This window comes from Gouania willdenowi, unplaced genomic scaffold (assembly GCF_900634775.1).
Source record: "Gouania willdenowi unplaced genomic scaffold, fGouWil2.1 scaffold_269_arrow_ctg1, whole genome shotgun sequence".
Taxonomy (NCBI): Eukaryota; Metazoa; Chordata; class Actinopteri; order Blenniiformes; family Gobiesocidae; genus Gouania; species Gouania willdenowi.
Window position 1 is genome coordinate 1,358,726 of NW_021145026.1, and position 65,028 is coordinate 1,423,753.

At 37.0% G+C, this 65,028-nt stretch overlaps 1 protein-coding gene and 1 pseudogene across 5 annotated transcripts; both read left to right on the forward strand.

Moving 5' to 3' along the window:
• The first annotated feature begins 47,478 nt into the window (after positions 1-47,478).
• LOC114459139 (protein canopy 4-like) lies at positions 47,479-51,663 on the forward strand (annotated as a pseudogene).
• A 2,743-nt stretch (positions 51,664-54,406) lies between these two features.
• LOC114459140 (nuclear RNA export factor 1-like) lies at positions 54,407-60,689 on the forward strand. 5 transcript variants are annotated; one of them, XR_003673243.1, is made up of 12 exons: positions 54,407-54,451; positions 55,595-55,664; positions 56,088-56,195; positions 56,293-56,402; positions 57,413-57,482; positions 57,619-57,677; positions 58,168-58,283; positions 58,366-58,408; positions 58,490-58,555; positions 60,210-60,385; positions 60,467-60,527; positions 60,603-60,689. XR_003673243.1 is itself a non-coding variant. In XM_028441503.1 (7 exons), exons 4-7 carry the CDS (start codon positions 58,499-58,501, stop codon positions 60,639-60,641), a joined length of 333 nt encoding a protein of 110 aa, XP_028297304.1. In that variant the 5' UTR covers positions 55,601-55,664; positions 58,168-58,283; positions 58,366-58,408; positions 58,490-58,498; the 3' UTR covers positions 60,642-60,689. The 5 variants fall into 5 exon arrangements, 2 of the variants coding, with proteins under 2 accessions (XP_028297304.1, XP_028297303.1); XR_003673242.1 differs by having other exon boundaries at positions 57,426-57,482; XR_003673244.1 differs by lacking the exons at positions 54,407-54,451; positions 55,595-55,664 and adding an exon at positions 55,941-55,970 and having other exon boundaries at positions 57,426-57,482.
• The last annotated feature ends 4,339 nt before the right edge of the window (positions 60,690-65,028 follow it).

Sequence of the window (65,028 nt, forward strand, 5' to 3'; positions counted from 1 at the left end):
ATAAGCCAACCACGTTTGTGACTAAGTTTCTGTCCACAGTGCTTGGTGAAGAAAACTATGACGGTCCCATCCTGGTTGATCGCGCCCACAGGAGCCTTGCCCCAAAACCACGTAGTGGTGAACAACCCCGACCTATGATCGCTAACCTCCACTACTATTCGGATAAAGAAAAGATCATGTTGCTGTCTCGGACCAAAGGCAAGCTGTTCTTTGAAGGAGCACAGATACACATCTTCCCAGATATGAGCCCAGAGGTAGTATAACAACGAGCAGTCTTCAATCAAGTGAAAACTAAACTCTGCGACGCTGGAATCCAATACAGAATGTTTTTTCCTGTCAAATTGGAGATTGCAGTCGACGGCTCCAAAAAAACATTCACCGACCCACGGGAAGTGGAGAGGTTTATTGACAACAACAAGGTACCTTCACTGGAGGAGCATTGAACGTAAGAGCACTAATTTTGACACTTGTGGTAATACTGTGGCCTACAGGAACTGTGTAACAGACTGAACCAGGTACCCAAAGAATGTGAATATTTTTACTTTTTATTTATTTTATTATTTTTTTTTTAATTATTATTATTTACTTGTTCCTAAATTTCCTCACTATGAATGTATGTGCATACGTTGGCACACAAGTATACATAAATATGTTTATATGCATAAGGGTGTGTATGGAGGTATATACATGTATATTTGTACACAATGTTATTCATTTATTTATTTAATATTATTATTTTTTTAGAAATACATTAATTTATATAATTAACAGTTATGGCTAAAAATTATATTTTGCATTTATCTGGGCATAAAAATTTGGTCAATATTATCTCCTGGAATTGTAAAGGACTCAATGGACCTGTTAAACGAGAGAATATATTGACTCACCTTAAAACATTAGACATGAATATCCGGTTTTACAAGAAACACACTTAAAAGATCAGGATCATAAACGGTTGCGAGCTAAATGGATTGGACAGGTGTATCATTCTAAGTTTCCAGTAAAAAACAGAGGCGCAGCTATAATTATTAAAAAAAGCAATTCCTTTTTCAGCATCAAAAGTAATATCTGACCCTCGAGGAAGATATGTTATTGTTACAGGAAAATTGCACAATAAATCAGTTACTCTCGCAAATGTATACGCCCCCAACGTTGATGACGTGACTTTTTTTTTTGTTCTTTCTTTACAGCATTACCTAATATGGACTCCCATAAATTAATAATTGGAGGGGATATGAACCTGGTGTTAGACCCAACAATTGATAGATCATCACAAAAATCATCTATCTTATCAAAATCTGCCAAAACCATTCATAGATTCATGAACACCTATGAATTATTTGATCCATTTAGAGTTCTATCTCCTAACTCATTCGTTTTCTAGAATAAATTTCTTTTTAATCGATTATGCATATTTAACAAACATTAAATATTGTGATTACAAAGCAGTTGTGTTATCTGACCATAGTCGGGTGTCATTCCAAATAGAGATGGAATATGGCAGATAACCAAAAAATGGAGGTTTAATAATGCACTTCTATCAGATGATAAAATAATTGAAGAATTGCAGAAACAAATTGAAATATTTTTTCACACAAATGATGATCCAGATATAAAAAGATCTACTTTGTGAGAAACATTTAAAGCATATATCAGAGGCCAGATTATTTTCCAGAGTAGCTTAAAAAATAAACAACGGAGGGAAAAGGAGTTGAAATTGACCCAAGAACTAAAAGAAATTGACAAAGTTTATGCTAACTCCCCTACACCTGATCTATATAAAAGAAAGCAGTCAGTGCAAACTGAACACTCAATTTACTGTATACAGCAGAAACCATTAAATCCTTGACACAATTAAGGTACAAAAAATATGAATATGGGGGAAAAAAACAGGTAAACTATCAGCCCAGCAAATTAAAGAAGAAGCAGCATCAAGATTAATAACAGAGATACGAATAGATACTGGTCAGACAACAACAAATCCTAAAATAATAAATGATACTTTCAAGAACTTCTATACGAAATTGTATTCTTCAGAATTTAATAAAGATCCATGCTTCATAAAACATTTTTTTGATAACCTACAAATACCTACTATAAGTTGGGAAAACAAAATGATATTAGAACAACCTATATCAAACTTATAAATAAAACAAGCCATACAGTGTATGCAAAACTCTAAATGCCCTGGACCTGATGATTACAGTGTCAAATTATACAAGACTTTTATAGACCAATTTCACCACTTCTTTTAAGTGTTTATAATGAAGCACTGACTACAGGTTCTCTACCTCCTACACTATACGATACATGCATTTCTTTGATTCATAAATCTGGCAAGGATCCACTAGAACCAGGTTCATATAGACCCATAAGTCTCTTGAATGTAGACAACAAAATATTGGCAAAGATCTTAGCCTTGCGTTTGGAAAAGGTCCTTCCAACTCTTGTGTCACCAGACCAAACAGGATTTGTTAAAGACAGGCAGTTGTTTTATAACATCAGACGACTGTTCAATATTATCTACACTCAAAACCAAATAAGGAAGTAACGGAAATATTGCTCTCACTAGAAGCCGAGAAGGCCTTCGACAGGGTTGAGTGGATTTTCTCTTCTCGGTCCTGCCGAGGTTCGGATTTGGCCCCTTCTATACTTCTTTAATTCATTTACTTTACGCTCAGCCTAAAGCGTGTGTTCACACAAATAATATGGATTCTTACTCTGTCCCTCTCCACCGTTCAACACGACAGGGTTGCCCTCTGTCTCCCTTGTTGTTTGTGTTGGTCATAGAACCTCTTGCTGTTTTGCTGCGCTCTGCGGACGATTACGAGGGGATTGTAAGAGAGGGTACAGAACATAAAGTATCCTTGTATGCAGACGATCTGCTTTTAAACATTTCAGATCCATCTTTGTCTCTACCAAAAATTATGACCATGCTATCAGATTTCAGTAAAGTATCGGGATATAAAATTAATCTGTCAAAAAGCATACTGTTTCCAATTAGCTCTAAAGCAAAAATTCAAATACACATGTTCAACGCTTTTTCCTTCACTGTTTCAGACTGTTTCAAATATCTTGGAATAAATATCACGCAGGAAATCTCTGGCCTCTTCAGCAAAAACTTTGTGAATCTATACAAACAGAGCAACAGATTGAGAAGTGGTTTAATCTCCCTCTCGCTGGTCGAATTAATATCATCGGAATGAATGTTCTGCCAAAATATTTATTTTTATTTCAGTGTGTTCCAATTTTGATTAATAAGAACTTTTTTTTTTACCAAAATAAACTCTTTAATTACATCCTTTATTTGGAATTAAAAGACACCAAGAATTAAAAAAATTGTTTTTACAAAAACCCAAACCCATAGGAGGAATGGGATTGCCCAACTTCTGGTTGTATTATTGGTCCTGCAGTATTCGATGTATGTCATTTTGGAATGGATCTCTCAAACCTGATTGGGAACAGATGGAAAATCAAGCTTCCGCCCCTAATACATTGAGGTCATTGATATACTATACCTCTGATCTTTCTAAAGAGTCAAAATCCAGTTGTGTCTCATTCATTAAAATATGGTCTCAGTTCAGAAGACACTTTCAGTGGAATCAATGTTCAGTCCTTACACCAATAACTGGTAATCAAGCACATAAGTTGTTTTCAGGTCAAACGTTTCAACGATGGGACCTTAAAGGAGTGCATGCAAGTATAGACCTTTTCATTGATAAATTATTTCCAACATTTGAACAATTAAAACAGAAATTTAATATTGATCACAAAGACTTTGTAAAATATTTACAAATACGTAAGACAACATTTTCCTCTTTTCCCAATCAACCTGAAGTTTGTCCGATGAACAATGTATTACTGAATAACCCACTTAAAAAAGGATCCACTTCTGAAATATATAATAACCTTTCACAGATAGAATGTATAACTACACTTGACCATATAAAAGATGATTGGAATGAAGACTTGGGAATAAATGTCACAGACGACCAATGGACTGAAGCTCAAAAAAAGATCCACTCTTCTTCAGTGTGTATCAGACATGGTCTGCTGCAGTTTAAAATCCTACATCGATTGCACTTCTCCAAACAAAGACTGTCCAGGATGTTTCCGGGACTGGATGCTTCTTGTGAACGTTGTGGCTATGCCCCTGCTTCATTGTCTCACACATTTTGGAACTGTCCGTACATCACCCTCGACTGGTATGAAATAATTGAGACTTTGTCAGTCATTTTCAATGTTAAACTCCCAGCTGACCAGTAATGTTATTATTTGGTGTTGTACCTACAGATATACATTTGAACAGTTGGCAAAGTAATGTATTATGTTTTGTGATGTTGCTAGCCAGACGTCTAATTTTAACTAAACTGGAACAATACAATCCCTCCTACTCATCAACACCTTCTCAGAGATGTAATGCAATATTTACAATTGGAAAAAATTAAATATTCTTTAAAGGGGACACATCATGCTAAATCCACTTTTTTAGCCCTTAAATGCATTTTGATGTATATTTAGATTGTTTAGAAGTACAGAAAAGTTCAAAATAATCTGTTCAGGTGCTCCGTAGATATCTTTATATTCTGTTTTGGTCATATTTTTCAATATGCTTCAATTTTTCGATTCTCTATGATGTTTTTTGAACAATAACGCCACAGTATTTGCAGCGGAACTGCCAAATTAGTACATCAACTCCAGGCCCAACACTTCGAGCAATCCGCCATTTTTATTTCTGGCTTTTATTTTGTAGTCCAAGCTTAATGATGCAGAAGTTACGAGAGGATAAGTCAAAATGTTGGGTTGTTGGATGTAGTAACCCACACGCTTCATTACAACGTCTCCCAGCATCAGAACCTTTTCAAAGTGCCTGGTTGAGTTTTATTTTTTACGGAAATGTACCCACATCTGTGGGTAAGGTCATTTTTGTGTGCGCGAAGCACTTCAAGGATGACTGCTTCATTAACCTCCACCAGTATAAAGAAGGATTTGCTGAAAGACTTTGTCTGGTTGAGGGTTCAATTCCTTCTATCTTTGGAGACGACGAACAGAGCACTTCGGTAAGCTGTAAATAACACTAAAAAGTGTGATGATAAGACGTCCCTGTCATTGTTTTGTTTGCATTAGCAGTTGCACCGACTTCATATGTTAGCAGTGTGTGCTCGTTTTAGATCCTTGATGATATGGCCTACGTGATTTAATTTAAGTCTAAAGTTTTCATTAGTCATTTCATTTTGCTGTTTTTTCTCTGAAAAGACTATTAAAATGCATTTCGTGACGTTAGCTTGGCGCTAGTGTTAGCTCGGTGCTTGTGTTAGCTCACTTGTTAAGGTTCTACAGGTTCATCGTCTTCATTTTCATCTCGCTCCGCCGGGTCCGACTCTGGCTGGAACATGTAAGGCTGGATGGACAAGTCTAACGTTGTTGACATTGTGTAAATAACGTGTGAATAAACTTTTTCTGCGCCGCTACATAGCCATATCTCTTCTATCAAACTACAAAAATGGCCGAGCAGGGTGGAGTTGAACTGACTGTCACCTCTGCAACCTGGAGAGGGGGCGAGGTATGAAGTGTCTCATTTGCATTTAAAGAGGCCGCACCAAAACGAGTTGCTCTCAGAAGGACATCAGAAAAGGGGTAGAAAAGGGGTGGAGCTATAAAAATTAGGAATTCAGACCCAAGCATTGCAGTTCCACTTTATATAGACCACAACTGTATGATTTATATGTAAAAAGAAAGGATTTAAAACCATGATATGTCTCCTTTAAGGCAAAAAGAACAAATGTTCCATTGGTGAGTGTTACAATGCTTAGAAATGATTGATCAACCTCTGATGATTTATTACAACATCTCTATGGGTCATAGAGGGATACGGTTACGTACTGAAGCTGGGGCTAATGACCCCCCTAACCACCCTGAGGACCCCCAGGAGCAGCACTACACCTGGGTCTGTGCACGTTTAGGAAGTGTCAGTGAACACACACAATAGTTGTGCTAAAAGGCTGATGGCTGTGTGTGTTTAAAGTGAAATAGTGTGACATCATCATGTGATGATGTAATGCTGCAGTCATTCAAACAACACAGAATCACACAGAGATTTTAGAGAAGTTTGACCCTCAGCTCTCTTTAAAAAGTCACACATTTCACATGTTAAACATGATTATTGTTCACGTATCAATAAGTGAGTCTTTGTTCAGGATGTTTGTTTATTTGTTGATCCTTGATTTCATTTATAGCTTTGGTCAGAATCTACTAGAAAAAGTCTGTTCAGACATTCTGAACCTCCTATTATCCTCAAATATCACCAACACATTTTACCCTTGGGGTCAATCTGACCCCAGGAATATTTACCTCCACAAAATGATTTTTTATTGATCATTGACCAAGTTTTAGGAGGTATGTTACTAATCTAGATTACCTCTTATCTAACGCTAACTTCAAGGATTTAATCAGTGTGTGCTGGACTATGAAGCATGCTAATGTTTTACAGAGCTAAATCACCATGGTAACTTATGCTGAACGATAGTGTTGTGTTCAAGACCACACTATCCGAGAAAAGACTTGCCCGAGACCAGAATGCACCGAGACCAAGGCCGAGACTACCGGGAGCAGAGACCGAGTCAAGACCAAGACCATAAACATTTTTTTTTAAATTTAAAAAAATCTTTAAATAAATAAAATTATGACAAGGTTCGACAGTTAAATAACATTCTCTCTTTAATTTTAGATTCTTTTAAATACATTTGATGGAGAAAAAAGGTGCCTGCAAAAAATTTACTAAATTATTAAAAGTACTACTGATAAATTCACAATTATTCTACATATTTGAAAACAAGATTTTTATGTCAGCTGAATGTACAGCAAGTTTTTAAAAGTATTTCTGCCAAGAAATAAGATGGTGAAACTAAATAAAACAAACTCAAACCCTGGAACAGTCATGTGACAAATCAATCAACAGTTCTTGTTGCGAAAGATTATTATTATTCATAAATAATCTCACACTTTTACACATTAACAGTGTTACGACCCGAAAGGAATGAACATATTTATAAAGGACAGGGGGAAACCAGGATATACAATTTTAACGTTTTTATTTATGCAGTGCCAGGATTGCTGGGTTTCCACTGTTTCCTGAGGAAAAAGGAGCTATCAGCAAAGTCCTAAATCCCATGTCACAAAACTAACAAAAAAAAAAGAAAGACAAGGTAACGATTGACAAAGTAAGAACTGAAAGTTGGACCTGACGAGTCAGCTAAACAGAACAAAAAGGTGCAGTGCCAGGTTAACCCTGTACAGGGCCCGCGGAGCTGGGGCCACACCCAAACTAAGAAATGAAAACCAACCCCGTCTAAACCCACCCAAAGAAAACATGAAAACAGTACTCCCGATCCCGTCAGGTCTAAACCCAAACCATAACCTTAGAATCAAAAGGATCCAGCAGTGTCCAGCCAGTCAAGGCACGGCTGTGCCTGCGGCTGTCAAACGCTGACCAGACGAGCACGCGCCCACAGACGAGGCGCGCTACCGACAGTAGAGCGGAGTGCAGCTGAGTGGCAATCTGAAGATGGGGAGGGGCGATTTACCCTACTGCCAGCCTAGGATAGGTGCGCTGTACGTAACAACAGTATCAACAGCTTCCTGTCTGTGTTCTTTCATTCCTGCCTTTTCTGTAACAACTGTGTTGTTTTTGGTCTGAATTATGGATTTTAATTATTCATCATTTTAAATTTGGTCAGACCAGGTTATGAAGTGGATCAGATCTGAGAGAGTTTAAAAGCTCCGCCTTCTGGTGAGCAGCACTAACAATGTTGCTCTTCACTGTCGTCATGGATATAAATTCATGATAATTATTTAATCAATCAATTAATCAATCAATCAAATTGTATTGTATTTATAAAAAGAAGCTCCTTTCACACAGCAAGTATAAGATCATAAGCTGTTCCTCCTGTAAAGACGCTCTGCCAGTTTTCTCCATTGTAGTGATTGGTCAGACGCTGCTAGCTCCACCCCTTTCATGTGAACGTGCACGTACCCAGACTGAAAACACTTGGGTATAATTACCATTTTGTTATCAACCTTCGTAGGACAGCTTCTCTCTGACAGGGAATGTTTGGTTAGTTGAAGCTAACAGAGATTAATCCAGGATATAATAATCTAGATTAGTAGCATAGGGCCTTAGTGTCAGACACTTTGTTTATTTGTTGAATCCATAAATAAGCACTTGATAATGAAACATTGACCTGTTCTCTAGCGCCACCATCAGGACAAACTTTTATATTACAATTAATTTATCTGGAATAGTTTTCATCTAAATATTTTCTAATGTGTGGTGAACATTCATGACTCTCACACAATGAACCATAGTGACTGATGTTGGTGACCCCACCCCCTCCCTGCTCCCCCCTTATAGACATTTATTTACTTATTTCTATTTCTTTTTTGTAAAATATATAATAATAATAATAAAAACTCAAATTGTGAACAGAAACAATTATTCCTTCACACCAGTCATACTAGTGGTGGTAAGCTACAGGGCAGACTGACAGAAGTGTGGCTACCATTTGGTGCCTACAGCCCCTCTGACCACCACCATCATTCATACACAGTTCATACACATTCCTATGGAGTTATTCACTATAAAGTTTCACTCCTCTTTTAACAGAGTTTTATTTATTTATTTTTTACTTTATGGGTTTTTTTTATTTTTTTGTGGTTGTTTTTTGTGTGTGAGGGGTTTCACATGTTTGACAATGAAAAAATTAAATTACTTTACAGCCCTGTGATGGACTGGCGCCCTGTCCAGGGTGTACCCCCGCCAAGCGCCCTATGAGAGCCGGAAATTGGCACCGGCAGACCCCCGCGACCCTGTTAAACGGGAATAAGCGGGTATGAAAATGGATGGATGGATGGAAATTACTTTATAATGTCATGTATCAACTCTGTAGGTGTGGAGATGTAAAGTCACACACACACACACGTTTTACACCAATGTGTGTAATATGTGTTCATCACAATGAATAAATATCATCATGATCATCTTATGTTTAATTAATTGTATCAAATTAGGAAAAGTCATGAAATATGGAGAAAAAAAACAATAATTGCAAATGATCCTAAACATGTGCTAGCTTTAGAACAGGTGGGATTAATCAACACTGCTGTGTGTACGACCTCTGTCCACACGCTTCATAAATACTGATTCTTTTTGTACTGGTGCACATTCTACATTTCATTGGTCTGAACGTATTTAGAACCAGTTCTATGAACGGATCAATAAATGAGGCCCCTGGACCATCAGGAAGACAACCAGCAACCTTCTTTATGTGGACTCACTGTGGGTCAGTAGATGGACCTCCTTTGAAGTTAATGGGTCTGTCCATGGACTGGTCACTTCTAAAGGACACACAGCTGAGTCCAGGTCCAGATCCAGATCCAGATGTGAGCTGCTTCCTGGTCCTTGAACACACACATAATTATTACTTCAAAAACAAACCATCACTCTCTGAATGAGAGGCTTGGATATATTCATTAAAAAATGCTTAAAAAACATAATCAACATAATAAGTGTGACAGTATTTTTATACATATTTCTTTTTCAGAGAGAAGTTCATCAGTAGTACAGCAGCTATTACAGAAAGAAGAAGACATATGTAGGGAAACTATGGTTTATTTAGCTCTTAACAACCTGTAAATATTACACTAAACTAAACCCAGTGAAATATAATAGAAGTTTAATAGATCTCTAGTTTCTAAAGAAATTAAAAGAAGATATATAGAAAACAATTTCCATCTTAAAGTGTAAACCTTACAATCAAACCAGGACATTCTATTGGCTGTCTCTGTGTAACCAGTAGTTGTCACTGGTACTAAGTGATAGACCCTCTAATTGGAGGCAAACTTCATTTAAAAAAACATATATATAGTCTTTTTTTTTTTAAATTCAAAATGTTAATGGAGAAATCTTGTTGATGTGAGGAATTTGGATATTTACAAAAAATAGAGCGAGAGTTTAAGGACGTCACATTCTGTCAGAGTGAACAGAACCAGAACTGAAATCTGCACCTGGTTTCCCTCCACAGGTCCTGGACCTGAGGTTTATTCCATAAAGCAGGTTATGTTCAAACTCTGAGTATGTTCAGGCTGAAATGAGGGAAACTCTGAGTATCTCATTCCTAAATGCGAGGTATGTTCTTCTCTGAGTATGTTACCATAGCAACATTGTCCATGAACTAAACCTGGTCGCTGGCAGGTTTTATCAAAGAAACCCTGGGTTTCTACCTGGCTCCGCCCACCTGAACACCGTTTCTGAACACTTTAATGAACCTTAACAATTTTCTCTGAAACACATTAGTAACATCACACACCACAGATGTGTTCACATCATTACTAATGTTGTGTTGATTTACGTCTTTTTGTTTTTGTGCAAATGCTAGTTTTCTTTCTAACATTGTGGATACAGATCATTTAGTGAAAGTCACTGAGAGGTTGATCTGCATTAAAACATCTACTGACGTCTGTAGTAAAGTTCACTGAATACAAACCTGTGGATAATATAAAGGAGGAGATGATAATTTAAATAAATCCACTTTTAAGGCTCAATTGTTGTTTTATATTGTTATACAGTTAAATCTGTAGATCAGACATCTATGAAGTTATGATGGCACAGTGAACTGTGCCGCTGCTCTTGGTAGTAAAGGGTCGTGGGTTCATGTCCTGCTTCAGTGTTTTTTTATGACATTATTTAGGACGTGTAGATGACTCTGGCGACAATATTACATTAAAAATCATTATAATTGATTCGATATCAAGCGGCATTTACTGTGTTTATATCCAGTGTAACAGGAGGATTCTCTATGCAGACATCCTATGATGCTGACACGTCTCCTCAGACACATTTTATTCATATTATTCACCGCTCTTCACGTCCCTGAAGCAATAAAATGATGAAGGGACCAAAAAGTGTGACTAATTATGGGTGATTTAAGCCATTATAGTCACTAAAGACTGAACACACCTTTAGAACAGGCTCATATTCATCAAACACCGGCTTATTTCACCCATTGGGGTGAATAAATCACTCTCTTCTGTTTGGTTGTCATGGCAGCTCGAGTCATCTTCGATCCATTGATGATGGCTTTTTATCGTGCATGCACGTAAGTAACCCAAGGTTTACATACTCAGGGTTGATTAACCCACTTCATACCAGCTGTAATGGAATCAGATACCCAGAGTTTCCCATCGCATGGTATGTTGACCCAGAGTTTATGGATAAACTCAGAGTTTGTTAAACCTTCCTTTATGGAATACCCCTCAGGTCTACACACACAATAAGATTAACCTTATTTTGAACGTTTTAAAGACATGTGAAATAAGTGTTTATCTCTGGCCCTCTTCCTACAATAAATAAATAAATACATAAATAACCAAAGAACAAACAGTACATGGATTGGTGTCGTATGTGTTTATCTGTTCTGTCTTTGATGGAATATATATTTATTATTATTATTATTATTATAGCCAAGACGAAGCAACAATTTATCAAGTGAACGTGATGCCGTCGTCAAGTACAACCGTTATAATGAAGATCTCTGTCAATAGAGACGCATCGTAACTGATCAAATTTATTGATCTCTTTGTTAAGACAAATAAAGTTGCATGTACCGAGAGTCCATTTCTCCTGTTCTTCTTCTTCTGATTTTTTTTTAAAAGTAGTTTCCTCTTCTTCTTCTGCGTTGTTGGAGGTGGTTTGGTTGGAAAACAAGGAGTCTTATAAGCGTGAGTTTTATTAATAAGTCATATGATATAGTTAGATCATACCTGTCAAGTTTTGGATTTGAAAATAAGGGAAATTTTCTGGTGCCCACTACGATCTGTCCCACCCTCCCAACCAAGCTCCAGTATTCCTTATATTTTAATATAGATGTACAATAAATCTAAAATACCCACTTGTCAACCACTTACTAAATACAATGATATGATTATAATCTGGTAGGTCGACATTTATTAACATTAAAATACTGTGAACATTCCTACTAGGGCTGGTGATATGAACCAAAACTCATATCTCAATATATTTTCTCAAAATGATGATATATGATATAAATCTAGATAATTTTATTTCAAAAAAACTCTGACCAGAAAAACAATTCTGAGTTAAATTTGCTGATATAAAATGCTACACCAGGTACATTTATTAACAAACAGCTGATCAATATGTGACACTCATTAATCATCTAACTGAGCTTTACATGTTGTTCTGAGAAATAAAAGCAGCAACTCCTAAAACTAGTATTTTGATACATAAGTTATTATATACATAATGATACATACTATTATATACATTTGATACATAAGTTATTATATATATATATATATATATAAAATATAATAGTTTTCTATATCGCCAAAATAGAAAACTCGATACATCTTGAATCTCGATATATCGTCCAGCCCTAATTCCTAAATTATAAAACAGCCTAAATAAAAACATAAATGTGTATATGAAGCACATATGTTTATTTAATATACTTACAGTTTATATACAAGTCAACACATTGTATATTTACTGTTAATTTCACGTTGCTTGTCTTTGGTCTTCTTAAATTCTGGTCCACCTAGAATCCAGTAGGTGGCGGTAATGCACTGGTCTCAGTTGCAAACTGCCATAAAACATCAAAAAAGCTGACTCCAGACATGTCACTCATCTCTGTAGTAACTATTGTGTAATACTGTAGTATTGTTTTTGTTAGAATGGTTTATTATTCATGGTTTATTTGTGTGTAATACTAGAATTGTATATTTTTATACTCATTAATCCTGTTAATAAAAAACATTCTCAGTCAGCTCAACTTTTTTCAAAGCCCCACAGGACAAAAACAAACTGCTTTAAAGCGTCTGATTTCAATTTAATCTAAATGGAACAAATCAGATATAAATAACTAGGACACTCAGATTTACACTAAAATGCCAGTTTGACCCAAAAGTCTAAATCATTAACAAATAAGAATAATTATATTTTAAAAATTAAACTTCACACACGTTAAACAACTCCCATAGACACACCTAATCAAATAATCAGACACCATAGACCCATAAATGATCAATAATAATGAATAAATCAATAATCCTAAACATAATTTGTGTTGCTTTAAATCACCAGTAAATGTCATCTTTAACTAATAAACTGATCATGTGATTTGTAAATGTAAAACATCTTCTAATTAAATAAATACTGTAACTTTTGAAATCTGTGCTTTGACTAATAAATGTTTTCCTGCATGTACGTCTTTATCTGTGATGAGCTCATGTTTGACCCTGACAATCACTAATGTTTGACGTATCATAACTAAAGAAGTCACATGACCCAGCCATGTGCCAGGCAAAGGAGAAGAAACACCAGATAACATAGAATAAAAAGCTAAGAAATCTAGGTTCGAGGCCCAGGGAGTGAGACGACCCTGAGGACCACAGCTGTGTTCTTGATGAGTGTCTGTTCTTCTATTGATTTAATATTGTTGTTGATTCATTTCTGTTCATCTGTAATAAATGAATTGATTGATTCAGAAAAACCTCTGACTATGTCTGTGTGTATGTAATCTCAGGTACTGAACATGAGAGGATGTGAGAACAGTTTCCACGGACAGTTGACCAGTCACTTTACCTGCTGTTTATTCTGTCCATGTGCTTATGCTGCTGATACATAAACATCACAGTAAACACTTTAGTCTGAACCTACTGCTAACAGCATACTAAACTTACTCTTGGTATTTATATACTTAAGTGTATAAATAATAGTTTTTATAGTCTATACCTCAGGTAAGATTTTTAGGCACAAAGAGTGGACTTATCCTTAATATTTCAGATGTTTATATTGTTATCCTGTTTTATTCCTGTTCTATACTGGTTCCCCACTGTGGGATGAATAAATATGACTCTGTACTTGTCATTAACCAGTAGTAATAATTAGAAATACTGTAGTAACTGTAAGAATGTAATAAGTTATCACATTGTTCCCACTCACTTCACTAGTCACTATCTACTATTTATTTTGTCCATATCTTTCATAGCCTTCACTGAAAATATTCCTCTGGAAGCTGAATTACAGAGTGTAGGGCATATACAAATAGGACAATTTTAATTATGCTTTTAATTTAAGATATGTACCAGATTTGTTCTTTACTAAATATTTACAGCCAATTAAATTTGTTTCTTTATCTTGTTGAGTTCTCTTTTTATTCCTATTGATGGGACAAATGTTCAGAGTAATGTGGTGGTTTTCTTAAGAAAATAAGCTTTTTAATAATGTATAACACTCCATGGTAGTTAATATTAAATTAAAAAACTGTTCAGTGCAATATTTAAGTGTTTTAATGTTTTTTCATCTGCCGTAAAAGTGTCAACTTTTTCATTAAAACGATCTTTGTTTTATATTTTCATATATCTATATACATTTAAATGCTTTTATATTTGGTAAATTTATAACTCAAAGCAGTCTCAAAACTATGTATGACATTATTGTTTATTTCATCTGATATATATTTAAAAAAAAACATACAGTGACACAGTGACAGGAGGTGTCACCACCTTGTTTTCCTTACACATCTAGCAGCCGAAGAAGCGGTGGGCATTCTTGTTTCAGATAGGGGGTGTTCCCGTGATAAACGGAAACGCCCATTTTTGGCCGCAGATGGACGATATTGAGTTTTATGGGGTATGTTACTAATCTAGATTACCTCTTATCTAACGCTAACTTCCAGGATTTAATCAGTGTGTGCTGGACTACAAAGCTCGCTAACATCTTACGGAGCTAAATCACCATGGTAACTTATGCTGAAAGGCTAGCCTGCTCGGCACCAGGTTTTTCTCTGTCTAGGATTTTAGCGAGTGATAAAGTCCCGCCTCCTGACCAATCAGATCTCTTAGAAATCAGTCAACCAATTAATTAATCAATGAACTTGTATTTATAAAAAGAAGCTCCTTGCATACAGCAAGGAGCTTCTTCCTGAGCCAAGGAAGGGAGAAGGGAGAAGGGAGAAGACGTGTTTTCAGAGCTCTCCGGGAAAGCTATACTCCCGTCTGATAACGCGACCTTGACTACCAGCGAGCAGCGACCAGCTGCATCTGAAGAGAGAAAACTGGGCCCAGACATGCCAACAAAAATGGAAGAGAACTTTAAGCTATTCAAAGAAGAGCTTAAAGAAATGATTAAGGACATGAAACAGGAGATGAGACAGGATCTCATGTCCTTAAGACAGGAACTATCTACGAAGATGGAGAACATGACGAATGCCTTGGAGAAATTATTGAAAATACTGGAGAATGATGTCAAGGTACTGAAAGAAGAAAATGTAAAGAATGCAGAAAAGATAAAAACATTGGATGCGAGGGTTGAAGATTTGGAAAGAAAAGAAAGAGAAAAGGATGTCATCATCACGGGCCTAAAGATAAGGCCAAGGAGCTACGCCAGTGCAACAAGACAAACAGAGGATCCGACCAGCGAAGACGAAAAATCGATTGAAGAACAGGTGATTGATTACCTGGACTCGAAAGGCATTGAAGTGAACCCAGACAACATCAACTACTGCCAGCTGCTGCCAAAACGCAAAGACACCAGAGATGTGAAAATTACATTCACCAACGTGAAATATAAAGCTGAAATAATGAGACAAGGCAGAAAACTTGTGGGAACGATGGTGTTTATGAACGAGAACCTGACGAAGCAGAATGCAAGTATCGCATGGAAAGCACGCCAACTGAAGAAAGGAGGAAAAATTGTGAAAAACTGGACCAGAGGCTGCAGGATTTACATTACACCTCCAGGAGGAGAAAATGGAAAACCCGTTCTAGTCCAAAGGATGGAAGACCTGGAAAAATACGAATGAGGTACCTAAAAGTCAAGAACACTGATAAAAGTCATGGATATGGACAGAATCACTAAAAATCATCCGCAACATCATCAACATCAACAACGGGAGATTAATCAAGTAGACGAAGTGGACCCAAACAACTTTTCACATTGGAAACAATACACGAACAGCCATTACTACACAGAGAATGACTTCAAAGTGGAAAATAAGAAGGAAAAAGGTCTGTCACTTGTTCACTGTAATTGTCGCAGTATGTATGCAAATTTTGAAGACATTAAGGATTACATCTCTACTTTGTATAGGTTTGACATAATAGCACTATCAGAAACTTGGATGAATGAAAAAAAAGGCATGGATTTTATGATAAAAGGATATAAATTTGTCTATAAGAACAGATTACATAAGCCAGGAGGAGGGGTAGCACTATTCATAAAAGAAAATATAGATATGGAGATAATAGAGTCTTTGAGTTTAACTGTGGAAGAAGTAATGGAATGTATAACAGTGAAAATTACAAGTCCAGAGGGACGTAAGATAATAATCTGTTGTTTGTATCGTGCACCTGACTGTAAAATAGACATATTTAATGAGAAACTAACCAAAATGATAGAAGAAATCAAAAATAAGAGATTACTGATATGTGGAGACTTCAATATAAACATTTTAAATCCTTTAAAAAATACACACATTGAAGACTTTGCCAATTGCATGTACACAAATGGATTAAAACCTCTCATAACGCAACCAACCAGAATTAATAAACACAGCTCAACACTGATAGATAACATCTTCACAAACATACAAAACACAGATATAAAGAGTGGTATATTAATAAATGACATCTCTGATCATTTACCAATATTTATGATACTAAACGCAAAAGAGAAGAAGAACCGTGAAAATCATAACACACAGACATACAGGAGACTGGAAGGAGAAAAACAATTACAAAACTTTAAACAACAGATAAAAAGACAGACGTGGGAAAGTGTCTTCAAGGAAGAAGACGTGAACGTAGCATATGACACATTTACAGACACAATAACGACAATATACGATAAATGCTGCCCTTTGAAACAAATAACAACCAAAAGTAAAATAAACAATGTACCATGGATTAATAAGAAAATAGCCAATGTATGCAAAAAGAAAAACATATTATATAAAAAATATATAACAGAAAAAACATTAAAAGCAGAAATACATTATAAAAAATACAGAAACAAAGTTAATAATTTACTTAGAGAAAAAAAAAGGGAATATTATGAAAAACAATTAAAAGAGAATAAAAACAAAAACAAAAAATTGTGGGAAATTATAAACACCATAACCAATGCGCAAATGCAAAGAAAAAAATGCAGACCATTTTATAATAAACAATGTAAAAGAACACAATAAAAACATAATAGCACAAGAACTCAACAGTTTTTTCATAAATACTGGAAAAGACATAGAGAAAGAGATAAATAAACACCCAACACTTAAATGGAACCATTTTGACAATGAGAAGAAAGACATTGATAAGTATCTTGTACTCGAAGAAGTAACAGACGCAGAGGTGGACAGAATAATCACTACCTGTACCTCAAAAAAATCCAGAGACGTTAATAATCTAACTATGAGTCTAATAAAAACCATAACAGCTGAAATAACCCCGCCACTAACATATATAAGTAATCTATCATTCAAGAATGGGGTTTTCCCAGAAAAAATTAAAATTGCAAAAATCAGACCGATTTACAAGGGTGGAGAAAAATGTAATTTCACTAATTATCGACCTATATCAATATTACCACAACTATCAAAAATTCTGGAAAAACTGTTCATGAACAGACTCGACAAATTTATAGAAGACAATAATATACTACATGAAGGACAATATGGATTTAGAAAAGGACGTTCAACAGCAATGGCTATAATTGACATAACGGAGAATATAAGAGAAGCATTAGAAAAAAAACTATTTGTATTCGGAATTTTTCTGGACCTAAAAAAAGCCTTTGACACAATTAATCATGATATTCTAGAAGAAAAACTTCAAAATTACGGAATAAAGCGCAACGCCTTAAAATGGATTAAAAGCTATATGACAAATAGGAGACAATATGTTGACTTTGAAGAACACACATCAAAATGCCAAACCATACAATGTGGTGTTCCACAGGGTTCAATTTTAGGGCCAAAACTGTTCATTCTATACATAAACGACATTTTCAAAGTCACAAATTGCCTAAAACTAACGTTGTTTGCAGATGACACAACCATTCTATGCTCAGGCAAAGACATTAAAACTCTAATAGAGTCAACAAATGAAGAACTATTAAAAATTCAAACATGGTTAGATGTAAATAAACTAGCCCTAAACGTCAGTAAAACAAAATTCATTAACTTTGGAAAGAGAAAAAAAACAGGAGATATAAGACTGAAACTAAACATGGAAATAATAGAACAAGTAAAAGAATATAGGGTACTAGGAGTGTGGATGGACGACAAGCTGACCTGGAAAAAACATATACAAATAGTTAAAAACAAAGTTGCCAAAAGCAGTTACATCCTATGGAAGCTTCAACAAATCCTACACACCAAATCACTTAATCACTGGGGGTTGGGGGTGGGATCGGTGGCGTGGTGCGCTGGGTCCTTGGCTCCTTGGGGCTCTCTCGGGTGTGTATGGGGGGGGCGATGGCTGCCTCTCGGCTTGGGATCTTGGGGGCGTTCGGGGGGCTGCTTGGCCGTGGGGTGGTCGCCGGGGGCCCTTAGGCTGCCTGCTCTTGCTGCTGGCCTGACTGCTTCTTCGGGCCCGGGGGCGGCTCTTGGGTTTTGCAGTGGCGGTTCTTGGAAATACATTTGTCATGGATGCACTGGCCTTGGGCTGTGGGATAACACTCATACTGGGCTCAACCTTAGACACGTTGTTCCCAAATACCTGTTTTATGTAACTTCCACTCACTTCCTCCTCTGTTCACAGCCACCACCATTATTCCTAAACCGCACACTGGTCACCAAACTGGCTTGACAACACAACAATAAGCACAATATACACAACCACAATTTCACATCGCATCACTTAAAACCTAACAACTATTCCCCACCCATTCTATATCCTATCTTGTATCCCTCTTCCCTGTTAACTTCCCCACCCCCCTCCAACCCCTCACCTTGGTGTAACACTGCCCTCTCTCTTTTACATCCTCCCTTTAATAAAGTATTTCTTACCCTTCCCTAGGGAGGGCTGGTGACGGTCACAATTATGCAATGAAATAAATAAATTTATTTAATTGCAATAATAAAATATGCATTGCTGTTAAAAGATTGCACTTCTTGTAGTGTTAACCTTCGACAGCATGTGCAGACAAGTTAAAAAAAAAAAAAAATAAATGACCTCTCTCTTAACGCCCTCTCCAACCTCTCTCCAACCGAGCATGCCAGCCCCCCCCCCCCCCCCCGGCAGTCTATGCCTATTGCATCTTAATTATGAGCTATGAGCTGGTTCCTAACTAAAAGCTTTATCAAAGAGGAATGTTTTGAGCCTAACCTTAAAGGTAGAGAGGGTGTCTGCCCCCCGAACCGTGGTTGGTAGATGGTTCCAGAGAAGTGGGGCCTGATAACTGAAAGCTCTTCCTCCTATACTACTTTTAGAGATGAATGGAACAACGAGTAGTCCAGCATTTTGAGAGCGTAGTGTTCTGGGGGGATTGTATGGCACTACAAGCTCCTTGAGATAGACTGGTGCCTGTCCATTTAGGGCTTTATAAGTGAGAAGAAGAATCTTGAATTCTATTCTATATTTTATGGGAAGCCAATGCAGAGAGGCTAATACAGGAGTAATGTGATCTCTTCTCCTAGTTTTAGTCAGTACACGTGCTGCAGCATTTTGAACCAGCTGAAGTGTCTTAAGCGACTTGCTCGGGCAGCCTGCTAAAAGAGAATTACAATAATCCAGTCTAGAGGTAACAAAAGCATGGACTAGTTTTTCGGCGTCGCCCTGAGACAGGATAGATCTGATTTTAGCAATGTTACGGAGATGAAAGAAGGCAGTTCTTGAAGTTTGTTTTATGTGAGAGTTGAAGGATAAGTCCTGATCAAATAGAACCCCAAGGTTTCTAACAGTTGTGCTTTGTGCCAGAGTAATGCCATCTAGGGCAGTTAGGCTAGCATAGGTTTCTCTAAGGTGTCGCGGGCCCAGTACAATGACCTCAGTCTTGTCTGAGTTAAGAAGAAGAAAATTTTGGTCCATCCAGGCCCTAATGTCCTTTAGACAGGCCTCAAGTTTAGATAGCTGATTTGTCTCACCTGGCTTCATTGATACATACAGTTGGGTATCATCAGCATAGCAGTGGAAGTTAACAGAGTATTTTCTCATAACATTACCAAGGGGGATCATATAGATACAGAAGAGGATTGGACCTAGCACAGAGCCCTGAGGAACCCCGTAGCTTACTTTAGTGTACACAGAAGACTTATTATTCACGTGTACAAACTGGTACCTATCAGATAGGTAGGACTTAAACCAGTTTAGGGCAGTCCCTGTGATTCCAAGTAATTTCTCTAATCTCTCTAGTAGAATATAGTGATCTATAGTGTCAAAAGCTGCACTAAGATCTAATAAAACCAGCACTGAGAGTCGTCCTTCATCTGAAGCCCAGAGTAGATCATTAGTTACTTTAACTAAAGCAGTCTCATATCAAACGTTGGCAAACATAGTACTGTGTATAGAGCCATGAACCTCTGGAACAGCCTTGACGCAGAGACACAACAGTCAGATAATCTGAAACAATTTAAGGAGAAAACGAGGAGTACATTTCTACATGCATACAGATCTCAAGACAACTCTCCATTGAACTCTACAGCGACGACATGGAACTCATTAACTGGTCATTGAGCACCATTGACAAAATCTTCTCAACGAGGCAATTGCTTCAGCACGAAATACCGTGTCCAAAGGACACATACCCAAGTGGATATGTCATGGATGCACGAGGGAGAAGCCAGATGCTCTGTCTCTCCCAGCTGACAGTGGAAGATGTGGAGGACATCTATCTGCTAGGAGTCATGATCTTTGGCCTGCTAATGATGGGGGTATGTGTCTGTGCATGTGCCTTCCGGATGGATCGTAAGCTGAGGCGACTCTCAGAGGATATGAAGGTTCTCAGAGAGAAGAAGAACTTCACGTTTGGAGAGTTGGAGGAATGTAAACAACGACTGGAAAAGAAAGCTCGTGGAAATACGGAGGAAAAAGACTGTGAAGAGGAGTAACAGCAGGAACAATGACTGCAGACGAGAACACATCACAAAAAAAAAAAAAAAAAAAAAGGGAAGAAACGAGGGTGGATGTAAAATTATCTGTGTTCAAATTAGGGGACGGATCTAGATAAGCATAATGCTTTTTTCCGTCGCCCTTTCCGGCATGAGAAAAGGACAAAAAAAAACAAAAAAAAAAAACAATGATGTGATTTTGCTCTGAATGTCAAATGAATTTCTGTGAATGCAACCATGTCGGAAATGAACTGAATAAATAAATAAATAAAATAAGAACATTAGCTGTTCCTCCTGTAAAGACGCTCTGCCAGTTTTCTCCATTGTAGTGATTGGTCAGACACTGCAAGCTCCACCCCTTTCATGTGAACGTGCACGTACCCAGGCTGAAAACACTTGGCTATAATTAGCGTGTTGTTATCGACCTTCGTAGGACAGCTTCTCTCTGACAGGGAATGTTTGGTTAGTTGAAGATAATGAAGATTAATCCAGGATATAATAATCTAGATTAGTAGCATAGGGCCTTAGTGTCAGACACTTTATTTATTTGTTGAATCCATAAATAAGGCCTTGATAACAAACATTGACCTGTTCTCTAGCGCCACCATCAGGACAAACTTCTATATTATAATTAATTTATCTGGAATAGTTTTCATCTAAATATTTTCTAGTGTGTGGTGAACATTCATGACTCTCAAAATGAATCATAGTGATTGATGTTGGTGACCACCCCGTGCCCCCCACCCCCCATCAACACACACACACACTCCCCGCTCCCCCCTTATAGACATTTATTTACTTATTTCTATTTCTTTTTTGTAACATATATAACATTAATAATAAAAACTCAAAGCGTGAACAGAAACAATTATTCATTCACACCAGTCATACTAGTGGTGGTAAGCTACATTGTAGCCACAGGTGCCCTGGGGCAGACTGACAGAAGTGTAGCTACCATTTGGTGCCTACGGCCCCTCTGACCACCACCATCATTCATACACAGTTCATACACATTCCTATGGAGTTATTCACTATAAAGTTTCACTCCTCTTTTAACAGTGGATGAGTTTTTATTTATTTATTTTTTTATTTAATGTGTTATATTGTTTTTGTGGTTGTTTTTTGTGTGTGAGGGGTTTCACATGTTTGAAAATGAAAAAATGAAATATCAGTTTTACTTTATAATGTCATGTATCAACTCTGTAGGTGTGGAGATGTAAAGTCACACACACACACGTTTTACATCAATGTGTATATAATGTGTTCATCACAATGAATAAATATCATCATGATCATCTTATGTTTAATCAATTGTATCAAATTAAGAAAAGTCATGAAATATCAAGCAAAATAAAGAGGCGTGTCTTAATGTAAATGATCCTGAATGTGTGCTAGCTTTAGAACAGGTGGGATTAATCAACACTGCTGTGTGTACGACCTCTGTCCACACGCTTCATAAATACTGATTCTTTTTGTACTGGTGCACATTCTACATTTCATTGGTCTGAACGTATTTAGAACCAGTTCTATGAACGGATCAATAAATGAGGCCCCTGGACCATCAGGAAGACAACCAGCAACCTTCTTTATGTGGACTCACTGTGGGTCAGTAGATGGACCATCTTTGAAGTTAAGGAGTCTGCCCATGGACTGGTCACTTCTAAAGGACACACAGCTGGGTCCAGGTCCAGGTGTGAGCTGCTTCCTGGTCCTTGAAAACACACACACACACACACACACACACACACACACACCACACACACACACACACACACACACACACACACACACACACACACACACACACAGTGTAACACTGATGTACAGAGGTGTGAGTGCTGAGCTCTGACGTGGTCTCACCTCTGAGCTTCAGTCTGGATCTCATGTTGTTCCTTCACCGTGTCCTGATCCATCTCCACGTCATGAGATGATGAGCTGAAGATATGAGTGTGAGACAGACAGCGCTACCTGAGTATCATGGTAAAGAGTGAAAACACACATTAGAGAAGATAAAAGATGTAAAAGCTTTGAGTTTCACAACAAATATCTGGAACTCTGAAGTTTAACAGCACACTGACTGGATGAGAGTTAGTGCTATACACTGTGATGCTAACACTAAATGCTACACGCTGTGATGATAATGCTAGATGCTACACACTCTGATGCTAACACTAAATGCTACACACTGTGATGCTAACGCTAAATGCTACACACTGTGATGCTATCGCTAAATGCTACACACTGTGATGCTAACGCTAAATGCTACACAATGTGATGCTAACGCTAAATGCTACACACTGTGATGCTAACGCTAAATGCTACACACTGTGATGCTAAGGCTAAATGCTACACACTGTGATGCTAACGCTAAATGCTACACACTGTGATGCTAACACTAAATGCTACACACTGTGATGCTATCGCTAAATGCTACACACTGTGATGATAACGCTAAATGCTACACACTGTGATGCTAACGCTAAATGCTACACACTGTGATGCTAACTCTAAATGCTACACACTGTGATGCTAACGCTAAATGCTACACACTGTGATGCTAACGCTAAATGCTACACACTGTGATGCTAACACTAAATGCTACACACTGTGATGCTAACGCTAAATGCTACACACTGTGATGCTATCGCTAAATGCTACACACTGTGATGCTAACGCTAAATGCTACACAATGTGATGCTAACGCTAAATGCTACACACTGTGATGCTAACGCTAAATGCTACACACTGTGATGCTAAGGCTAAATGCTACACACTGTGATGCTAACGCTAAATTCTACACACTGTGATGCTAACACTAAATGCTACACACTGTGATGCTATCGCTAAATGCTACACACTGTGATGATAACGCTAAATGCTACACACTGTGATGCTAACGCTAAATGCTACACACTGTGATGCTAACTCTAAATGCTACACACTGTGATGCTAACGCTAAATGCTACACACTGTGATGCTAATGCTAAATGCTACACACTGTGATGCTAACACTAAATGCTACACACTGTGATGCTAATGTTAAATGCTACACACTGTGATGCTAACGCTAAATGCAACACACTGTGATGCTAATGCTAAATGCTACACACTGTGATGCTAACACTAAATGCTACACACTGTGATGATAACGCTTAATGCTACACACTGTGATGCTAACGCTAAATGCTACACACTGTGATGCTAACGTTAAATGCTACACACTGTGATGCTAACGCTAAATGCTACACACTGTGATGCTAATGCTAAATGCTACACACTGTGATGCTAACACTAATTGGTACACACTGTGATGCTAATGCTAACACCAGCTATGCTTTTCAATTTATTTTTACATTTTAAATTGCACTAAACCATTTTGAAGAGCTGATTTATGTTTATTGTTAATGTTTTTCCACCAAGCTAGTGAAGCTATTGTTTTTGGGTTTTTTTCTTCACAATTTCAGCTCCTTAATATTGCATTTTTATTTAAATTTGCATTTTTAATTACACTGACTGAACCAGTGGTATTGGGAGTCAGATTGTATATTATTTATTTACAAAGCTAGAGAAGCCATATTTCACTAAACCATTTCAAAGAGATTTTTGTTTATTTTTAATGTTTACCAACCAAGCAATTGAAGCTGTTTTTTTTTCTCAATTTCATTTCCTTCATTATTTAATTTTTATTTACTTTTACATTGTTAATTGCACTGACTGAACCAGTTAAATTTGTTTTGTTTTACATGTTACTTGACCAAGCTCGAGAAACTATTGGCTAGAGATTATTGTACTGGTGTGGAGTTATTAAATAAACAAGTAACTCAGTACATTTATATTTGCTTATTAAAAGAAAAGAAACCCAAAAAAACAAAACATAATTAATTTATATATCGGCTCAGTATCGGCCAATAGGAAACACCAGATATTGGTATCGGAGGTGAAAAAAGCAGATTGGTGCATCCCTAGTCATAATAATAACAGCGTAATGTCAGCATTTATGTATAAAATTTCCAGTAAAGTGTGACCTCATTTTCTCAGCCAAATCAGATGCTCTGAAGGGCCAGATTTGGCCCCCAGGCCTTGAGGTGGACACATGTGATGTAGAGTTTTCTTTTAGGGGAATGTCCATTATATGTTTACATTTGAGTAGTTTGGGGTTGGGGTCGGTGGCGGGATGCGCTGGGTGCTCGGCTCCTTGGAGCTTTCTCAGATGTGTGTGTGGGGGCCGATGGCTGCTACTCGGCGTGGGATTTTGGGGGCGTCTGGGGGGATGCTCGGCCGTGGGGGGGTGGCCTGGGGCTCCTTGGCCCCCACTCTTTCTGCTGGCCTGGCTGCATCTGCGGGCCCAGAGCAGTTCCTGGGTTTGCGGTAGGGGTTTTTGCACATATACGGGTATACGATGCACTGGCACGCCTTGGGATGTGGGATAAAACTCATACTGGGCTTAACTTTAGACACGATCCCAAATATCTGATTCAGGTACTACCACTCACTCATTCCCCCTGTCCACAGCCACCACCATTATAGCTAAGCTTCACACTTGTCACCAGATTGGCTTGATTACACAACATAATAAGCACAATATATTCTACAACATCTTCACATCTCACTCTCAGGTTAAAATAATCATTTTTTAAAATAATCAACCCTTTCTATTTCCTGCTTTGAGTTTCTCCTCCCTGCTCCCTTCCTCCTCCACCCCATCCACCTCTACCTAGGTGTAACACTGCTCTCCCTTTTTATATTCTCCCTCTAATAAAATATTTCTTACTCTTCCTTAGGGAGGGCTGGTGATGGTCACAATTAAGCAATACAAAAAATCAATTTATTTCATTGCAATAACAAAACATGCATTGCTGTCTCATAATGATTACACTTCTTGTAGTGTTGACCTTTGACAGCATGTGCAGACAAGTGAAAAAAAAAAAAGAATATAGACACTTATGGTGATTTGTACAACCAACAACAGAGCCATTTGTGTGTCTAGCTCTGAGTGAGAAACACTACTGCTATCTCACTAATGGACACACCAAACTCCACCTCGGGGATGAACACCCCCCTCTCTGATGTCTCCTATCAGCGCTCAGAGGAGGTCGGCCTATGAAAATCACTCCTTTGGTGACATCACGACAGGAGCTGAATCTGAACAGCTGAAATTTTAGGCGACCCCATATAGGGTTCCAACCCAAAGGTTGAAAAGGGCTGATTTAGTTGCTCCTGAATAGACTTATGTCTATAGTTTTGATCATTTCCAGTCATCTCAGGCCTGGGGAGGGACCATCACTGACTCTTTTTTTGTTTATTTTCCTCTCTCTTTCTCTCCAGTACCCCCTGTAGTGCCATGGCGTACCTCTAGGGGTACACGTACCCCAATTTGAGAAACAGGTATCTAGGTGAATACCTAGATACCTGATTGATTTGATGATGGTGTGTTCTAACCAGGGTGTGACCCCAGGGTTGGGCTCAGACCAACATCCACCACTTATTTCATTAGATCCAGAACCTACTTTTTAATATTTATTTTCCTCAGCATCTCATTTGCTTTTAGGTGTTTTTATTTAAAGCAGAACTAAGTAACTTTTTCACCTTAATAATCCTTCACGTGGTCCCTGTGAGGGTAACACAAGTGTTTATGGGGTGATTGGGGGGTCTTTCATCTCCCCCTGCTGTCTCTGGCCAGAAAACAGCACTTGCAACTTTCCCTACTTACGACCCGGTGGCAAGACGTACTGCTTTACGACGGCCCAGTACAAACTAATGCTAGATTATGACCAGCCCCATGGATGCACATGGTTGTCTACTAATTTACTTTTCTCAAACTTATAAGCAAAAACAAAGCAGAGGAGACCTTTGTCTGAGGAACGGAGCAACTCCATGCAGTGACAGCTCAGCAGCAACACTCACTGTCGTCACAGCAACAGGCGCACACACACACACACACACACACACACACACACACACACACACACACACACACACACACACACACACACACACACACACACACACACACACACACACACACACACACCAAATGCTCCATCAGGCAGCACACACACAAATATCCATCCATCCATCCATTTTCAGAGCCGCTTTGTCAGCACACAAACAAACACACACACATTTCCACACTTCCGTATTACTCCCACATCATTCATTTATTTTACTTGTCTCTCTTCCTCATACTGTTCACATGGTCACATGGGACTATATGTGTGAAAGCACCCTTAGTGTCACTGTTGTATTAGGATTTTTCAGTGATCGGTTGCTACTGTCTTGGGAGAGCAAAGGTGTGCATGTAGCTGTGGGGTGGGGTAGTGGGCGGGGGTGTTTTTACAACAGTGACATAACCAAAAAGGACCTTTAGGGGGAGCTGTGAGCTCAAGTTCCTTAGTTCAGCTTTAATGTTGAAGTATTCTATATATTTTTTTTTATTTAACTTTTTTTTCTCATTGTCTGCACATGCTATCATAGGTCAACACTACGAGAAGTCAAATATTTTTAAGACCGCAATGCATGTTTTGTTATTACAATTAACACTAGCATGCCCAAGGTTTTCTTACTCCTGTTGCCCTGCCCAGAGGCCGCCAAATGACACTCATTTGCAACTCAGTGGGGCCACCTCTCTTATGTAAATAAAGCCTTTCGATCGGAATGTGCTGCTGGGCAGTGACAAACTTTGGGGGTTGGTGTAAATGATGGTCAGTGTTGAGAAACCAGTTTCTCCCAGGTAGATGTTTGTTAATCCAAATAACATTATATGGAATTATTGGATAAGAATGGCCAAATTAATATGAGCCATGTGTGTTGTAATCAATTAATAAACCACAATAAATAAAATTAGAAAAAGAAAAACAGTAATAAAGCAACCAAGCTCCTGTTTCCTACTCCTGTATTTTCACTATTTACCTTTATTGTTTTTGTGCTTATAAATCAAATGTATTGTTGCTATTTATGGTAAAGCAAAATTTCCGAGTGTGAAAAGGACTTTTTGAGTTCTCACTTTAAAAAGGTAAACTCACGAGGTCCACCATTCACTAACCAGGTCCATGAATTATTTTATTAAGCTATTATTTTATAAATTTGAAGAAAGTGCACAAGATGCACAAAGAATCAATGCTTCAACAGGGAAAAACAATCTCAATCTCTGTTTACACCATCAGTTATGCTGACATTATCCCTCTTGACCTTTGACCGGAAGTACTGAACCATAGTGAAAGTTTGAAAAGGCTTATCACCTCAAGGTGAAAAAATAGCCAACTCAGGGCAGATATTTCACTGACTCTGGCGACTGAGAAGCAAGGATGTCAAAAGTTTACAGCTCTCAGCAGGCTTTGGAGATGATCCTAAATGACGCCAACCCCTGTGACGCCGATGGAGAAGAAATATCCCTTCAGCTGAGTTCTGACTCTGAAATTTCTTCCGGTAAGATTTTCTAAACATCCTTTTTTTTGTTTGCTGATTATGGCAGTTGTGTTTTTAATGTTTTATTAATCACATCTCAAAAATATGATCACCCTATACATGAGGAGGATTCGCCACCTTCAGAAAAGAGAGGTCGCCTGGAGACACACGAGCGGCTGACAGAGACGGCAAAAGACGGCACAGTGTGGCGTGAAGAACAGGTCGGAAGGCCTCTCCATCACAGCCCAATTGAAGGTCACGTCACAGATGGAGAGCCAACTGCTTTGGCCAGAAGAAAGGTGACGAGTCGCTTACAGAGTTTCTTCTGCTTCATAACTCTGGAAATGCTTCGGACCATTCAGGAGTGGACTGTCCAGCATGCACTCCAGACACAACATGAGAACTGGTTCATGGCCATACCTGAACTAATGGCGTTCATTGCCATCCTGCTTCTGTGGGGGATTGTCCGCCTTCCATCGCTGCATGACGCATGGTCAGCAAAACTGGGACCGCCCCTGATCAACAGGATTATGGCTCGAAACCGTTTCAAGGACATCATTCAGCATCTACGCTTCGACGACAAGGACACACGCGGTGAAAGAGTTGCGACTGACCGGTTTGCTGCAATCTCTGACGTTTGGGGGTCTTTTGTTGCCAACTGCATCACTTCGTACAACCCAGGCAGGCACATCACCATAGATGAGCAACTTTTTCCAACTAAGACTCGCTGCTGTTTCTTGCAATACATTGCAACGAAGCCGGACAAGTTTGGTATCAAGTTCTGTGTGGCATGTGACCTTAAATCCAAGTATGTGTGCAAAATCATCCCATATCTTGGCAAAGACCCCAGTCGTCCACCTGGGGAGAGATTGTCTGAAAATGTGGTGATGAAGCTTATGGAACCGTTTATGGACAAAGGAAGAACTGTTACAACCGACAATTTTTTCACTTCATTGTCACTAGCACGTCGACTGCACAGCCGGAAGACCACCCTCCTTGGCACAGTCAATAAGATTTGCCGGGAGCTTCCATATTCAGCTAAAAAGAATTTGGCCCGTGAGGAATTCAGCACACAAGTGTTTTCAACCTCTGGTGCCACACTGACTGTTTATGTGCCCAAACGAAAGAAGACTGTCTGCCTCCTCAGTAGCGTGCACAGCGTGGTGGAGACTGAGGCTACTCGGAAAAAAAAGCCGAACACAGTCACCGACTACAACAGCATGAAATGCGGTGTGGATGTCATGGACCAGATGGTTCAAAAGTACACTGTACGTTCAGGAACATGGCGTTGGCCAGTCGCTGTGTTTTACAACATGATTGACATTGCAGCGCTGAACGCACATGTGCTTTATCAGGCATGCACTGGGGTCAAGGAGAGGAGGGTGGACTTCTTGCTGGAGCTTGAAATAAGCTTGCCCAGTCTCATATGGCAGCCAAGGAGGTGAATGAGCAAAACCTTCAGCAACAACCACCCACACCTGATGTGGGGAAAAGGGCATTGTGCCAGGTGAAGTGTTGCTGCAGGAAAAACCGTGCCACCAAGCGTTGTATGTATTGTGACAAGTTTGCATGTGGCAAATGCATAAAGGAGGTGTGGCAGTGCCAGAATTGTTCACAAAATCTCTATTAAATAAATTTCACCAAGAATGCAAACAAACTGTTGCCGTCTCACTATTACTACTTACTACTTTCTGTTGCAAAAGTTGAAATATAAGTTGCAACCTCTATGTAGCTGCTGTATGGGAAACACAAAGGAGAATACAAAAGGTCTTTGTGTCCTGGAACCTACCTAGACACCCCCCCACCCTAGCTGAGGGGGGAGTAGTGGCCTCAGTAACATAACAATGGTCACAAGCTGAGTTGTTCACACCCGCCAAATGACACCAGCTTGGACATTAAAGGTATAGGTGTCAAATGACACCACTCTGGTCATGCTAGTGTTAAATGAACTAGTCCAGTGCCTGTTGGAAGTATGCATTCATGTAGTGGGAGGAGCTTCTAAATAGAAGTTGGTTGTATGTATAAAAGTTGTATGGTTATTAGTATGTCAATAAACATTGGGATGTGATTGATCTTAACAAAAGTTTAAGAACATTAAAGAAAATTCAAAGCAATACATTCTGTATACAATACATATCAACACATTTTAAAATAAATTAATGTTGGCCTTAACTACATCAAAAAGCAGATAAACTAGTTGTTTACACTAATATTTAAAACAAATTAACGTTAAGATAAAAAATTATTCATGCAACTAAATAAACATATATTGTATATACACATACATATGACGGTGTACTGTATAAATATTGTAAATCAATGCCGTTATTGATGACAAATTACCAAAAATCCCAGATATGTCACTAGGAATCATTTGATTCAAATTTCCCACCAATAACTTCCTGTGAAATAATTCATCTACATGAATCACATGATGGTCAAACATTTTAAACTTCTAATGTTACAACTCTCTCTGTAAACGTCTCTGACAGTCTGATTCCTCCAGCTCATGCTGGTCACCAGTTTGTTCACACACTGCTCTGAGATGACATCCCATCTTTAAACCACTCCATGCCTTCATAGGACAACATCTCTATGTGGTGCTGATTGTAAAGTTGTGCATGTTAAAATAAACAGCAACTTATGCAACATTTAGCAACAAAACACATTTAAAAAACTTATTTTTGACCAGATTTACAGCAATATTTTTTTTTAAATTTGTGATAGTTTTTTTCTTTTAAAAATGTAATGTCAATGTTAAATCTAAATGTTAAATATATATATCAATCTAAATTTTTAATCTTAAATCTAAATGTACATCTAAAGCTAAATGTTGAATCTACATAATACAAGTTAAATCTAAATGTTTAACCTAAATGTCATTGGTAAAACTAAATGTATAGCTCAAATGCAAATTCACCAAAAGCACCAAAATAAAAGTATATTTAAATGTAATATCTAGACTTAACATTTGGATTTTAATTCAATATTTAATATTTATATTTAGATTGACATTATCTTTTTACAAGAAAACAATTCTCACAAATATTGCTGTAAATCTGGTTAAAATATTTTTTTTTTTTGCTAAATGTCGCAAAAAGTTGCTGTTTCATTTAGCATGCACAACTTTAATATTGGCACCTCATACATCAATGAAATATTTATGTAAATGTTTCTTTATTGTTTGAATCAGGAAGCCCTGTGGAGAGAGGAGAGAGAGAAGAAGAAGCTGACAGCCCTGCAGGACAACATTTCATGCCTCTACGGCTCCTTAGACGTAGTTTGGACAGTAAGACGCCATTATTTTATGACATATTAGATATTCTAGAGGACATTATTCACTGCTGACAGCGTGTGACGTGTCAGCCAGCTTACACTTAATGTCTGAAAAAAAAACGTCTAATGATTAGTGCGCATGCAGAAGTGGTGGAGACCGCCCCTATTTAAATGATTCTGACACACTGAAGACGTGCACTCCTGATTCCCTGGTGTTTTTACGCCTTTTTAGCTCGTGGAGAGACATTTCTACACGTTTTAATACCACTAAACCTTTAATGAATCCACCCCTAAGTTTCTCAGCTGCAGAGATCATTTGGAACAACTTTTGGACTTAAATTAAATTAAATTAAAGGAACTGAAGAGTTGGTTTGACTCAAATAAACAAAACAAAATGTATAATATTTGGAAATCGGACAAAAAACTGACTGAAGAAATGAATAATAAAGACCATAAAAATAGAGAAAGTGAATGAAATAAAATTTCTGGGAGTCATAATAGACAATAAACTATCTTGGAAGTCACATATACAGTACATTGCAGCCAAAATAACAACGTCAATTGCAATATTACAAAAAGTCAAGTATTTTTTAAATCAGTCATCACTATAGACCTTGTTCTGTTCCTTCATTCTCTCATTTATGACTGACTGTGTGGACGTGTGGGGGAACACATATAAAACAAATACAGACTTAATATTCAAAGGTCAGAAAAGAGCAATAAAAACAGTAAATAAAAGCACGTGGAGAGAACCATTAAACCCACTCTTCATCAAACTGAAGCCACTGAAATTCAAGGATTTGGTCGACCACAAAACTCTTCACATCGTGCACAAAGCAAATCAGAATCAATTACAATTACAAAGTAAATTTTCTGAACTCAATTACAATCAATTATGATTATGAGAGCAACATTATTTTTTTTTTGGTTATAATTCTGATTGTAATTGCGTTGTAACTTTAACAAATAATGAATTGTAATTATAATTACATAATTAATATAATACCTTTAATAATATAAGAATTCCAACAACATATAAAGTAGTATTTGAGGTTTATTTTATTTTCCCCGTAAGAGGGAAATACTGACTTTTTAGAGCCTCCAGTGGGCACAGTTCAGACTCTAGCCAAAAACCGAGCACATATGTGAATAAAACCTGTCCTCTGATACCACTTTTTGACCATAATAAGCACTTTTTTTTTGTCCAGAAAATTTTGCGTTCTGCTCTAGTGGGTGTAGATCAGACTCTACCCGGGAATGAAGTACATTTTCAGACTCTGGGGGACCAGACCTTTCCTCTAATACCTCGTCCGGCCTGATCTGAGCACTTTTGGAAAATGAAAGGGACAGACTTCAGGCCCCGCCCACTAGCCATGACAGCTTATTTTTCTTGGTGCATGACCAGAAAAGATGAAATCCAGCCACTGGGTCCTGAAAGGCTCTGATGAGGGTAGTAAACATATATTTGTCCATTGTTCAAGGCAGCCCAAAACAGCACAACTTTTGTGATGCTATGTTTGTTTTACCTGTGAGGTCGTTTGAGAGGGAGGAGCTCATGTTCTTATGTAGGATGGGAGGAGTCAGGATTGTTAGGAGGAGGAGTTACTTATGAGTCATGAGGGGACAAAAATCCAACTGTCCAGTTTGGAGCTCAGTTTTGACAAAATGTGGAATAACAAAGGAGGGAAGAAACAGAACTTTTCAAACTTTGTTCCTCTGAATGAGGATAAATTAATGTATATCACTGTAGCAAAACCATCATAAAGTGATTTATTCATAATACTTTGTTTAATACTTTTTCATAGTAAACCCCCAGGTTTCTGCTGACCTGCCACTAGGAGGAAACTCAAAAAATGTTTTTGATTATGGGCGTGGCTCCAAGAGTAGTTAAGACAAGCCCAGTCACAGCAAACCTCATCCTCCTCCATCTTTTATAGGAGGGGCGGGGCCAAATGTAAGGGTTAGTGGCATCACTGATCTAATCTCAGCCAATAGAAACACTCTATTGTAATAGCAAAGTTCAACCCATAGAGGGCAGTCACTCTGACATTTTACAACTAAAAACACTATTATTAAATACTTAGAGTAAAATGTGAAGAGTGAGACTAGGAATAATAAACTACATTACACTGTCAGCCTTTGCTGTAAAATTAGATTAAAACAGTAATATATTGTATTATTTTAATACAATATATTACTGTAAACACATTGCACCTTGGGAACAACAAATTAAATTACAACACCTTCAAACTTAACTGTAGTTTACCACAATTTACTGTAAAGAGCATTGCATCATGGGAACTTGCAGCTGGACCAAAAAGTGTGGGAAAAAAATAACCAGCACAGATTTTTTTTTCTCCATCTAAGATTAACGTTTCCTGCAGCAGCTGAGCCAGCCCCTCCACGTCTACCTGTAGCTGCTCCACGTTGGATGTCTGAACCCATGTGAGGAACATTTTTCCTGGCTTAAAATGTGGTGTGGAAATGAAATGTAGAATTCTGTGGTGGAATCACCTTCATCTACCCACGCACGCACGCACACACACACACACAAGCACACACACACACACACACACACACACACACACACACGCACACACACACACACACACACACACACACACACACACACACACACACACACACACACACAGAGATGGTGAGCGTGGAGCAGTCTGATGAAAAGTTGTAAAATTTAAGGTGACGATACAAACACTACTTTAAATTAATTCTGGTCAAAGACAAGAACGTACATGTGAAGTGTTCATTATATCCACGAGTGAAGACTTTGTTCACATCTGTTGTATGCAACTCTAATTTAATGAAGCACCTCACAACGACACACGCATCTAAAAAAAATCTAAATTACTGTATTTGACATATAGCAACTTTTGTTTTTTTTAACAGTAACGCAAATAGTTACTTTCCTTGGTAATGAGTTACTCTTATTATAGAGTAATTCAATTACTAACAGTTACTTTTTGGAACAAGTAGTGAGTAAATATAACTAATTACTTTATTAAAGTAATCCCAACACTGGTTATGACCAAATGAGTATGTGTTTGAAGGTTGGATGTACAAAGAGGTGTACATCCTCTGTAGTGTTATAAAAGAGTTTATTTTTGGGTGCAAAGTAAAATATCGTGTGCGATTTCCCTGGATTAATTCTATGGGACATGCGCATGATAAATGTGTTGGTTTTTTTTTTAACTAATTTTCATTTTTTTTTTTGTTTGGTGTATTTTTCTGTAATGTATGTTTTTTGGAGTCACTGTGTGTGTTTTTGGAGCCTTTTAGTATATTTTTGTGCATTTCTGTTGTTGTTTTGTGGAGTTTTTGTATAAATATTGTTTAGTTTTTTGTTTTATTTTACTCATTTAGTTTATTTTTACTATAAATACTGTGTGTGTGTGTGCGTGCGTGCGTGCGTGCGTGCGTGCGTGTGTGTGTGTGTGCCCAGAGTAGACAGTGAAACATGCACTGATTACCTCACAGATCTATTTTTATATTTGTATACAAATAACACATGTGTTGTTAGTGTGTCCTGTCTGGATGTGGTTTGTTTTTTTTAATGATATCTGAAAGTCATAGATTACATTAAATTATTAAGATTACATAAGCCCTTAATTACCATGAGATTACTGAAATGGAAGAAAATAAACTAGTATGAATTTTTAAACACCCCCACTTCTAAATAGAAGTTGGTTGTATGTATACAAGTTGTATGGCTATTATTATGGTAATAAACATTGGGATGTGACTGCTTTTAATACAAGTTTATGAACATTAAAGAAAATTCAAAGCAATACATCCTGTGTAAAATACATATCAACACATTTTTAAATAAATTAATGTTGGCCTTAACTACGTCAAAAAGCAGATAAAATAGCTGTTTACACTAATCTTTAAAACAAATTTATGTTAGGAAAAAACTATTTATAGAACTAAATAAACATATATTGTATATACACATACATGTGATGGTGTACTGTATAAATATTCTAAATCAATGCAGGTATTGATGACAAAATACCAAAAATCCCAGTTATGTCACTAGGAATCAATAGATTCTAATTTCCCACCAATAACTTCCAGTGAAAATATTAATCTCCATGAATCACATGATGGTCAAACATTTTAAACTTCTATTGTTACAATTCTCTCTCTATAAACGTCTCTGACACAGTCTGATTCCTCCAGCTCATGCTGGTCACCAGTTTGCTCTCACACTGCTCTGAGATGACATCACATCTTTAAACCACTCCATGCCTTTATAGGACAACATCTCTATGTGGTGCTGATTGTAAAGTTGTGCATGTTAAAATAAACAACAACTTTTTGTAATATTTAGCAACAAACCACATTTAAAAAACATACTTTTGATCAGATTTACTGCAATATTTTTTAAATTTGTGATAGAGTTTTTTTTTTTTTTAAATATAATGTCAATGTTAAATCTAAATGTTAAACATAAATATGAATCTAAATTTTTAATCTCAAATCTAAATGTACACCTAAATTAAATGTTGAATCTAAATATTAAATGTTCAATCCTAATTTAAATGTTAAATATAAATCTTAAATCTAAATGTTGAACCTAAATGTCATGGGTCTGTTTATTTAAATGTAATATCTAAACTTAACATTTCGATTTAGATTCAATATTTAACATTTAGATTTAAATTGACATTATCTTTTTAAAAGAAAACAATTCTCACAAATTTCACAAATATTGCTGTAAATCTGCTTAAAACATTTTTTTTTTTTGCTAAATGTTGCAAAAAGTTGCTGTATCATTTAGCATGCACAACTTTACAATTGTCACCCCATACATCAGTGATATATTTATGTAAATGTTTGTTTAATTGTTTTCTATCTACTTTGTGTGAATCAGGAAGCCCTGTGGAGAGAGGAGAGAGAAGAAGCTGACAGCCCTGCAGGACAACATTTCAGGACTCTACGGCTCCTTAGACGTAGTTTGGACAGTAAGACGCCATTATTTTATGACATTTTAGATATTCTATAGAACATTATTCACTGTTCTTTGATGCATTGCTGGATGTTGTGTTGATCACGTGTACTGGGTTGGGTTTGCCTGGTGTTGTCTCATTGTCTCATTGTTGACATTTGCAGCCTGTGGTTTGGTGCTTCCTGTTTCTGCTCTATCTAGGCTGTAATAAACTGTCAGTCTTACACAGGAAAGTGTGCCTCTGTTCATGTGTGCTGTGTATCTTTATCAGTTTCCAGGATCCTGTAACTGTAATGCATGAAAAGAAATTATCATTTACTTTTATGTTTGTAATGTTAATGTGTTAAAGCTGTTTGATTTTATGTTGCTTCTATTTTATGTAGCAAATGTTCTGTGTGTGTGTGTGTGTGTGTGTGTGTGTTTGCACACGTTTTAATACCACTAAACCTTTAATGAATCTGCCTCTAAGTTTCTCAGCTGCAGAGATAATTTGGAACAACTTTTGGAATCATTGGCAGATAAATTAAAGGAACTGAAGACTTGGTTTGACTCAAATGAACAAAAAAAAACGTATAATACTTTGAAATCGGACATTAAACTGACTAAAGATAAGAATAATAAATAGCATAAAAATAGAGAGAGTGAATGAAATAAAATTTCTGGGAGTCACAATCAACAATAAACTATCTTGGAAGTCACATATACAGTACATTACAGCCAAAATAACAACGTCAATCCCAATATTACAAAAAGTGTAGTATTTTTTAAATCAGTCATCACTATAGACCTTGTTCTGTTCCTTCATTCTCCCATTTACTGTATGACTTACTGTGTGGACGTGTGGGGGAACACATATAAAACAAATACAGACTTAATATTCAAAGGTCAGAAAAGAGCAATAAAAACAGTAAATAAAAGCACATGGAGAGAACCATTAAACCCACTCTTCATCAAACTGAAAGCACTGAAATTCAAGGATTTGGTCGACCACAAAACTATTCACATCGTCTACCAAGCAAATCACAATCAGTGACCAAAGGGAATCCAAAAGTTATTTCATATAAGAGAAAATAAAGACAATGTGAGGGTGATATACATGATAAAAACAGCCTGTATGACCCAACACATAAACACACTGTATATCAGTCAAAGGTGTTCATCTATAGAACCATTACAGTGAAGAAATGAAAACCTGTATCACTGAAAAAGTTCAATCATACTGTATGTTTACAAACCAAGCTCCTCTTTCAAAGAACAATGTAGAAAGAACAATTACAATTACGTCTATAATTACAACTCAATTACCATTACGGTAACCAGCATTTTTTCATATTACAATTAAAATTACAATTGTTATTTTTCCCATTAAAGTCAATTACAATTATGTTCTCAATCACTAAAGTTCAAATGATGTTAATCACAATTACTGAGCCATTAATAAATAAGCCTTATTAAACCTAACCTTCCTTTTGTGTTAGATTTATGTTAGCATCTCTAATGCTAACGGGTCACTTTGACCCATGTCTTAAATCAGCTGTAAAATATACTAATAAATATTATCTATCATCTAATTAGTTTCTTATCTATTGATTACCTTGTTAGGCTTCCTAATCAATGAAAATATTGGTATTAATATTTATGGTGTGGACGTCTGAGCCTTTTTTCTGTCAGCACTGTAAATCTGAACGTTCAAAGTCATTAAATAGATTAAGTAGTTTACACTCAAAAATATAGAAAAAGTTCTACTAACTTCATTATGTTAAGTTGGTGAAACAAGTTCTTTCTTTTTAGTGACTAATATTTTTTGAGTAAATGGAACTATATTTTTTTATAATTAAATATAACTTAAAAACCACTTAAGTGCAATTTAATATAATATAATAATTACATGTTTAGAATGATAAACTTATTTCTGTTGTTTTAAATGGGGATTATTAAAAAACAAACTTACTTCATATAACACTTTAATGTAACTGTTATCAATAAGTACACGTAGCCAGTCATCAACCATTTAGGTTCTGGAAAATTCTGATTTTTAAGTTAATCGACTGCCTCAATGTTTGTGAGTTGTGGTAACTTATTCATATTTACAGTGAGTATAGCATATATTTAATTTATTTGATGGTAAAATGAATGTGAAGTGAAAACCTGATATGAAACATATTTGAATCATTGTTAACTACATGTGTGTAAGCCATAGAACTGTAAAATGGTTCCACAGGTTCACGTTAAATTGTAATTGACAGTTTAAAAAAAAGAAAAAAATAATTTATAATTACAAAGACAATTTTCTGAACTAAATTTGTTTCAGTTACAATTCCGATTCTAATTGCATGTAATGAATTGTAATTGTAATTGTAATTGAGGTTCCAACCGTGGCAGCAGCAGATGTTTGACAGCAGTGGATCCACATGGTTGAGTCAGTGTGTGATCAGAGTGAAGCTGCTCATCAGACACTCACTGATTCCTCACCTCACATCAGCTCAGAGCCTTTTCAGCTGCTGCTGTAGAGAAGAAGCTGTGTCTGTGTGCGTCTGTTACCAGCTCACGGTGTGAAAACAGCAGAGTGACGTTAGAGCGTCCAACCTGCTCACTAACACTGCTCTAGTCTCATGTTGAAAAGGGGAGGATCACTTCTGCATTTCCTGGACCTCGTGAGCAGCTGCACGTTTTTATAAAAAGTGTTATTCCCCCTCGTCAGCATGTTTTGTAACATCTGTACAACAGTCACAGTAAGTTTCATCAGCAGATAAACCTAAAAAACAAGGAAGTGCAGACCTGTGACATGTGCTGGAGCACGCGCACGCACACGCACACACAATCAAAGAGCAAGCGTAGCAGTGGAGGCAATCAATGAGGCAACCAGGCTCCAGAGTTTTGATGCATCAGGTTTTTGTCTTTTTATTTTCTATTGGCACCACAAGCACAGTGCATTTCGATCTCCACTCAACCCACTACTGACCAGAATGGAGGTCCCTATATACAGGTGCATCCTTAATTAGCCTGTACCAAGCATGGGGTGACATTTGATTTACATATTAAAAGTACAACATAAATATTTACACAAATAATTCTTAACAGACACCATCATAAACAATAACCCTCTATTAATATAATTAAATATAATATAATAATTACCCTTATTCAGATCCCCTAAATGATTAAACTAATTATTTACATTGATTTCTACACATCAAGCTCCCTGTTCCTTAGTCCCTCTTGGTCTCTCCCACCTGGAACTATAAAAAGGTGTCCACAGCCCCTGGGGAATTCTTTCACCAGGACACCACAGGAAAGAGGAAGAGACCATGTACAGGTAAGCATTGCTGTATATTGCATTTCAATCACACCCAGAATAAGAGAACATATTTAATGGTTTTATCTATCATGTCACTGCTAAGTTATTTATCAATTATCTTAAAATGTATTTTCTGTTTTTATCACTAGATGAATGCTGAAACCCTGTGGCCTGAACCATGTGCTTCATCACCTGTCCTCATGATGTCAATTTAAGCAAATTCATTAAATCAATACAACAGAATGTGTCTTCTTAATTTCATTAAGCACTGCCAGTCTGTTCACACAATTTACCATGTATACATTATAACAGTCCATGTGTAAAGTCACCTTGTCGTTACACACACACACACACACACGCACACACACTGTGTGTGTGTGAGATATGAATTGTATTTTATGGCAGTTTTACTAAAAAAGAGAAATGAAAATGTCAGAGAAAGAAAAGGGAAATGAAAGAAGGAAGTAATCATAATGTCTCCTTCAAATTAAAACTACTTCTGTTGTGTGTTCATCTGTGTGTATATGTAAGTGTGCGTACGTTTGATGTATGTCTACATGCATTGTTACATAGGTGTTCATGGCAGTGATAATTTTGCTGACTAAACATTATATGTCACAGTTTTTCTTCGACTACATTTTTATAAATGACAATAAAAGACTACGACTAATTAAACAAATACAGGTGAACAAAATCCATAACAAAATATATTGATATTTATGTGGACTAATAAAAACTACAATGTTCACATGGGACTAGATCCAAAAAAAGAGAGAATTTAGAGAAGTCACATAATGCTCATTTTGAGACGTATTTCTCAGGAGAAACATCTGAGAAGCCTGAGAAAGCACTTGGTCTCCATCACTGCTCATTGATATCTAGGAGATGGAAATGTGACATCATCTCATCTTTACTTTGGCGTTGCTATGGGTTTCCAGCTCACTGATAAAATATAGACTTCATTGTTGTCAACATTGTAAGAAAACGTTGGTCAACACTAACACATAGTGTCACCATGGTGTAGGGAACCAAACCCTCCAAGTTGATCTTTGACTTAGGACACTAGTTTCACCAGTCAATGGAGTCAGAGACTCTGTCTCCTACTGTGAAGTGCAAACGTGCCCCACAGGGGGATCTTCTCCCTCTTCCTGTCCGAACAAAAGAACAGGAGAATCCAAGAACAGTTGTCCTCCTATATCACCTCTCTGCTACATTACAATCAAAAGTCAATGTTTACATGCTAAGTTTTCAAACTCTGGGCTCCGACCCCCTGCAGATGTTGTCACCTCCAGAACCCAAACCACTGGTCACACAGGACATAGGAATAACACTAGCTCTCCTGCTCAAATGAGAACAAAGAACATGTGCTTGTTTGGAAAGTTAAAAAAGAAAGGATTATTGGAATGGTTCCTGCAGAAATTGAAATTGCAAATAGTGTCTGTCCTATGCCACTCTTTTCATGTAATTCAATAACCAACAGAATGCTATTTTAAAGTGTTTATCATTTAAAAGGTGCTTGAAATACTAGAAAACATCACAAAGCTTAGTTCAAGGTACTGAATGTTAACCATATGATGAAGAAAATTCCTTAACCCGAATTTTGACATTCAGGTTTATTAAGTACTAACTATGGTATTTTTCAGCCGTGTCTGGTATCTAACTGTTTCATTATAGATGATATATTAAGATATGATGTTGAAAAGATGTTATGATATATGTGAAATATGTGGAATTAATTATTAGGAATTCTTTAATGTTTAGGAACTCCCTCTGTTGTTTATGTCATTCCACTACACACCCACACTTGAGACACACCCACAAGCTGAAAGCAGAGACATTGACCAATCACCGATATGATCTCACAATGATCAACCAAGACACTTCCTCCAAAAAGCGTCTCCAAATTCTTTTAAAAAAAGACGCGCTGCCCGAAACTTTAGTTTTGGACGCGGGCATTCAAGCTCACGCGTGTTCCCTAATGTTTCCAGTCTTTCATTTCATTTTTCTTTTATTTGTAGTTGCATCAGTTAGACTTTTTAAGAACCTTGCTCGCAGTGAAAGCCTAAGACGCAAAAGAACGTGCCTGAAAGCCAACCTTCCAACATCTGAATCGTGGACCAAACCGTGGTCCCTCTTAGTCTGAAACCGGCTGCGATCATCCCAGAAGGGGTAGTGGATCGGCCAATAAAAACACTGCTGTTTAACGAAACAGAACTCAATGGCAGCACGCCAGCGCAGCTATACTGCTACACGGACGTTGTTCCAACAAAACCAGAACGTCTCCAGGTCCAACCAGACCGCATCTCAAGGTATGGACCAGTGAACAATGGACCAGCTGAACTGACTCACTTAAACTACAACACAACCCCATACTTACACTCTACTCACAATCCACCACATATATGTTTGTCCGTCTCCCCCCCCGTCTGTCTTCCCTCTTTGTTATGATTTTATTCTTTTATTTTACAATAGTTAGTCTAGATTAGTTTAGAATAGTGATTCACTTTACTACATGTAATCCTCACTTTTATTAGCTTAGAAATGCATTTCATCATTGTTTAATCACCGCATTGTTCTCGTTTCTTACTGGATGATGCAAATAAAAAGTTAAACTGTAATCTTTGATTCTTCTGATTTATTAAAGCTGTGATGATGGTGTAGATTTGCTGTTAGAATTCACTTCCCTGATTTAATACTTTGTTTAGTCGAAAGAAAAACTTAGACACATTTCCTCTTTTTAAGAGGTGGCACCCAGTAATTCATTGAGCTAATATTAATAATCATAATTAATATCCTCATTCATATAACCCATTATTAACTACCCTTATCCTCCTACAAAGTTGTCATAATGTTTACTCATTGGTTTTTATATAATTTATGTTTATCATCTGCTTCTTTAGGTTTATAAAACTTTTATTCAGGACATTTATCTTAGTGCATACAGTCTCTAAGGCCTCAGTAATCCAAGGCTTGTTCCAAAGCTTCTGCTTCCTGCTTTGTTTAAAGGACAGTGTCAAGTCAATCTCAATTTTTGTGCTGTTCCTGACTTGAGGGAACTGCTCTTTATTGAATGGGGATTCCTGGACTTCACTCAATGAACCAGACCTTCAATTACTTTTCCTTTTTTATTTATTTAACGTAATTTCTGTGGGTCGGAACATCAGTTCAGGTGAAAAACCTCAAAAAGAAAATACACAGTACAAAACCAATTAGACAACCATTTGTGAATTGAAATCAAATTTAGCTTTTCACCCTTTTATTCTTACCCAACATATTAATTTATTGGTATTTTTACATCTTTGTCTGGTATCCATTTGCCCAGTTTTAACAAAGAACCAAACCAAATCAAATATTTATTCATCCTTCTTAACTAAATTCTTTAACAAAATCAGATTGTTAAAGTAAGTTAACTTAGTACTTTTAACTCAGGTATTTTTAAAACGTGTATTGGTCTCCAAGGCAGAAAGACAGAGTTAGCTGCCAAAGCTAATGCTGCACACGAGTGAGCTGAAAATTTAGTTTTTCCTGACTTTTCAAACTGTGGACCTGTTCATCTTGTGCACTTCGTCCAAATTTGTAAATTGGATTGAACTAACAGCCTAATAAAAATAATCATGGACCTGGTGTATGTCGTTAAGTTCCATCAATGGGAGAGGAGTGTGGAAACAGAAGACATCTGTCGCTTTGATAATGAGACCAAGAAGTAGATGGTAATTATAATGGTTTTGTTACATAAATTAATCAAAGTTATTAAAAACAAAGTTAAAATACACAAAAATATAATAAAATTAACAGTGCCTAATAAGTAACTGTTGCCGTTAAATATCAAAAGCACAAGGCTACATGGCTTGTGGGAACAAAAAGACTTTCATTGATTCTGACCAATTATAGGCACTTAGGTCCTTGCTGTATGGAGTTTGCATGTTCTCCCTGTGCTTACGTTGGTTACCCCAAGAATGTGGTTCCCTCTGACAATACAAAAACATACTGTCAGGATAACTAGAGTCCCTATGTTGTCTGTAATGAATGGGAGTGTGAGTGTTGTCCGTTTCTCTGTGTCTGGTTGGTAGCCATGTGAAGGACTGGCGCTTTGTAAGGTGTACCTACGCCCAGCATAGAGCCCGATGACAGCTGGAGAAACGAGCAAGCTGTTCAGAAAATGGATGGATGATGACCTGAGAAGTATAATACGGGCCGGCGCACACTCGCACTCTACGAGGTCCGAATGCGCGCGCACCCACCTCCTTCCCTCGTTGCCTTAAAACACTTGACCCGTGGAAAAAGAAGAAAATGAACTTTAAACTTACATGTTCCTCCTCCATGCGGGAAAGGCACTCCTCAGGCACATCTCGTTTGCGCAGGAACCGCAACAATGGAGAATCCATGTTTTCTTCCTTCGTTTGCTCTTACTTCCGGTTAAATGTCCACCATCTGGACATGGATATTATTATATCACGTTCGTACAATATAGTATATTGTTCGTACCATATAAGTATATTGTTCGTACAATATAGTATATTGTTCATACAATATCAGTATATTGTTCATACAATATCAGTATATTGTTCGTACAATATCAGAATCAGAATCAGAATCAGAAATGTTTTATTTGCCATACAGTTTTGAGGACAGTACAAGGAATTTGACTTGGTGGTTGGTGCACAAAAACAAGCAACAAAAAGAAATAAAAACAAAACAACAAAGAACAACGAACAACCCAGCAACAATAATAATAATAATAATGATAAATATAAAGGATGAGGGATAAATAAAGAATAGATAGAGAATAAAGGATAAATATAAATATATATATACAGTGCAGCAGATATCAAGCTGGTGGAGGTGGTGATCGGGTGGGGGGGGGGGGGGGTCAGTGGGTGACTTGGGGTGTGTTCATGTGGATGGTGGCAGAGGGAAAGAAGCTGTTTTTGTGTCTGGAGGTTCTGGTCCTGATGGACCGAAACCTCCTACCAGAAGGGAGAGATTGAAACAGTTTATGACCGGGGTGGGAGGGGTCGGCCACAATCTTTCCTGCACGCCTCAAAATCCTGGAGGTGTACAGGTCCTGGAGGGAGGGCAGATTGCAGCCGATGACCTTCTCTGCAGAGTGGATGATACGCTGCAGTCTGGCCTTGTCCTTGGCCGTAGCTGCAGCGTACCAAATGGTGATGGAGGAGCAGAGGATGGACTGGATGATGGAGCTGTAGAAGTTCACCATCATCTTTGTTGGCAGACTGAACTTCTTCAGCTGCCGCAGAAAGTACATCCTCTGCTGAGCTTTTTTGATAAGGGAGCTGATGTTCAGCTCCCACTTGAGGTCCTGAGTGATGATGGTCCCCAGGAAGCAGAAGTACTCTACAGAGCTCACTGTAGAGTCTCCCAGGGTGAGGGGGGTGAGGGGGGCTGGGTTCTTCCTGAAGTCTGCTATCATCTCCACTGTCTTTAAAGCATTGAGCTCCAGGTTGTTCTGGCTGCACCAGGACACCAGCCGGTCTGTCTCCCACCTGTAGACAGACTCGTCTCCATCAGCGATGAGACCGATGATGGTCGTGTCGTCTGCAAACTTCAGGAGTTTGACCGACTGGTGAGAGGAGGTGCAGCTGTTGGTGTACAGGGAGAAGAGCAGAGGAGAAAGAACACAGCCCTGAGGAGATCCAGTGCTGATGGTCCGGGGAGCAGAGATGGTTTTTCCCAGCTTCACGTGCTGCTTCCTGTCAGACAGGAAGTCTGTGATCCACCTGCAGGTGGAGTCTGGCACGTTCAGCTGGGAAAGCTTGTCCTGAAGGAGAGCTGGGATTATTGTATTAAAAGCAGAGCTGAAGTCCACAAACAGGATCCTGGCGTAGGAGCCTGGGGAGTCCAGGTGCTGGAGGATGAAGTGGAGAGCCAGGTTTACAGCATCGTCTACGGACCTGTTGGATCTATAGGCAAACTGCAGGGGGTCCAGGTGGGGGTCGGTGATGTCCTTGATGTGGGAGAGCATGAGGCGTTCAAAGGACTTCATGACCACAGATGTCAGAGCGATGGGTCTGTAGTCATTAAGTCCTGTGATCCTCAGCTTTTTAGGGACAGGAACGATGGTGGAGGCCTTAAAACAGGCTGGTACGGTGCATGTCTCCAGTGAGGTGTTAAAAATGTCTGTGAACACTGGAGACAGCTGATCAGCACAGTGCTTTAAGGTGGAAGGAGAGACATAGTCCGGTCCACAAGCCTTACGGGGGTTTTGTCTCCTGAAAAGTCTATTCACATCTCTCTCTTTGATGGAGAAAGGTGTCTCTGTAGGAGGGGGGGAGGAGGGGGGGAAGATAGGGGAGAGAGCCTCTGTAGGCAGCTGGGGTGAAACTGTAGCTTTGATGTGGGGGGTGAATGTGTTGGAGTGAGGCTGGTTAGAGGTGTGAGGGGGGTTGGAGTCAGGTCTGTCCCATTGTCTGTCAAATCTACAATAGAACTCATTCAGACTGTTGGCCAGGCAGAGGTCGTTAGCAGCAGCAGGGGCTCTGGGCTTGTAGTTTGTAATTTGCCTGAGCCCTCTCCAGACAGAAGCCGAGTCATTTGCAGAGAACTGATATTGTAGCTTCTCTGAGTACAAACGTTTGGCTTTTCTCACCTCCTTTTCAAACGTGTACTTCGACTCTCTGTACCTGGCTCTGTCTCCACTCCTGAAAGCGACCTCTTTGTCTGTCCTCAGCCCTCTGAGCTTAGCTGTGAACCAGGGTTTGTCATTGTTATAACTCACCCTGGTCTTTGATGGAATGCAGCTGTCCTCACAGAAGCTGATGTAGGACGTCACAGCGTCTGTAAACTCATCCAGAGAACTGTTCGCAGACCTGAAAACATCCCAGTCAGTCCAGTCCAAACACTCCTGGAGTTTCTCCACTGCTTCACTGGTCCATTGTTTAGATTCCTTCACCACAGGTTTACAGAGCTTCAGCCTCTGTCTGTATGAAGGAATCAGATGGACCATCAAATGGTCCGATTGGCCCAGTGCAGCACGGGAAACGGCGTGATAAGCACTGCTTAGTGTGGTGTAACAGTGATCCAGTGTCTTCTCCTCTAAACTGGCAAATAATAGGCATGACAAATGGTGAATGTGGTTAAAATGGCAAAATAAGTATGAAATATGGTGAAAAGAGGTTAAAAGTGACAATAATGGGTCAACATATGCAACATTAGGTGGAAAAAGTGGTGGAAAGGGTTTATGAGTGCTGAAAATGTCTTCAGCGTGGAAAAAATGTGCAGAAAAGGTAATAAAAATTTGTTGGAGAAGTGACAGAAATGTAGCAAAAAATGCACTAAAAGGAGCAAAAAATATGGCAAGAAATAGTGATGAGAATAGGTTAAAATATGGAAAGTTTGGTGCAGTTGCAGAATGCCCTTATTGTGGTAATTAAAAATAGAAATAAAGTGTAACCTTTTAAAAAAGAAACATTTTGGCTTTTCTTCAAATCTCATAAAAATAAAGTTTGCAATCACAAATGTTATTTTAGAACAGTAATGATAAAGCTATTTATTAATAAAGTTCAAAGAAAAAAGAGCAGCTGTTAATGGATCTTCTTCATCCTCTAGTGTGTAAGTTCTTGACGGTGGAGATACAGGAGGCGCTGGAGAGGACAGGTCGGTCCAAGGAGGTGCTGGAGTTGGGGGAGGTGCTGGACACGGGCAAGAATAGACGCAATATTAAATAGTACACGTTGTAAGAACAACACACTCATCAACCATAATTATCCTTAAATAGCTTTAGAATGCTTAGGATTTTAAAGCATTGCATCGTGGGTAGTTGATGATCTGTGTGTTGATGTTTAGGGAGATCCGTTTGACTGAGGCCGTGGACAACATCTGTGAACGCATCCTGCAGTACAGCGTTCACGCATAGAGGCCTGGAAGTCTACGCTACGCCAAGGTCAGTCCACCGCCTCATTGTTATCTTTAAACGATCCTCCACTGGTTTTACAAGTTTGGCCTAAAACCTTTGAAATGTAATTATTAGAAGATCTATGCCTAACCAAACCATATTTGTTTAATTATTGTTTTTTTTATTTGGCTTTCATAAATAATTATGCATATTTACAGATATTGTACATGATATGAGTGATAACACGTGTTATAAAGGCTATTTTACACAATAGGTGTGGCTACAGATTTATACTTGTTCGTTGGTGTACCATGGGCACTAAAAGTCTGGGAACCACTGATCTACACAACTAAAAAATACAAACATGTAGAGGCAGCTCAGTGGGAGCACTAAACAGAAACTAAAAAGGAGAAGGAGATCAGAAACACAGAACATATAAAGAAGCATAAACTGAATATAGGTCATTTTTTCACTCCAGTGTATTTTGCCAGATCAGCATTTCTTTGAGAGAAATTGTCAGGTTTCCAGATGTTTATGTTTTGCTAGATTAAACTGATGCTGATGTGTTTTATTTTCATAGCATCATATGTGAGTGAGGGGCTTTGATAAGATGACATAGTGGTACATTTGTATTTCTATGAGCATTTGCACATCTGTACGTCATAATGCACATGATGACAGTTAGACATTGGTGTAGTGAGTAAATGTATGTATATTACTGGAATGTATTTATTCTTTTGCCATATTATAGTAATCCTGGGGTCGTGATGATGGGGCCCTTGAATATTGTTGCCCAGGGTACAGCGGTGTTAATCTGGCCCTGCCGTGAGGGAAAGGATGTTTATTTATGTGGAAATGTTCTTCTCACTCTCATCCTTGTCTGTTTCAAACACCGTCTAACCTGGTAAAAAACTACACAAATCATCACTGACTCCTAAATCAGAGACACCAGTGCCTGTTTAACTTTAATGTGTCTATAAAGCTCCGTTTGTTTGTAACGCTGCTGTGCTCTGTGAAAACATGACTCAGCTTTAATCAGCTTCACCTGCTCAGAGTGTTTAAACATCTCATCAGAGCTACAGAACATCTGGATAAAGTTGTTCTGTTGTAGACCATCAATACCAGCGATTGTAGAGTCTGAAACATCACAGATTATTGATAACTTCTGATACTGTAAAATATTCTAGCCTCTAGTGGTGAAAAAACACTTCTTACACGTGATGTTTGCACATTTATTTTTGTTTAATCATTACGGTCTGGAATGATGTCATCAGGATCATTTAAATTAGGTTAATTTAAATTAATTTGATCAAAACTTAATCAATAAACCTGATCAGATTCAGTAAATCATTGATCCCTGAGGGTAAATATAGTGACATTAATGCTGTTCTCATACATCTTTATATGACATGAATAATTAAAAAGGAGCAGTCAGAATAATCCATGTCACTACAACTTATATCTACCTTTTAATTGTATTTTACTCATTATTTTAAACATAGATTTTTGTTTAATTATAGTTTTCTTTTTTATTGGTATTTATTTTGTTTCCTCACAGTACAACTTATATCTTCCTTTTAATTGTATCTTTCTTTTTTTTTCATCCATTTTTGTTTAATTATGGGTTTTTTATTTTCTTATGGTCCATGTGGGCTCCCCATGTTGGTGACCCCTGATTTAGAGAAACTAAAAGCAGCACGAGTTGGCATTTTTTGAAAAAGCTGCTCAATGATCTAAAAAGCAGGCTGAATGCTTCACTCCAATAGGATGTTTACAGGCAGTGGGGCCGTGTGACATCATCAATCACCTGATTTCAAGATGGTGGAACACAGGTTCTTAAACGGTAAAATAGTCCCATTTTTAAAAGTTAATAAAATAAATTTGGTGCATAATAATAAGTTTTGTTTGGTATAGATCTTCTAATAGTACATTTCAATCATTTTAGACCTAACTTGTAAAAAAAAAAAAGTGGACGATCCCTTTAAAGCTGATCACGTGACCCAAGCAGGAAGTCAGTGTTTTGTTGGTGTGACTACAGGGAACCAGTCAGACCATGACCACACTAAAAAACCTGGTGGGTAATAAGTGAAAGTGGACCTGGGAATGCCGTACGAGCTGTGGGACCAACCGTCTGCAGAGGTCACCGACATGAAGAAACAGGTGGACCTGATCATTTAAAACTTTTAGACGACATTTATTTGTTTTTGTTAAAAGTTAAATCAACACAAGAGTCATTCATAATAGGTAATAGTTTTGTGTCTTAAATAACATGTGTTTACTAATGCAGTTGTGGGTGTGTGTTCAGTGTGAGACCATGCTGGAGCAGTACGAGGACGTAGTGGAGGACTGGTACTTCCATCACCAGGACCAGAGGCTGGAGAACTTCCTGTGTGAGAAGCACATCCTGAAGATGTCAGAGCAAGGTGACAAATATAAAGAAAGAGCAGACAATGCAGAGTGGAATCAAAAAAGCACCAGGATTGGAAAGTACCGTATTTGAGAGTTAAACTTACCAAGTCTCCTTAGTGCAGCAGTTCCTGATTAGAACCACAGGAGATGCTAAATGTACCAACTTAAAAAAAAAAACCAGAAAGACCCTTGAGATACCAGGGGTTCTCAACCGAGACACTGGGAAGTGGTCGACAGAATATTTTCTGAACAATTTGAGCCCATTTTTGCTTATATTTTTTTATGCTTATTTTTTTTCTTCAATTTAACCACATTCATGATTTGTCATGCCCATCATTTGCCAGTTTAAACCAATTGTTCCAATATTAACACTTTGAAACCTTTTTACCACTTTTTCTGTCTGTTTTGGCTGCTCTAATTTGTAAGTTTTAACCAGTTTAGCTCCTCCCAGTTGACTCTCTCTGAGGCGAGCTTCCTTCCTGTTCCCTCGCTGCTGTGTTCCCACAGGTGTTGGTTTGTTTTTATTATCCACACTGAGTGCACAGGTCATGTGACGGGTGGCCCCTGGAGCTGCTCCAGGGTCTCTGGGAGCTGGAGTCCACTCTCCAAAGCACTGGGTTTCTTTCCAGTGACGGCGCAGCCACAGCTGAGTTTTTCCACCAGGCGACAAACCACCACGTCTGTGAAGAAGTAACAGAAGTCCTGAAAGTCCATCCTGAGAGAGAACTGGAGCAGTTAGCATATTTTGACTTTTAAAAAAGAGGACATTTGGACTGACCTCAACATACACAAAGTACTCAATGTTTTCGTGAATCTACTTTGTAACGGCAAAATATAATATAGTAAATAAATAAGTTGTTATTGTCCATAAGGTTTAAAACTAAATGTATCTCTTTATAACAAATACTTGAAGACTGAAGTCACTCCCCTTTATCATGTCTTATTACAATCTGTCCTTGAAAAATCTCATGTCTACCTTCTTAAAATCTGTCATTCATTGAAACAATGAGAAACATCTAGAAATGAAAAGAAAGAAAAAAAAACTCAAGGTTTACAGAATATTAAATAATCATTATATACACTTCAATAAATGACAGTGAAAGTTTACATCACATCGTCTAATGCTGACTGAGCTTTATTCTGTCTGTTGTCTGTGGAGACGAGGAAATGATGAGGTCTAGATCAGAAGAACTTTCTACATTCTCCCAGTGGCTCCTTCAGTTTCAAATCCCTCTCTGAACCTCCATGGAGGTTTGATCATCCAGAATGATATTTATTAAATAAATCCACCAGTATTCACAGGCTGCCAAGTTTCAGAAAATGATAAGATTTTAGTGACATGATGCGTTCTGGTGAAAAAAACTTGGCTTTGTCCTGTTTTAACGTTAATTTCTACCTTCAGAATGATGTCATCACCTCCATGACAGTGGCTCTCCCTGCACTGTGGCCTCCTAATGCTAGTTTTAATCAACCACAAATTAGAAATGAAAACTAACAAGAATTTTGACAAATATTATTTGTCAATATTTCATTTCAACCAATTGTCTATCATTTATCTGGGGACATGTCTCATGTTGTAGGTGTTTATCACAGATGTTGATGATGACAGAGGCTCCCACTTAAAACACTGTGGCCCAAGGCAGTGCTACCTTTACCTCAGCTCTCCTTGTCTGCAACAGAAAGGACGTCATTAAAAAGATCATCATGTATAAACATTAAAACATCTTGTGATTTTCATCCTTTAAGTGATCACATGATCATATGCAGGTGTTATTATATTATAAAATGCTTTAGAAGCACCACTTCAGTCCACATAAAGCTACAATCTGGAATAACAGCTGTATTTTATACAAGAGGAAAACTTTATTCTTTAAAGATTGGATTGAAAAGGGACAATAATACATTTAATGGATGACAATGGTAATATTTACAATCATTGTGATTTTAAAGATAAATGTTCTCAGAAACAACATTCATTAGTAGTCAGGGCTATTCCTATTGCCTTGATTCATTTCATTAAAGGAATATTACAGTATTCATCAGTATCCACAAAGATCAATAAACTGTTCATTGGTAGTTATTGTTTTTTAGACACTGTTATTTATTAAACAATGTTTTCATCTTCAAGTAAAGATACAAATATTATCTTCAAACTTTTAGAAAACAGATTCTATCAAAGTTAGGACAAATATTTATCATTTCCTTTATTTCCTAAAATGAAATAGATTAATTTTAAAACAATGAATGATGTTTATCCATGTAAATATATTTTTAATGATTAGGTTTAATATAGATGATTACAGCTCCATGTTTAGTCAAACTAATAATGAAAGTCAACAACACGTCTTTTTTTCCTGTTCTGTGGTGAAGAGGTTTTAGGAAAGAGTTGATGATTGGCTGCTCACACACACTGTGATACCTGGCTTTGATTAGCATTTGGTTACATTTGCTTTTATTTTGAAGGACAAGGATGTGGAATTTATATGTAGCAATTTGATGATATTTGGAAAACATTTGATACATAAATGTAGATATTTAAAATTATCCCAAATGTTAAAGCTTTTAAAATTGATCTTAAAAATGTGTTGAAGTCATTGAAAACATTACAAAATAGAAGAGCTATTAGATTGTTCAAAGTTGTAATGTACCCTGTAATTATTATTATTATTATTATTATTATTATTATTATTATTGCTGCTTGGATAAGTGGATTGGTGTGATGTTTGTATATGAATGTAGACTGTACAGACTGATCAAAAGACAATACACAACATTGACAATCATGAAATAAACAGAAAAAACTAAACTTAAAACTAAAATAATTAATTTAACAAAAGGTTTAGAACAGACATATTTTACATAGTTCATAAATATTTTCAACTTATTTAGAAAATGTAAAAACAGCTTCATTTTTAAATATCTACATTTGTGTTTTACTAAAAAAAAAAACTTAACTTTTTTCCTTATATTTCAAACTTATTTTGAAAACCAGAATCCAGACCCATAATATAATCCTGTAATTAAATCCATAACATATTTGTGTATTTATATGTACAAAAAAAAAACTCAATTGTCTTACTATAAATATAAATATCACAAAACCAACAGTTACTTAATGTTAAACATTTAATGTACGAAATCCTTACATGTGTAGATATTATTTAAAAATACTTTCTTGAGCATTCAGCAAACACAAATATCTCTTCAGAATATTTTTACTGAAATCAGAGGGAATAACTTCAAATATAATTTATTTTCAAAGGAAGAAGAAAAGGATTATGGTTCAATGCTTGTTTAAATAATTTATTTTCCTTAAAAAATAAATAAATGAAACATTTTTTTAAACAAGGTAAAAGCAACTGTCGATTTAATGTGATCTACAGTGACTATTTTCACTGCTTGTACAATATGTATCTACAATATTGTTTCAGAGAACAAACTAATAATAATTTATTCATAAATTAATTTATACTCAACAAATTTCCACTGAAATCCATTAAATCATCCACAGACCAAATCCTTCAGGCTGTAACTACTTTATTCACTCTTAAATCACCATTAAACACATTTATTCTGACTGGTTTGTCATAAAGTTTATAAAAAGTGGGTTGTGACGTCAGCACAAAAGTTTGAGTGGTTGCCAGGTTGAGTATTTTCCCGCTGATTCTGAGATTATAAAATAACTAACTTAGTGATCAAACAGTGAATAACGTTGGTTAAAGGTGATATTTATGTTTTATTTGGATGATGAACGAATGGTTTTTGGGGCATTTCTGTGGATATTCAACATATTTTTTGCGGGGAATCGTCGGTTGTATCTGGCAACCAGCTAGAGTCAGGAACAAAGCAGTGAAATGGAGGACGGACAGAGCTGGATGATGACTACCGTTAAACTAGAAGAAGAAGAAGAAAAGGAACAAATATTATGGAGGGAAGTGAAGCTGAGTATGAGTAAGACGGACAGTGATGATGATGATGATGAAGGCTGCAGGAGGAAAGCTGTGCTGGAGGAGCTTCGTCATCCCGACCATGTGTGGGACGGAATGTTTGCTCCAAAGATGGAGAAAAGCGGAGAAGAAGAAACGGAGGAGTTTTCAGATGTGTGCTCTGTGAAGGAAGAGGTTAGAACACTCCGTGTGTTTCCATTCATTCACTCACTCACTCACCACATTCATCCGCTGTTACACACACACTGGAGACTAGTTTAACTGGTGACCCACTTCATTCACACTCACATTTCTCTATCAATATGTGACGATGTAAAGGTGGAACAACCTGTGTGTACTCAGTGGAACACAGAGAACAAACTACAGAAAAACACACTTTATGTTAATGAGCTAAGGAGTGGGCAGGGACCGTCTACAAAGTCACACCCCCAAAGGAAGCGTCAACAATAACACCAATAACCCTGTGGACAGTCTTTATTAGGGCTCTCTATTTACTACAGCAAATATAGTTAAGAAGATACTTTATCTGATTTATGTCTTCATTAATATCCAGTATTAATGTCATTAATTAGTAATAACTTAAAATAATAACTGTAGTACCATGAAAATAAATACCTCTAAGTACTACAGAAGAAATATTAACAAAGTTACAGTTTATTATTTTTTATTTTATTATTGTTTTATTTAAAGTTTGTAAATAACCAATACTGTAATTAATAGTAATTTCATCTATTATCCTGTAAACCAGGTTCTCAACTGGTCTCACCCTGTGACCCACATTTTGCCACAGTTATTAAATCACAACCCACTTTTTTTTAGAATTCAACCAAATTTAGTCTTTTAAAAGTATCTGTCGACAACACACACACATAATATTTTTAAAAATATAAATCTATATGTTTTCACAGCATGCCTATCGAAAGAAAAGTTTCTTTCAAAATAAAAGACAAGTCCAACATGAGAGACATTAACTTATTTATTTATTTAATTATTTATTTTGATCAGCTGTCCATGACCCACTTTTGGGTCCTGACCCAGGGTTTGCCCCAGAAAACGTGCTAAGTCTGGGGGTAGTGAAGCCCACAATGTTTAAAAAAAAAAAAAAAAAAACGTTAAAAGTTGAGAGGATGTTAATATCCATGTAAAATAATACATACAATAGTACATCTTATTTTTTAGGACTTGCAGAAAGTAATATGTTAGCATTAATTGGTCAAAGTTGTTGTCTGTTAATGGTTAAATAGTTAACTATGATCATCCCTGATTTAAAAGAATGTTTTTAAACTGTTTTAAAGATGTTTTTTTTCTCTTTTCTAGCAATGCATGTCTAAACGCTTTGATGGATCACAACAAGCTTTGGATCTGAACAGTATTCACACAGACACAGGTAACCACACCACATCTTTTGGCCTTAGATTATTCACAATGTTGACCACTTCCTTTGACATCTCAAAGGAAACACCTTGGATTGTGAATGTGTTGTTTTATATAGTGGAAGTATTTATCAATCACTGCTTTTTAAAACACAATCTAAATGGTTTGTGTTACTGGGTTAACAGGCTGGAAGCACCAGGTGATACTTTTATATACAGTTTACATTATTGTGGTTAGAATTATTATTCATTGATTACAGTTGGTTTCATAATGTATTATTATTATTATTATTAAGATCATTGAAGAAAACATTCCTCAGGTAACGGTCGTACGACAATCAGCAACAATCTGTGTATCTTCATATACTGTGGATACTTTAAAAGTTAGATCATCAAAGTGAAGTCCAGACCTAATGAAAGCAATGTTTTCTTTGCAGTTGACAAGTTTGAACCTCAGTCACAACTGCATCCAGAGACTGGATGAACTCAGCGAGCTTGTGACCAAAGTGCCTCATCTGAAGGCCCTGAACCTTTCACACAACGACGTGAGACTGGCAGCTCCAAGGCTTTCATTGTCATGTTTGTGTAGTAGTGTTGAAGGTTCATGTGTTGACGCCTACCGGCTTCCTGTTTGTTCCTCAGCTGAAAAGTGAACATGAGCTGGACAAGTTGAAGGGGCTGAAAGTGGTGGAGCTGTGGCTGGTCAGAAACCCTCTCTGTGACCTTTTCAAAGACAGATCTTCATACGTCAGGTCAGTTTTCTATTCTGGGTTGTTAGAGATGTTTACACGTGAGCTCAGTAGATTTACTGTAACAACGAAAGATGTCATTGTCATTTTACTGTTAAAATCCTGAATATATGAATGTAGTCTGTTTACCAGATGTAGTTCTGGGAACTTGTTTTCTTATGATTCCTAAAAATAGTTGACTGAGCGCTCTGCATCCAAGAAGCTAATGTTTCCATAGTTCATTAAAACAGACGCAGATTGAAAAAGATTTGATCCAAATTGGATGTTTTGATGATTTGTTATCGAAGGCAGTTTCTGCCAATCCAGCGTCTTATATCTGAGTTTCCCACAACATGCAACCAACGTGCGTCAAACCTGCTGTTGTGTGTTTTTGTTCCTAATGAATGACTGAATTTTCCCAGTTGATGGAGAACTTGTAAACCAAGGAAGACCCAACAATGTCCAAATGGAGAAAAGTGCTTTGTGTGTGGTTGTGTTAAATCACAGGGTCTAACAGTGCACTAACACATGAATGAAGGGGGTTGATGGTTTTATCACTTCACACGTCATTAGGCTTTATGTGATCAGGATTTTTGGGCCGATCAGTGAGTTTAAAAAAAAAAGGATTATTGATCCGATCATATGAATTCAGGTTGTTTTTGTTTTTTAGGTAACGTCCAAATTCCTTTGGTACGACCTGATACAGATTCACGTAAAATCAAACGGTTCCGTGTTTTGTGACCTAAACGCAGCCTTGTGACTGTGGGAGTGGAAGAGTTGGTTATTTTCATGCAGGACCTGAACATAACGTTGTACGCACAAGAGCGTCATGACTCCACTTTTAAAAATGCGATACCGACCGAGCACTGGTGTAAATGTGAGCTCAACCATTTAATTTAGTCCCTGAACAGCAGCTGTGTCGACTACGAGAGAGTTAACGATGAAGCTGCAGAGGCAGACCACACCTCCATTAGCATTAGGAGCTAACACATATATCCTGACTGTTGCATCGTAAAACATGCTGTTGCTTATAGTCTGTATTCACAGGTGCACAGCGGAGGTGGGGCGCACACACCATCACCCTGAAACGGACTGAAGTCTCTGGTATGACAGAGAAACCGCTCTAGGACTGTCCCTTTTAACATGCTGAGTAAACAAAACAAGCATGTACACACACACACACACACACACACACACACACACATATTAATTGAGTGCTGCTGATGTCTTTGTTTTTCAGGAGCGTTCTGAGAGAATATTTCAAAGACAGTAGAAACCTGAAGAGGACCAAAGACTCCAGTAAGTTCTCCTGAAGTCAACGTATGACTTGTAATGATTAGGGTTGGGTACCGAAACCTGGAACAAGTATGGGACCAGTTCCCATGGAAACGCTAGTAACCGGGCCCAATAAGAACAAAGATGTCGGTGTCACACATTACTTGATACACATGACGTTGTTGTCGCTGCTCAGATCATTGATCAATGACCTCATTTCTAACCGTAGCACATACACAAAACATGGCCTGAAAGAAGGTGCGTGACATTATCCTCCATAAATAAATGAATGTGTGGGAAACGCTGATGTGAAGTTTATCTAATAAGTTTATTTGTTTAGTTAAATGTGTTAAATTTGGCTCTGGAAATAAAAGGTCATTTTGAGATTTTGAAGTTAGTTTAAAATAATGATTAAGCACCAGAAGTGTTGAAAAAGTAGTGAGTAGTAACCGATACCCAACCCTAGTAATGATGGAGCCCACCTGATGTTTGTCTTGTTTTTTAACTGCCCTAGTGATGCGTTTCCATCTGCTGAAGCACACACGACTGAATGTGGTGACGTTCCTCAACGAGCTGCCATAAACCCAGCATGACATCATCTCTTTCACCGTGGACGTAAACGCCTACACAGTGAGTTCACGTCTGATCTGCCACACACTGAGTTACATCATTTATGTTGTTCACTCTCAGCCAAACTGCTTTGTTTTCACAGAATACGCTGCTGTCATTCACAGTGGGCGGAGTCTTCAAAGAAGGTCAGTATCTTAGTCGTCATGGTTTTAAGAAGATCCACTGCAACTCATCTATTCTCACTAACGCTTTCCTGGCTTTTTCAGTTGTTGTAGATGATAAATCTAAAGAATCTACAAGGTTTTCATCACAGTTCCAGCAGTGGATTCTGGGTAGGTTACACACGTAAAACCAAAGTGCTCATTATCAGCTGTAGCTTCAGATAATGCTTGCCTCCACTAGTATGACTGGAATGAACAAACAGTAAATACTGTTTCACCACATGTGTTTTCTGTGTATTCCTATATTTACCTAATGTATATTTATTTGTCCATAAAATAAAATGATAAACAATAATGTTTTTACACAACAACCATTGTTATTAAATTATTAAATCAGGGTTTTAATTGGTCATGTAATGTTGTTACATACATGGAATTTGTCCTCTGCATTTAACCCATCCAGTGGGCAGCCATTTTTGCGGCGCCTGGGGAGCAGTTCGGGGTTAAGGGACTTGCTCAACAACCCACAGTGATGGCCCAGCTGAGGCTTGAACCGCCAACCACTCCGATTACAAGCCCAGCGTCCTTAACCACTAGGCCACCACTCCCCTTGTAGAGATTACTGGGGATGGGCACCTTTCACATTTAAACCGATACTCATTACTCGTAAATCAGTATCGGTACTCAACGATACCACTTTTTATTACTTTTGTGTGGTAGTAAATATTAAATAATATAATCTCAAAATATTCCTGTTATTACCATATTTATTTCTCATATCAATAATAATAATAATGATAATAATAACGAACAACTTTAACAAATATATCAAACCAACATCTGTTTGTATTGTAGCAACAATATAATTATAATTGCTTAATTGATCATTAATTACAATTATAGCATAATTATAATTGTCATTTTTTTTTAACTCTGTTGCTGTCATAATCGTAATTAGATTGTAATTGAGTTCAGATAATTGACTAATTAATTGTAATTGCCATGAAAATTTTATAAAAATTGTCAATTATAATTTAAGGCTAAACTGGTAAACCATGTTACAGTTCTATATGTACAGCTCTATACATATGTAGTTAACAATTTGTTTCATATCAAACTTTCACACATTTTATCATTTTAAAAATATTAAAACCTATATTTTCATTGATTAGGAAGCTTCTTTGTAATATATAGGAAATAAATGAGATGATAGATATTTAGTGTATTAGTGTTAACTTTTATTAGGTTATTTATTTCAGGATCAGTAATTGTGATTAATTGTAATTGGACTTTAGTAATTGAGAATGTAATTGTAACTGACTTTCAGAGGATAAAAAAATAATGGTAATTGGATAAAATGTTACTGTCATCGTAATTGAAGATGTAATTGTAACTGAATAATGTAATTGACCCCAACCCTGCTCACAGTCAAACTAAAGATGAACTAAGGCTTAGGCTGTGTTTGAATAGTCCCTCCTATCTCCTTTCCTATCCACTTTTCCTTAACCCTGTGGAAGATGTCATAGAGTTAAGGAAAGGTGTTAGGAGAGCAGTTAGGAAAAGGTGATCACGTTTGTTTTGACGATCAGACACACTTCCACTAGGTGATGTAATAATCCTACGGCCACGCCTCCTTTCCTCAGAAAATGCTCTTTTATCACAACCACCACTTAAACACTTCCAGGTGTTAAAGGACAGTGGATAGGAAAGGAGATAGGAGGGACTATAGGGACACAGCCTTGGTGTGACCTACATTACTGTAATATTAACACCATAGAAAGTCTCTAACCTTTGAACCCTGTGGTCCTCGTTCATACTTGAACAGTTTGTGCATCATCAACGACCAGCTCTTCATCAGAATGGCTACAACGGAGCAGATCAGCAGAGCTTTTGTGCCCCGCCCCCTTCCTCCAGCCCAGTGCCCACCCTCACTGCCCCACAGCAGGAGATGCTCAGCACCTTCTCCCTGAAGTCAGACATGAACCTGGAATGGTCCCTGAAGTAGGTGTCCTCTCCTAATGACGTCTACCAGACTAGGATGAATGTCACAGCTCACTGGTAAACACTGTCTGTGTGTTGCAGGTGTTTGCAGGACAACAAGTGGGACTTGAACAAAGCAGCACATATCTTCACTCAGTTAAAGGTGACACGACTCTAAACAATCTACGTCATGGTTTAAATGTGCTGATGTCTAAAGTAGCAACTGTTTCTGTTTCAGACGGTGGGAAAGATCCCAGACGTGTCGTTCCTAAAGTAAAACGTCTTTGTATTTTTGTATTAAAGGGGACATATCATGCTAAATCCACTTTTTTAGCCCTTAAATGCATTTTGATGTATATTTAGATTGTTTAGAAGTACAGAAAAAATCAAATTAATCTCTTCAGGTGCTCCGTTGATATCTTTATATTCTGTTTTGGTCATATTTTTCAATCTGTTTCGATTTTTCGATTCTCTATTATGTTTTTTGAATAATAACGTCAGCGGAACTGCCAAATTAGGACATCGACTCCAGGCCCAACACTTCGAGCAATCCGCCATTTTTATTTCTGGCTTTTATTTTGTAGTCCAAGCTCAAGGATGCAGAAGTTACGAGAGGATAAGTCAAAATGTTGGGTTGTTGGATGTAGTAACCCACACGCTTCATTACACCGTCTCCCAGCATCAGAACCTTTTCAAAGTGCCTGGTTGAGTTTTATTTTTTATAGAAATGTACCCACATCTGTGGGTAAGGTCATTTTTGTGTGTGTGAAGCACTTCAAGGATGACTGCTTCATCAACCTCCACCAGTATAAAGAAGGATTTACAGAAAGACTTTGTCTGATTGAGGGTTCAATTCCTTCTATCTTTGGAGACGATGAACAGAGCACTTCGGTAAGCTGTAAATAACGCTAAAAAGTGTGATGATAAGACGTCCCTGTCATTGTTTTGTTAGCATTAGCAGTTGCACCGTCTTCATATGTTAGCGCTGTGTGCTCGTTTTAGATCCTTGATGATATGGCCTACGTGATTTAATTTAAGTCTAAAGTTTTCATTAGTCATTTCATTTTGCCTTTTTGTCTTTGAAAAGACTGTATTAAAATGCATTTCGTGACGTTAGCTTGGCGCTAGCGTTAGCTCGGTGCTTGTGTTAGCTCACTTGTTAGGGTTCTGCAGGTTCATCATCTTCATTTTCATCTCGCTCCACTGGGTCAGACTCTGGCTGGAACATGTAAGGCTGGATGGACAAGTCTAACGTTGTTGACATTTTGTAAATAACGTGTGAATAAACATTTTCTGCACCGCTACATAGCTATATCTCTTCTATCAAACTACAAAAATGGCCGAGCAGGGTGGAGTTGAACCTGGAGAGGGGGCGGGGTATGAAGTGTCTCATTTGCATTTAAAGAGACAGCACCAAAACGAGTTGCTCTTAGAAGCACATCAGAAAAGGGGTGGAGCTATAATAATGAGGAATTCAGACCCAAGCAGTGCAGTTCTGCTTTATATAGACCACAACTGTATGATTTATATGTAAAAAGGAAGGATTTAAAACCATGTTATGTCCCCTTTAAATAAAGTCAAAGTGAACTCGTGAAGCGTTTTATCAGATATTTGACCTGAATACTGTTGGTAGTGAGTGTTTTTGATAGATTACGAAGGAGCATTGTAGTCAGTAAAAAAAAATAAATCTGTTTTTCAAATAATTTTTTTTTAAATCCGTTTTCCAAATGATTATTATTATTTAATTCTTTTTCCGATTTTTAAAAAAATTTAAATCCGTTTTTTCGAATTATATTTTTTAAACTGTTTTCCGAATATTTTCCACAAAAATCGGAGCTAATAACTTTTAAAATATAATTTATTTTCAAAGGAAGAAGAAAAACATTATGGTTCAATGTCTGCTTAAATCATTTTTCTCTTTTTTAAAAAACATTTTTTTTTTTTCAAATAAAGTAAAAGCAACTGTGGATTTAATGTGATCTATAGTGACTTTACTCTCACTGCTCATTAAATATGTATTCATTAGATCTTTTTCTATAGTTTCAGAGAACAAACCATCATAATTTAATCATAAATTAATTTATACTCAACAAATTTCCTCTAAAATCCATTAAATCATCCACAGACCAAATCCTTCAGGCTGTAACTACTTTATTCACTCTTAAATCACCATTAAACACATTTATTCTGACTGGTTTGTCATAAAGTTTATAAAAAAGTTGGTTGTGACGTCAGTACAAAAGTTGAGTGGTTGCCAGGTTGAGTATTTTCCCGCTGATTGTGAGATTATAAAATAACTAACTTAGTGATTAAACAGTTTAACGTTGGTTAAATGTGATATTTATGTTTTATTTGGATGATGAACGGATGGTTTTTGGGGCATTTCTGTGGATATTCAACATATTTCATGCGGGGAATCGTCAGTTGTATCTGGCAACCAGCTAGAGTCAGGAACAAAGCAGTGAAATGGAGGACGGACAGAGCTGGATGATGACTACCGTTAAACTAGAAGAAGAAGAAGAAATATTATGGAGGGAAGTGAAGCTGAGTGAGACAGACAGTGATGATGATGATGATGATGATGATGAAGGCTGTCTACGTCATCACGACCACCTGTGGGATGGAATGTTTGCTCCAAACTTGGAGAAAAGCGGAGAAGAAGAAACGGAGGCGTGTCCGTCCAACCCAAGTATATAAAGCAGCGCCACCCAGCGGCAAAACCTGTTGTTTTTCAAAATAAGTTAAAATATCTGTCAATAAAATGTAAATAATTCCTCAGGTTCAACCAAACATCACTGGATTTATTTAAACGGTGTTATTTACTATTTATCACAAAGTCAGCATAGTACTATTTTATTTTGAAAAGGTTTGTAGATAAAGAAAAAGGCTTGAAAAATCTATTTATTTATATAACTGGTAAACACTGGGTAATCTACGTCCGCTATTCTCAACTGGTGGGTCGGAGCTCAAAGTGGGTCTTGAACCTGTACTGGTTGGGTCACAGACAGCTAGTCAAAAAGAAATAAATACCTAATGTCTCTCATTTGGACTTGTCTCTTAATTTGAAAGAAAACATTTTTGACAGGCATTCTGCGAAATGCATGTTGCACATGATATAGATTTATATATTTTTAAAATATATATATATATATATGTGTTTTTGAAAAACTACATTTGTTTGGTTGAATTCTAAAAAAAAAAAAAATGGGTCACGATTTAATGACTGTGGTAATATGTGGGTCCCAGGGTGAGACCAGTTGAGAACCTCTGATCCATACAATGGAGCATTGTAGTCAGAAAAAAAAAAAAAATCCGTTTTCCGAATCAAGTTTTCTTTTAAATCCGTTTTCCAAATTTTCTTTTTAAATCCGTTTTCCGAATTTTCTTTTTAAATCTGTTTTCCGAATTTTCTTTTTTTTAAAATCCGTTTTCCGAATTAAGTTTTCTTTTAAATCCGTTTAACAAATTTTTTTTTTTTTTTAAATCCGTTTTCCGAATCCATTTTTTTTTTATATCCATTTTCCGAAGTAATATTTTTTTAAACCCGTTTTTCAAATTAATATGTTTTTTTTTTAATTCGTTTTCGAATATTTTTTTCAAAATCCGTTTTCCGGATTAATTTTTTTAAAATCCTTTTTCCGAATTAATATTTTTTTCAAAATTCGTTTTCCGAATTAATTTTTTTTTTAAAATCCATTTTCCGAATTCATTTTTTTTTAAATCCGTTTTCCGAATTAATATTTTTTTCAAAATTAGTTTTCCGAATTCATTTTTTTTTTAAATCCATTTTCCGAATTAATATTTTTTTCAAAATTACTTTTCCGAATTCATTTTTTTTTAAATCCATTTTCCGAATTAATAATTTTTTTAAAATCCTTTTTCCGAATTAATATTTTTTTTAAATCCGTTTTTCGAAATAATCTTTTTTAAAAATTTGTTTTCCGAATTCATTTTTTTAAAAATCCATTTTCCGAATTAATATTTTTTTTAAATCCGTTTTCCGAATTAATATTTTTTTCAAAATTAGTTTTCCGAATTAATTTTTTTTTAAAATCCATTTTCCGAATTAATAATTTTTTTAAAATTTGTGTTGCGAACTAATTTTTTTATTTAAATTCGTTTTCCGAATTAAAATCCGTTTTCCAAATTATTTATTTTTTTTAAATCCGTTTTCCGAATTAATTTTTTTTAAATCCGTTTTCCGAATTTATTTTTTTTAATCCGTTTTCCAAATGAATATTTTTTTTTAATCCGTTTTCCAAATGAATATTTTTTTTAAAGTCCATTTCCGAATTAATTTTTTTTTTTTAAATCCGTTTCCGAAATTTTTTTTTTTTTAATCCGTTTCCGAATTAATTTTTTTTAAAAATCCGTTTTCCGAATTATTATTTTTCTTAAAACCTGTTTTCCGAATAATTTTTTAAAAAAATCCGTTTTCCGAATTAATATTTTTTTTTTTAAATCCGTTTTCCGAATTATTATTATTTTTTTTCATCCGTTTTCCAAATGAATATTTTTTTTTAAATCAGTGTTAATTTTGGCAGAAAATTCTGATTTAGTCTTAGTCTTAGTCTTTTGAATAACACACCATTTAGTCTTAGTCTAGTTTTAGTCTTCTGAAATCTTTTAGTCTTAGTCTAGTTTTAGTAGACTAAACATTAGCA

What these genes read in the sequence shown, in the direction of transcription:
- LOC114459140 (XM_028441503.1), top strand. Translation starts at nt 58,499, where the DNA reads ATGATAAATCTAAAGAATCTACAAGGTTTTCATCACAGTTCCAGCAGT. An exon ending in GTTCCAGCAGTGGATTCTGG is followed by an intron (nt 58,556 to 60,209) that starts GTAGGTTACACA and finishes ATACTTGAACAG; the next exon opens with TTTGTGCATCATCAACGACC. An exon ending in AACCTGGAATGGTCCCTGAA is followed by an intron (nt 60,386 to 60,466) that starts GTAGGTGTCCTC and finishes TGTGTGTTGCAG; the next exon opens with GTGTTTGCAGGACAACAAGT.